This window comes from Pseudophryne corroboree, chromosome 6 (genome assembly GCF_028390025.1).
Source record: "Pseudophryne corroboree isolate aPseCor3 chromosome 6, aPseCor3.hap2, whole genome shotgun sequence".
NCBI lineage: Eukaryota > Metazoa > Chordata > Amphibia > Anura > Myobatrachidae > Pseudophryne > Pseudophryne corroboree.
In genome coordinates, this window is record NC_086449.1 from 554,624,444 (window position 1) to 554,696,532 (window position 72,089).

General features: G+C 43.3%; 1 protein-coding gene across 1 annotated transcript; it reads right to left on the reverse strand.

The window, feature by feature from the left end:
- Nucleotides 1–29,754: 29,754 nt before the first annotated feature.
- Nucleotides 29,755–35,532, reverse strand: AVPR1A (arginine vasopressin receptor 1A). The gene is made up of 2 exons (XM_063927732.1): nt 34,417–35,532; nt 29,755–33,559 (listed from the first exon to the last, which is right to left on the reverse strand). Exons 1-2 carry the CDS (start codon nt 35,360–35,362, stop codon nt 33,267–33,269), a joined length of 1,239 nt encoding a protein of 412 aa, XP_063783802.1. The 5' UTR covers nt 35,363–35,532; the 3' UTR covers nt 29,755–33,266.
- Between the last annotated feature and the right edge of the window lie 36,557 nt (nt 35,533–72,089).

Consider the following 72,089-nt stretch of genomic DNA (forward strand, 5'->3'; position numbering starts at 1 on the left):
TTACCATCAAATATTAAAGTATCCCCCAGATGTACTATATCTGAGCAGATATCTCCATGATCTGCCGCGGTCCCTACATTCTCTTCCGCAAATGCAGCCCCTATTGCAGTGGCTCTCAAACTTTTTTGAATCACGGTGCCCTAGAGTATCAGCATTTTTTTCATGGCACCCCTAGGCTAAAGTTTCTTATTGGGAAATAAAAGAAATAAATATTCAATTACGTAAATTGTCATACTTAGGTTGAATTATTTGGCGAGGGACAATATTAATTTCTGGTTGTTCACAAATTTTATGACTGGCAGCCACCAGCACTGGTTTTGTCTACTACATTGACTATAAATAATTTTAATTGGTTCTCTATCACCAACCCGTGGCACCCCTGCAAGTATCCCGAGGCACCTCAGGGTGCCACAGCACACAGTTTGAGAACCACTGCCTTATAGTTTTCTATGGGGCCTGCAGTGCTGCTGGATTGACAAGCTCCAGACTGCTGTGTACAGACAGGATAACGCATTGTGATCACATTACTTGTTGCTTTACCCCCTTGCTGCACCATTGGATGTCTCTGCAAGCTGAAGACACCAGGGAGGGATCCTTCAATTCCTTTTCCCGAAAAGGTGTGAAAGGTTGGTATCCGGACTATAGATCTACACCAAAAAGGTCTACAGTCAATAGGTCTACCACTAATGGTAGACATGCATTAGGTCGACATGTATTAGGTCAACAGGTTCAAATGGTCAACATACATATGGTAGACACAAGTTTTTTTCTCTTTTTTTTTAACTTTTTCATACTTTACCATCCCCATGGACTACGATTGGGAACAGAGTGCAGTACCTTGGCCGAAACTCGCGAGCCATGCGAGGGGATGATGTGCACTAATGGGGCTTGCTTGTGGCAGAAAAGTGACAAAACACCCCCCCCCAAAAAAAAAAATTGTGTCTACCTTTTTTTGTGTTGACGATTTCCATGTCGACCTTTTGACCCTGTTGACCATTCCTACTGTCTGACTATTCTATGTCAACCTTTTGACCCTGTCTACTTAATGCATGTCTACCATTAGTGGTAGACCTATTGGCTGTAGACCTTTTCAGTGTAGATCTAATAATCCACACCCAAACTGCTGTAGGCTGTCATCTGAAGATGTCATTAGTGGACAAAGACTTCCTCTTATTCTCTTTCCTCTGATGAAACGACCAGTGCCAAGGTCGAGAAACACATTAGGTGACGGCTACCAGAGTGACCCTTTGCTTCTGACTGTCTATTCATTAGTCTTTATTCATCTTAATGAAATTACACAGCCGCCAGTGAGACCCGCCGGAAACAACTAATGTGTGCACGATCCTAGCCTTCAAGGATTATCCAGCTGCACCATCTGGGAAGCACCCAGACAGTGCAGTACATGGCGGTTCGTGGAATTCAAGCGGCACAGTCTCACTGACACCTCGGCCATACAGCTACTGTCAGTAGCGGTTACACGTAAGATTGAAACTGCCCGTCTACACGTGGAATCCAAGCAGCTTGGCCTCACGGATATCCCAATCACACAGGTACTCCAACTAGCGGCTTTACGAGGACTGAAGCCGCCCGGTCCCACAGGATCCATCAGTTATACAGCTAAGGGCCGGCTATACCATATGACTGGTTACGGTGTGACACATGAATCCAGTTTCACGGTGGTCTTCAATATATCGACTGTACAGCCATTTAAGACGCTGGTAAAACACAGGTACCTCTACTAACAAACTTCACATATTTGGTTGACTCTAGGATAAACTACATATATAAAGCCAAGTGAGTCAACCCGAAAAGAATATAAGCATGCTGGCCAGCCATAAAAGTATTACATACTTACCAAATCCATCATAGAGACTATGAACTGAGTGTTACTATTCAATCGATACAGAGTTAATATATTCTGAACAGTTACAACTTTAAAATAGACTGCTACATTTCCTCAGTCCCAAACAGATTTTTTTTAGATATAAGGTTATTTACATGGACAATGTTAGATGGTTATTATTTTTAATTGAATATGCACTAATTAGTGACAGTAATATTTAATATATAAATGTGGTCACTCTGAGGTATTAATTTATTTTACATGCATATATTGAATTAATAAATCATACATATTTTTATTGATATATATATATACAACTGACCCTTCCTTCTGCACATTATTGGTATTTGTTTATTTTTTGTTATTGTATTCTAATTGAGGGGTTGGCAATTTCCCCTCCCCAATTTGTGCGGCATTAGGAATTTCCCCAAGGTTCAAGGATGCGGGCGCCCTTCATCCTTTTTTCTTGATTTATGTCACCTGCAGATGTAATTTGTGGCCGAGTACTGCAGCACAGCAGCCCCTATAGAGACCTACGGTGGTAGCGACTGCCTTCAGAAAAGGAAGGACTGCGGCAGATATCGAAGATTTTCTTGGGAGATATGCCACAAATATACTTTAATAAATAGGACCCCTTAATATGGGCAGGAGTGGCATGACCTTGTTGAAGAAAATCGATGACTAGTTTATCTATATGTGTATGCACTATGCAGGCAGGGTCGGGCTATCCCACAGGGGAACAGGGGAATCCCCCAGTTGGCCCCTCTGCTTGGCCTAATTCAGACCTGATCGCTGTGCTGCTAATTACACTGTCCTGCAATCAGATAGTCTCCGCCCAGGGAGAGTGAAAATTTGCCCCGTGTAAGTGTGCGATTGTATGTGTACACTGTGCAAAAATTTCCCTCGGTCAGCGGACAGCTGCAAAACCGTTCGCATCGCACTCACCGTCAAATGTTTTACTCATTCTGTGCAGTGTGTGCAGTCCGTGCATAGCTCAATACTTACTCCTCCAGTGCGATGCAAACAGGCTGATCAGGTCCAGAGCTGATGTCACACACCTACCCTGAAAACGCTTGGAAACGCCTGCGTTTTTCCTGACACTCCCAGTAAACGTGTTCTTTCAGCATAATCTGCCTTGTCATCTATATCCTGGTAGTCTTTACTTGTATCTATGTAGACTATAAGATGATCAATTCAAGAATATATTGCTTTTGAATGTTTTGTCACTATTATGTATTAAATAATACGGGATTGGGCCTCTGTAGGGGCCAGGAATGAAAGGGAGCTCTAAGCACACCCTCAGCAATGCTGTCATTATGCCCCCAGATGTATAGTACAGCTGCCAGAGTAATGTAGACAGTGAGGGGGTGTCACTGCTCCTACATTTGTAGAAAGGTTGCACAGGGTAGCAAAAGTGCAGGGGTCTCTCCGCTCTGATATACAGTATGACCCAGCGTGTATGAGAGCTAAAAAAAAATCCATAATTATATAATTTTATTGTACTGATTATTGTAGATACTAATAAATCAAGGTTGCTTTTAATTTATTTTAAAGTAATTTTATGGGCTTGCTCTAAATAAATAATAGAAACACATTTTCAGGATGTATCTGTTGTTTTTCTAGTGTATCAATGTAACAATAAATCAACAAAAGATATCCCTGTTTTGTCTGAGAAACAAATATAACATATTTGTGGGTAGATAAGTAAATTAAAAAGTTATTTCTACTACATACACAATGGGAATTAGTGTAGTGACACACGAGCATCTCCAGTAATGAAGGGGTTAGAAACTCTTGCGGCAATCAGAGTAAACACCATCATACCCAGAATTTACATTTTAACAATCTCTTTCTGAGTAAATTAGAAAAGATGCTCCAGGTATCTCAGGCATTTGAAGTAATGATAATTTCCATAGTGTATATTTTAGTTAAATGAGTTATGCTACTAAACAGACTGTTGCTCAAGTGATTATGATGGGAAGAGTAGACAGAGATAAAAAATATGAATAATAATAACAAAAAGTCTTCATAGGACTCACGTCAGCAAAATAATGTATTCACTGGAAGTTTTCTGAATTACTTGGCAGTTTGGCCGGTCCTTTGTACTGTTGCAAGCCTTTGGAATTAATGTACTGAAGTATGTACAGTACATACAAATGCACAACTGGGAAATGATTAATTGGCACACACGTGCAATGATGTATTGTGGAAGAGATGGGTTTTCCTGACTTCTAACATTTAAATATGAGTATATTTCAAGCTACTGTAGCAACTTACAAACATAGAAATACATTCATAACAAAGAAATACAAACAAAGAAATACACTTATAACAAAGAAATACAAACATAGAAATACATTCATAACAAAGAAATACAAACAAAGAAATACACTTATAACAAAGAAATACAAACATAGAAATACACTCATAACAAAGAAATACAAACAAAGAAATACACTCATCTGTAGCTCCAATAAAGTGAAGCTTATCTAAACAATGATGCAGATGGGGCTCAAGGTCCCACAAGCTACAGTATATAGGGCCTAATTCAGCATGGATTGCAATTGCAAAGCTGCTCGGAGCAGCTTTGCAAATGTAATCCAGAGGAAAGCAGATCCATATTTGCGATCGCAGCGATGGGATCAAACATCGCAACCATCGGTCGCAATCAGAGGCGGATTGGGCATAGGGTTCACAGGGAAGATTCCCGGTGGGCCGACACACCCGTGGGGCCTGTTTTGTTTGAGGACATGTGGTCCTTTTTATAGACATAATGAATAAGATGCTAAATAATTTGCATATATGAAAATTACTTTGCTACTTAGCCTGTGATTGCAGATCATCTAGTGTATGCTCTGTCTGCCTGCTTGGCTGACATATAAGATTGAGTGAATAGTGATTTTGATACGGTTGGTGTAATAAGCAAGAAAATATATATTTCTAAAGAATGATATAGTTTCCTAAATTCTGAAGGTGTATCAAATAATGTGCTCATAATATTTTTTTTTTTTTTACTTCCACCTTGATGCTAGACATGCCCACTATCTGGAAAGTTTTGGGGGGAGGGTGCTGCTGCCATGGCCCATGGCTAGACCTTACACCTCTGGTGCTGCCTATGTGGGGCCACTAGTACAAATTTTTCCAGGGCCGCTTTTTGTTCCCAATCCGCCCCTGGTCGCAATGTTCATCTGCGACGGCAAGATGAGTAAGCTTACAGTTATAGGGTGGCTTGTGAGGCTAAGGAAACTGCGTCTCGTGATGCAGTCCTTGGCCTCGCCACTACTTCTGCCTGTCAATCAGCCAGAGGCATTTGCAATCTTGCGATGTGATCTCAGGACCCATTCTGCATATGTGCAGAACGGGTCCTGCACCTGCACAGTTTCCCCTATCCATCCTGAATACGCCCCATAGTCCCTATTCATCCTGCGCAAAACCATACCTTTTGTGGAGACTAAGGGGGACATTTACTAAGCAGTGATAAGAGCAGAGAAGTAAGCCAGTGGAGAAGTTGCCCATGACAACCAATCAGCACTGAAGTAACATCTATAATTTGCATACTGTAGAATTATACAGAGCTGCTGATTGGTTGATGGGGCCACTTCTCCACTGGCTCACTTCTCCGCTCTTATCACTGCTTAGTAAATGTCCCCTTAAATTACATATGGAAGGAACTCATTAGTTGTTGGGAAGTTATATTAATTTATATGTTTAGAAGACAATTTTTTTTTATCACAAATGAGAGTTATGGGAAACTAAATTCAGAATTGGATCAGAAGAGATAGATTAGGGCTAATACAGAGTAAGTAATGTGACTGATATGGCAACATGCCCTCGCCCCCTAAACTCGGTCTCAAATACCAATCTACCATCATTCCCACCATCCAACAGAACATCCAACATCTTTTTTTTTTTATGACAACATGGCAATAAACCCTAAACGTAAAGTTTGCTTCCAAGGTGTTATCTTTGCCGCAGAACCAGCCAATCTGTATCTAAATCATGTAACTTATCTATATATTTGTTAATACCCAGGCTCATTTTATTAATGTTTTTGCTTTCTTTTAAAAGACAAAACAAAAAACCTTCAGTACAGATGGCCTTTGTAAAGGTAATTCATTCCCAGGGCCACCCTGGTAGTAGGAGAGCATGGCCACGTGTTTGCCTCTGGCTCCCATGCGCATGTTGACTCCCCCAGACAGGCACTGCCCCCTCCTTGGCTCTCCTGCTTACCTACTGTCCTTGTTCCTGCTTTTCCAAATTTTCTTAGATGAGCAAAATTTCCCCCTACCCCAACCTGATCACACAGCTTATCTGCAAAATTGATTTGCAATAAATAGCAAAACAACTTCACTCTTTGCTATTTCCCATATAAATAGGCTTACTATACCATCCCTTTAAACCGGGACATTCATAGATTACACAGGTTCTGTGGCTGCTTAAAGCCAGGTGAAATGCATTCTTGAAGTCAGCCATCCAGCCAGCCACAGAACCTTTGCAATTTATTAGTGTCCTGGTTTAAAGGGATAGTATTGTAAGTCAAGTGCATCTGAGTTATAGAAGGGTGCAAAAATCAATCATTTAAAAGTAATGGCCATCATCCAATCTCCAGCACCTGAGGATTTGTAAACACTTCATCAGCATATGGCAAAAAAATATCAATGTTTAAAAGTGCAATATCAGGACTTGACAAGCTCCTCCCTGATCCACCAATACTCAATTTCCAAACCACGGAGCCTGAATCACCAAATCACATGCACAGTTTTCCTTATGACTATAATATAATGAAATCTGGTAAGACACTTTTAAAATATAATTGACTTGCATCAACAAGACAAAGCACTAACTATACTACTGTGACTAAAACTGGGGTTACACAACAATACCAAGTACTGGTATTGTTCAACTGGATGGTTATCTGCATCTGTGTCAGCATGGGGCAATAATACATTATGGAGCTTAATCAATACAAAGGCATCATATATAGAGTTGCACTATTTTGTCAGCAAGAACCTTGCTTCAACTGGTTTAGAAGCAGGGGTGTAGCTAGAGGAGCCCCATAGCAGATGTCCACAGGGATTTAGCATACAAATTGCTACAGCACTATGAAATAAAACCAAAGCAACACCTATGCACGATATATAGTACACTTTGTTTTTGTAAAAAAGCATTAGAAAAAATGTTCCTAAAAAAAAAATAAAATGTAAAAGACATTTGCGCCAGGAAATTATCCTATGGGGATGCTGTTATAATAGATTGGTTTAACATTGCTATTTGCCAAGTCTCTAGTACAAATAGAAATCAAAATGAAATATGACATTTTGGCAAAGAATCTTAGTTTAATCAGAATGTTTGTGAAGTCAGCTTTATTTCAATATCCACATATTTTGACCTTACTCTTGAGAGTTCCTTGAGATTTTACACATTTGTGCATTTCATTTACTGACATTACGAAATCACAGCATGTAAAGAATTCCATGATCTTCCAGTGACCGGATAAGACCTTGTACAATTTAAGCACAACCACATGTTGCTTACCTGCCATCCCAGGGAGATGGTGACACGCTTTTTATATTATCTATTCCTCAGTCACACTGTGTATTTACTCCATACATATTAAATTTCCATCCATTTTGTAGTCTTTGGCTGTATTTATTATTGAGAAAAAATAGTGTTTGTCTTTCTACCATGCCCTCTGACCCCAAACAGTAGTTGCAATGGCAATTTGACATGACTGCTACCGAAAATGTGTTGGCTGGTTTATGAAACAGGACAGAAGATACAGTAGCTTAAAAAAAATAAACCCTTCAACTAAAATTGTACTTGGGTTTCATTGCATTAGGCAGCTTTCAGAGGTCAACCAATGAAGTGCTAACATATAAAACAACTTTTGGAACAGTGTTTAAAAGAACTATATATAATACCTAGTGTTCAGTGATTATAAATAAAATCTATGTAAATGTATACATAGTAGAAAAAGCAAAAAAAGAAACCCCAGTATAAGGGGTAAGTGTTTTACAACCTCGGTCCTCAAGGCACAGTTAAGGTGTGTACACACGGTTAGATTTCTCCTTTCTATTTTGACTATATAGTCAAAATCGCAAGGAAAGTTAGTACAAATTGCAAAGTATTAGGCAGCTTGCGATCCCGATTCGATCCCGATGCGCACTCCCACGGGGTTAATATCGCAGGGCTAGATAGACTTTGCAGGTAAGTCGATCTTGACTATCTAGTGTACTATCCAGTACAAAGTATAGTCAAAATTTGCACTTACTCAAATTCGTACATAGACAAAATTGAAAGTACAGATAGTCAAAATCGGTGCTTCTGGGCTCTGGGGTAATTCAAGGGAAATTGTATAGTCAAAATCGGGCTAAGCAAGGATCTCACCGTGTGTACACACCTTAACAGTGCAGGCTTTAGTTATATCCATGCTTGAGCGCAGCTGGTTAAATCAAAATAACTGAGGTACTAATTAAGTCACCAGTGCTCAAGTATGGTTATCCTTAAAACTTGGACTGTTGGTGTGCTTTGAGGAGGACTGTGGTTGGGAACCCCTGTAATAGGTAGTTGGGATGAGAAATGTACTATATGCTTTGCAAACCATTTGTGATGTCCTAAGTTATAGACTTGTCATTAGATCAGTGAGTAAACTGAGTGCTTGAAACCACATGATGAACTTGCAGTCAATTGATCTTAGTTACTTTTCTGTTTTATCTTGCACTTTGCATTAATGCATAGGTCAGGCATTCCCAATCACGGTCCTCAATGCACACTAACAGTGCAGGTTTTAGTGATAGCCATGCTTGAGCACAGGTGACTTAATTAGTACTTCAGTTATTTTGATTTAACCATCTGTGCTGAAGCCTGAATATTACTAAAACCTGCACTGTTAGTGTGCCTTGAGGTCCGTTTTTAGGAATGCCTGGCATAAGTTCTCAACCTCAGACCTCAGGACCCCAAACAGTTTTCCTCACAGTAAGTGAAATAATTAGTTCCACCTGCAGATATTTAAAAATGTGTCAGTGAGTAATGAGTACACCTGTCACCTGCTGGGTGGTCTGGAAAATGTGAGCTGTTTGAGGTCCCGAGGAACGAGTTTGAGAAACACTGCATTGATACATGGATCATTATTCTGGAGTGTGTGCTGCTCCACACTGTTGCCTTTTGATGATGATAATTCCATGCGGACTTCACCTTAAATAGTGGTAGTTAGAGAATCATTAGCAAGTTCAACTGCTTAAGTTATTGATGTGCAGCAAAAGTGCAGCAACAATACCCCTCTTTAAAAAAACACTGAGGTCTCCTCTTATTAGCAAAAATTATAGCAGTTAGGGCAGTCCCATATCTTTCTACATGACATGGACCATACTGGGATGTTATTTGCTTAATACCCCTTTCAGACTGACAGAGCTGGGTCACACCCGGGAATGTGTTCGCGGATGCATCCCGGGACACAACCCGGGAATGTCCCCTTTCACACTGCACTTAGACCTGAGATCGAACCGAGACAACCCCGTTTACACTGATCCAGTGAAATCCCTGCAAATGCATATGTATGTCATTAGAAATGGACATTTTTCTGGCTCACATAGATGAGGTCACAATCGGCAAGCAAAGGCAGGGGTGGTTCCTGCTTTTTCAGAGTCTTCATTTTATTAACAACTTGCTGTTGTGTACAGATAATTCCTCTGGCTTCAAGCAGCTTTGCAATGTTTCTATAAATAATAGCATCCTTCACTGTGCCTGTTATCTGTCTCTTTATTTCCTCCTCCCCCCATATGCTGAGCAGCTCTCTGATCTCCTGATCAGTCCAGGTAGCCATATTGCCTGTCTCCTCTGCTTCCAGGATGCTTCCCTGGGCTCTGGATGATGACATCTTTTCTGAACCCAAGAAAGCTCCAATGAGAGGCCTTTTAACAGTCCCATGTACTGAATACCGGGTAGGGCCCATTCACACGACACTGCATCCCGGGACGATCCCGGATTCAACCCAGGTTGAGACCGGGAATGAAATGCCGGGACGTTTGACCCAGGATATTCTTTCAGTACCCTTTCATACTGAGCAAATTCCCGGGTTTATGCGCGTCCATGTGCAATAACCCGGGAAATATTTGTCAGTCTGAAAGGGGTATATACTAACACTGAGATGTTATTTCTTCATTAACAAACAACCACACTTTCTTGGAAACCCTTGCTTTCAGTATCATTTACAGTACCAAGTTATTTCCATTTTTTGTCTACTACTTGTTAAATGGGAATATTAGATGAATAGAAAAATAGAGAAGACTGCAGAAAGCATAAATCAGTAGCATTCAGTGACTGTTCCAGATGTGGGGGTGTGGTGCAGTCAACATGTTAATAGGGGAGTCACACAAAAGGCCCCCGAAACAGTGCCAAACATTGGCAGCTGGGACTCGCTGTCAGCATGAAGCCACCGGGAAGCAATAGACAGGACATCTGATCATCAGCCTGCTTCCAGGCTCATGTGTTATAGATAGTGCAAGCAAATAGTTAGCTAAACCAGAAATCAGGGCGGTATAAGTCCTGATTCAGTGGTGGACGCAGATGAATCTGTGACTTTATGCAAATGCTGCTACAAAGTCCTTCCCTGGTGTACATACACACATATCAATGTGCAAGGACTGAGACACCCACTGTCAGCATCTGTAGATGCTGTAATACAGCCTGGTGGGTCTTTAGATGCCACCATCCGTAGCACCATTGAAACTTGCACGATTCCAATGACACGTGCAGATTTTCTGTCTTTTGTTCTCCACTGTCAGCAATAGAGCGTCTGTGTATGCAAACACTTCATCGACATGACCACATCCACAGGTATATAAGACAGACCATCTCTGTATGTCTATTAAGCTACCCTTACCAGTGCTTGCCTGCAATGCCCAGCACAAGCCTAGGGAGGCAGTCTGATGGAGGAGGAGCGATGAAGAGTACAGAATATGCTGTAGAAGTCCTGAATGGGTGGCAGCCATGCAAAAGAGCTTAAAGGCCATTTCCTCCCAGGTGAAAAATGCAAGCCATCTTTTTTTTGTTTTGGGGGGTGGGGGTGGGGTGGCGGTGCCATAACTCCTAGTTTTTTTTTTAAGAGAGGGGGGGGGGGTGCCATAACTCCTAGTTACACGTCTGCATGATACATTTTCTAACTAAAAGAACTATTAGAAGTAACACAATACATTAACATCCTTCTGTATTTCATTCTTTAGCCTTGTAGTAATCTACATTGGAATTATTATGGCCACAGACATCACTAGAACTCAAATAAATTCAGTTTTTATTAATTTGTATAAAGTCAGACATTTTACTTTAAATATAGTTTTCCTTTAATAAATTATGTGCAAAGAATATGTACTAAACTTGACTAGCAATATCCGGTTCTAAATGGGATCAGGCCTACTTTCATGCTGACTCATTCAATAGAAGGAACACTGCCTTTGGTCACAGCATGAGTTCTATTTTAATCTTCACTAATTCAGAGGCATACATATTATCTTTAATCAAGTAGAATGTGTCCTAAGCCTTTACAAATAGCCTATAGAAGGTAATCCTCTCTGAGTTTTCACTGTAGAAAAAAACCTACTATTAAACATAATTGGATTGTTTTATATTTATCCTTCCACTTAAGGAATTATATTTTATAAAACAGCTTTTGCATGCATGGGAATTAAAACTTTTAAAATAACAACCCCCGTCCAAAATGCATTTCATTATTTGAAGTACTTGTAAGAAGACTATTAAACAATCAAAATAGAGGACTGTTGGGGTAATTCAGGCTGGATCGTAGCATCAAATTTGTTAGCAGGTGAGCAAAACCATGTGGGGGGGGGGGGGGGGGCAGATATAACATGTGCAGACAGAATAATGGTGTGTACACACGGTGAGATCCTTGCTATGCCCGATTTTCACTTTGGGATTTCCCCTAAACTCCCTGGAGCCCAGCACCACCGATTTTGACTAACTTTTCTTGAGATATGGACTATGGGGGTAATTCCAAGTTGATCGCAGCAGGAATTCTGTAAGCAATTGGGCAAAACCATGTGCACTGCAGGGGAGGCAGATATAACATGTGCAGAGAGAGTTAGATTTGGGTGTGGTGTGTTCAATCTGCAATCTAATTTGCAGTGTAAAAATAAAGCAGCCAGAATTTACCCTGCACAGAAACAAAATAACCCACCCAAATCTAAATCTCTCTGCAAATGTTATATCTGCCACACCTGCAGTGCACAGGGTTTTGCCCAACTGCTAACAAATTTGCTGCCACGGTCAGGTCTGAATTACCCCCTGTATTCTAATGCCCTTAGTATCTCTTGCAGTGGTTGTGCAATGTTTTACCATTTTGTGATTGGAGTAAATGGTTCAAAATTTCCTTATTCATATGGCAGAAATAATTAACTGCACCATTACATTTTCATTTGTTTTTATAGTGGACACTGGGAGTTATTCAGGTTTGTTAGCAAACCAAAAAAGCACACTAATGGGCAAATCATGTTGCACTGCTGGTGGGGCACATGTAACATGTGCAGAGAGATTTAGATTTGAGTGTGTTATATTGTTTCTGTGCATGGTAAATACTGGCTGGTTTATTTTTACACTGCGCAGTGGCAAACACAGGATTCCTAGAGGGGGGTTTCCAAATGCAGTACACAATCTCCCACTTTGCGGAACATTGGAGCAAGTGTGGGAGCCTAGCGAAGCAGTAGAAGAACCTAGTAACAACATTGGTCTTTTTATACACTGTATAGTGTATAGAAAACAGTATTAATATTTAACACTATAGGTGGTCTTTATTATAGGCTGTAGCAAACATTTAAATAATATAAATAAGTGGCTAGGAAAAGGTTAAACATACCATAATAATAAATACACAAACATAATAGAACCAGTACTGTACTTTCTTAGCACACATTCTCCCACCTCTTGGTAAGGCTCCTATCTCTTATTTCTGGTAGCTACTCTCTGGTCCAGTGCCTTGCTTGAAGACTCAAGCCCACACACACAGCAAAATTGGTAGAAGAAGCTGCTACCACTGAGCATGTGCAGCAGCTCTGCTCTGTCCCTTAAGCTGCATGATATGGTGGCAACTCTAGTAATCGTATTTAGTGATGTGCACCGGAAATTTTTCGGGTTTTGTGTTTTGGTTTTGGGTTCGGTTCCTAGGCCGGGTTTTGGATTCGGACGCGTTTTGGCAAAACTTCACCGAAAATTTTTTGTCGGATTCGGGTGTGTTTTGGATTCGGGTGTTTTTTTCAAAAAACCCTAAAAAACAGCTTAAATCATAGAATTTGGGGGTCATTTTGATCCCATAGTATTATTAACCTCAATAACCATAATTTCCACTCATTTTCAGTCTATTCTGAACACCTCACACCTCACAATATTATTTTTAGTCCTAAAATTTGCACCGAGGTCGCTGGATGGCTAAGCTAAGCGACACAAGTGGCCGACACAAACACCTGGCCCATCTAGGAGTGGCACTGCAGTGTCAGACAGGATGGTCCTTCAAAAAAATACTCCCCAAACAGCACATGATGCAAAGAAAAAAAGAGGCGCACCAAGGTCGCTGTGTGACTAAGCTAAGCGACACAAGTGGCCGACACAAACACCTGGCCCATCTAGGAGTGGCACTGCAGTGTCAGACAGGATGGCCCTTCAAAAAAATACTCCCCAAACAGCACATGATGCAAAGAAAAAATGAGGCGCAATGAGGTAGCTGTGTGACTAAGCTAAGCGACCCAAGTGGCCGACACAAACACCTGGCCCATCTAGGAGTGGCACTGCAGTGTCAGGCAGGATGGCCCTTCAAAAAAATTGTCCCCAAACAGCACATGATGCAAAGAAAAAAAGAGGCGCACCAAGGTGGCTGTGTGACTAAGCTAAGCGACACAAGTGGCCGACACAAACACCTGGCCCATCTAGGAGTGGCACTGCAGTGTCAGACAGGATGGCACTTCAAAAAAATACTCCCCAAACAGCACATGATGCAAAGAAAAAAAGAGGCGCAATGTGGTAGCTGTGTGACTAAGCTAAGCGACCCAAGTGGCCGACACAAACACCTGGCCCATCTAGGAGTGGCACTGCAGTGTCAGGCAGGATGGCCCTTCAAAAAAATTGTCCCCAAACAGCACATGATGCAAAGAAAAAAAGAGGCGCACCAAGGTCGCTGTGTGACTAAGCTAAGTGACACAAGTGGCCGACACAAACACCTGGCCCATCTAGGAGCGGCACTGCAGTGTCAGGCAGGATGGCCCTTCAAAAAAATTGTCCCCAAACAGCACATGATGCAAAGAAAAATGAAAGAAAAAAAGAGGTGCAAGACGGAATTGTCCTTAGGCCCTCCCACCCACCCTTATGTTGTATAAACAGGACATGCACACTTTAACGAACCCATCATTTCAGTGACAGGGTCTGCCACACGACTGTGACTGAAATGACTGGTTGGTTTGGGCCCCCACCAAAAAAGAAGCAATCAATCTCTCCTTGCACAAACTGGCTCTACAGAGGCAAGATGTCCACCTCAACATCATCCTCCGATTCCTCACCCCTTTCACTGTGTACATCCCCCTCCTCACAGATCATTAATACGTCCCCACTGGAATCCACCATCTCAGGTTCCCGTGTACTTTCTGGAGGCAATTGCTGCTGGTGAATGTCTCCACGGAGGAATTGATTATAATTAATTTTAATGAACATCATCTTCTCCACATTTTCTGGAAGTAACCTCGTACGCCGATTGCTGACAAGGTGAGCGGCTGCACTAAACACTTTCGGAGTACACACTGGAGGGAGGGCAACTTAGGTAGAATAAAGCCAGTTTCTGCAAGGGCCTCCAAATTGCCTCTTTTTCCTGCCAGTATACGTACGGACTGTCTGACGTGCCTACTTGGATGCGGTCACTCATATAATCCTCCACCATTCTTTCAATGGTGAGAGAATCATATGCAGTGACAGTAGACGACATGTCAGTAATCGTTGGCAGGTCCTTCAGTCCGGACCAGATGTCAGCGCTCGCTCCAGACTGCCCTGCATCACCGCCAGCGGGTGGGCTCAGAATTCTTAGCCTTTTCCTCGCACCCCCAGTTGCGGGAGAATGTGAAGGAGGAGATGGTGACGGATCACGTTCCGCTTGACTTGACAATTTTCTCACCAGCAGGTCTTTGAACCTCTGCAGACTTGTGTCTGCCGGAAAGAGAGATACAACGTAGGTTTTAAATCTAGGATCGAGCATGGTGGCCAAAATGTAGTGCTCTGATTTCAACAGATTGACCACCCATGTATCCTGGTTAAGCGAATTAAGGGCTCCATCCACAAGTCCCACATGCCTAGCGGAATCGCTCTGTTTTAGCTCCTCCTTCAATGTCTCCAGCTTCTTCTGCAAAAGCCTGATGAGGGGAATGACCTGACTCAGGCTGGCAGTGTCTGAACTGACTTCACGTGTGGCAAGTTCAAAGGGTTGCAGAACCTTGCACAACGTTGAAATCATTCTCCACTGCGCTTGAGTCAGGTGCATTCCACCTCCTTTGCCTATATCGTGGCCAGATGTATAGGCTTGAATGGCCTTTTGCTGCTACTCCATCCTCTGAAGCATATAGAGGGTTGAATTCCACCTCGTTACCACCTCTTGCTTCAGATGATGGCAGGGCAGGTTCATGAATGTTTGGTGGTGCTCCAGTCTTCTGTACGCGGTGCATGAATGCCGAAAGTGGCCCGCAATTCTTCGGGCCACCGACAGCATCTCTTGCACGCCCCTGTCGTTTTTTAAATAATTCTACACCACCAAATTCAAGGTATGTGCAAAACATGGGACGTGCTGGAATTTGCCCAGATGCAATGCACGCACAATATTGCTGGCGTTGTCCGATGTCACAAATCCCCAGGAGAGTCCAATTGGGGTAAGCCAATCTGCGATTATCTTCCTCAGTTGCCGTAAGAGGTTTTCAGCTGTGTGCCTATTCTGGAAAGCGGTGATACAAAGCGTAGCCTGCCTAGGGACGAGTTGGCGTTTGCGAGATGCTGCTACTGGTGCCGCCGCTGCTGTTCTTGCTGCGGGAGGCAATACATCTACCCAGTGGGCTGTCACAGTCATATAGTCCTGAGTCTGCCCTGCTCCACTTGTCCACATGTCCGTGGTTAAGTGGACATTGGGTACAACTGCATTTTTTAGGACACTGGTGAGTCTTTTTTTGAGGTCTGTGTACATTTTCGGTATCGCCTGCCTAGAGAAATGGAACCTAGATGGTATTTGGTACCGGGGACACAGTACCTCAATCAAGTCTATAGTTGGCTCTGAATTAACGATGGATACCGGAACCACGTTTCTCACCGCCCAGGCTGCCAAGGCCTTAGTTATCCACTTTGCAGCAGGATGACTGCTGTGATATTTCATCTTCCTCGCAAAGGACTGTTGGACAGTCAATTGCTTACTGGAAGTAGTACAAGTGGTCTTCCGACTTCCCCTCTGGGATGACGATCGACTCCCAGCAGCAACAACAGCAGCGCCAGCAGCAGTAGGCGTTACACTCAAGGATGCATCGGAGCAATCCCAGGCAGGAGAGGACTCGTCAGACTTGACAGTGACATGGCCTGCAGGACTATTGGCTTTCCTGGGTAAGGAGGAAATTGACACTGAGGGAGTTGGTGGTGTGGTTTGCAGGACCTTGGTTACAAGAGGAAGGGATTTAGTGGTCAGTGGACTGCTTCCGCTGTCACCCAAAGTTTTTGAACTTGTCACTGACTTATGATGAATGCGCTGCAGGTGACGTATAAGGGAGGATGTTCCGAGGTGGTTAACGTCCTTACCCCTACTTATTACAGCTTGACAAAGGCAACACACGGCTTGACACCTGTTGTCCGCATTTGTGTTGAAATAATTCCACACCGAAGAGCTGATTTTTTTTTGTATTTTGACCAGGCATGTCAATGGCCATATTCCTCCCATGAACAACAGGTGTCTCCCCGGGTGCCTGACTTAAACAAACCACCTCACCATCAGAATCCTCCTTGTCAATTTCCTCCCCAGCGCCAGCAACACCCATATCCTCATCCTGATGTACTTCAACACTGACATCTTCAATTTGACTATCAGGAACTGGACTGCGGGTGCTCCTTCCAGCACTTGCAGGGGGCATGCAAATGGTGGAAGGCGCAAGCTCTTCCCGTCCAGTGTTGGGAAGGTCAGGCATCGCAACTGACACAATTGGACTCTCCTTGGGGATTTGTGATTTCGAAGAACGCACAGTTCTTTGCTGTGCTTTTGCCAGCTTAAGTTATTTCTTTTTTCTAGCGAGAGGATGAGTGCTTCCATCCTCATTTGAAGCTGAACCACTAGCCATGAACATAGGCCAGGGCCTCAGCCGTTCCTTGCCACTCCGTGTCGTAAATGGCATATTGGCAAGTTTACGCTTCTCCTCAGACGCTTTTAATTTTGATTTTTGGGTCATTTTACTGAACTTTTGTGTTTTGGATTTTACATGCTCTCTACTTTGACATTGGGCATTGGCCTTGGCAGACGACGTTGATGGCATTTCATCGTCTCGGCCATGACTAGTGGCAGCAGCTTCAGCACGAGGTGGAAGTGGATCTTGATCTTTCCCTATTTTTTTAAACCTCCACATTTTTGTTCTCCATATTTTAATGTGTGGAATTATATGCCAGTATCAATAGCAATGGCCTACTACTATATATACTGCGCACAACTAAAATGCACCACAGGTATACAATGTAGATGGATAGTATACTTAATGGATGACGAGTGATGACACAGAGGTAGGTACAGCAGTGGCCTACCATACTGCTATATATAGTATACTGGTGGACACTGTCAGCAAACTGCTAAACTAGTCTAAAAAAATGCACCACAGGTATACAATGTAGATGGATAGTATACTTAATGGATGACGAGTGACGACACAGAGGTAGGTACAGCAGTGGCCTACCGTACTGCTATATATAGTATACTGGTGGACACTGTCAGCAAACTGCTAAACTAGTCTAAAAAAATGCACCACAGGTATACAATGTAGATGGATAGTATACTTAATGGATGACGAGTGACGACACAGAGGTAGGTATAGCAGTGGCCTACCGTACTGCTATATATAGTATACTGGTGGACACTGTCAGCAAACTGCTAAACTAGTCTAAAAAAAATGCACCACAGGTATACAATGTAGATGGATAGTATACTTAATGGATGACGAGTGACGACACAGAGGTAGGTACAGCAGTGGCCTACCGTACTGCTATATATAGTATACTGGTGGACACTGTCAGCAAACTGCTAAACTAGTCTAAAAAAATGCACCACAGGTATACAATGTAGATGGATAGTATACTTAATGGATGACGAGTGACGACACAGAGGTAGGTACAGCAGTGGCCTACCGTACTGCTATATATAGTATACTGGTGGACACTGTCAGCAAACTGCTAAACTAGTCTAAAAAAATGCACCACAGGTATACAATGTAGATGGATAGTATACTTAATGGATGACGAGTGATGACACAGAGGTAGGTACAGCAGTGGCCTACCGTACTGCCATATATAGTATACTGGTGGACACTGTCAGCAAACTGCTAAACTAGTCTAAAAAATTGCACCACAGGTATACAATGTAGATGGATAGTATACTTAATGGATGACGAGTGACGACACAGAGGTAGGTACAGCAGTGGCCTACCGTACTGCTATATATAGTATACTGGTGGACACTGTCAGCAAACTGCTAAACTAGTCTAAAAAAATGCACCACAGGTATACAATGTAGATGGATAGTATACTTAATGGATGACGAGTGACGACACAGAGGTAGGTACAGCAGTGACCTACCGTACTGCTATATATAGTATACTAGTGGACACTGTCAGCAAACTGCTAAACTAGTCTAAAATGCACCACAGGTGTACAATGTAGATGGATAGTATACTTAATGGATGACGAGTGACTACACAGAGGTAGGTACAGCAGTGCAGTCTGCACTGTACTACTCCTATATAATATTAATTATACTGGTGGTCCCCAGTCCCCACAATAAAGCAGCACACTGTGAGCACAGATATGGAGTGTTTTTCAGGCAGACAACGTATACTGGTGGTCACTGTCAGCAAAACTCTGCACTGTACTCCTGCTATAGCTGCTCCCCAGTCCCCACAATTAAGCTGTGTGAGCACTCAGCACAGATATATCATGCAGCACACTGAGCACAGATATGGTATGGAGCGTTTTTTTCAGGCAGAGAACGGATAAAAAAACTGGTGGTTACTTATCAGCAAAACTCTGCACTGTACTCCTAACAGCTGCTCCCCAATCCTCCCCACAATTAAGCAATAAAAAACAAACAAGAATCAACTGTCTTCTACAGAAAACGGAGAGGACGCCAGCCACGTCCTCTCCCTATCATCTCCAATGCACGAGTGAAAATGGCGGCGACGCGCGGCTGCTTATATAGAATCCGAATCTCGCGAGAATCCGACAGCGGGATGATGACGTTCGGGCGCGCTCGGGTTAACCGAGATATACGGGAGAATCCGAGAATGGCTCGGACCCGTATAAAAAGGGTAAAGTTCGGGGGGGTTCGCTCATCACTAATTTATATACCATTTCTATTGTTGTCATAATTTGAGCCACTTGCCCAGAGAGGGGGGTTTCCCGGCAACTGGAACCCCCCCCCCCCCCCCTGCGTTTGCCTATGCTGCTATTTAGATTTTAGTTTGAATACACCCCTACCAAATCAGTATCTCTCTGCACATGTTACATCTGCCCCACCTGCAGTGAAACATGGTTTTGTCCATTAGTGTGCTTTTTTGGTTTTCTAGCAAATCTGAATAAGACCCACTATTTCTGTTCTGATTCTGTACCTCAATGCAAAGCATTAAGAGCATATATGGATTTAAAGGATATGAAAAATTGTAATAATAGCAGAAAATGAGATCCCTGGTGACAACCAATTTAAATCCAACTGTTCCTTTGTTGCACCAGTGGTGGTGTATTACTGGGTTTATACACAGTGAAGGCTTTACTGTCTTTGGTATGTTCCTCTGCAAAGTATTCAGCAGTCAGGACTGCAGGCTGCATACAGTAAATATAGTAGAAATATAGAGTGCCATGATAAACACTTTATCTACAGTATGTTAACTGACTTTTAACAATGGATGTACAGATGTGGCTACATCGCAGGTGGGTGTGCCTGGGAGCCCGCCTCGCTGGACGCACTCAGTCGCAAATGAAGCCACGATTGTCGTGCCTCCATCTGTACCAGAAAGCAACTTTCGTGCTCTCATATGGAGCTACTTATATTATAACTTTGAGTTCTGCAAAAAAAAGTTAAAGATTATCTGACTAAAAACAGGTCCTATACTTGGGCATTTTAAGAGAAGAGGATTGCATTGACATATCCACCGAGTAGACTCTGGAACTGTATCTAAATCTACTGTGCATATCTCTAGAAAGCTGTCACTGGCACCATTTCCCCAGTGATTTCTGTAGTGTCATGGTATAGTGTACAGTAAGTCTAGTCAACAGGTGCAGGTTGAGCACTGTGGGCCCCACTTGACTCAGGGGCCCATATGCACAGTAAACCCTGCACACATTATAGATCAACCCCTGATCCTACTATCCACTATCTCACCTCTTTGTCTGTCTACTAATATCCAAATTTAGGGACAGATGCAATTTGATTCTGTGTTTACCATGCTGCTAAAGCTCTGGGTTTAATGCCAGGAGCTATTTAAATATTATTCCTTGTGCCGTTAACACATGGCTAACGTGTGTTAATCCATAGATTCCGAGTTAAGTGCCTGGAATCTATAGGATACCCCGCACATTAACCCCCTAGAGTAGGGGTGGGCAAAATACGGCCCGCGTGCCGGATGCGGCCCGCAAACCGATCCTGTCCGGCCCACTGCCTCCCAGTCCCACCAGCGAGCAAAGACAAGCGGCCCGAACGGCTGAGCTGCTTGTCATTGCTCTGAGCTGCAGTACCTCCAAGCTGCCGGCGGCGCCTCTCCCCTGCTGCTGCGTTGTAGCAGCCTCCTCCTCCTCCAGAATCCCCAGTGACAACGGCTGGGTTCAGCCGAAAAGGGGTGGAGCTATGTGCCGAGGAGGGGGCGGGGCAACACGGGACCTCAGGGGGCGGAGCTACACGGGACAAGAGCCAGACTTGTACAGAATAGATCCATCCTTCCTGCCACTGCCAGCCAGCCAGATCAGTAAAGTTAATGGGAAAAGTGAGTGAGAGAAAGAAAGGGGTGTGTGTGTGTGATAGTGTGCGTATATTTGTGTGTGCGGGCAGTGGCGTCAGTCTGTTTTTAGGTTTGGGGGAGAGATCTTTAGCTCTCGCTGTACCAACCCCTCCCGTGTTCTGTCACCATGTCACCCCCGTGTTCTGTCACGTATAACCCCCCCATGTTCTGTCACTGTCCCCCCCCCCTGTGTTTTGTCACCGTGTCACCCCCCCATGTTTTGTCACTGTCACCCCCCCGTGTTCTGTCACTGTGTCACACCCCCTGTGTTCTGTCACTGTGTCACACCCCCCGTGTTCTGTCACCGTGTCACCCCCACCGTGTTCTGTCACCGTGTTCTGTCACCCACCGTGTTCTGTCACTGTGTCACCCCCCCGTGTTCTGTCACCGTGTCACACCCCCGTGTTCTGCCACCGTGTCACACCCCCCGTGCTCTGTCACCGTGTCACCCCCCCGTGTTCTGTCACCGTGTAACCCCCACCGTGTTCTGTCACCGTGTCACACACCCCGTGTTCTGTCACCGTGTCACCCCCACCGTGTTTTGTCACCGTGTCACCCCCCATGTTCTGTCACTGTCACCCCCCCCGCGTTCTGTCACCGTGTCACCCCCACCGTGTTCTGTCACCATGTCACCCCCCCATGTTCTGTCACCCCCCGTGTTCTGTCACTGTGTCACCCCCCCGTGTTCTGTCACGTGTCACCCCCCCCCCGTGTTCTGTCACTGTGTCACACCCACCATGTTCTGTCACTGTGTCACACCCCCCGTGTTCTTGTTCTGTCACCGTGTCACACCCACCGTGTTCTGTCACTGTGTCACACACCCCGTGTTCTGTTACCGTGTCACACCCCCGTGTTCTGTCACCGTGTCACCCCCCCGTGTTCTGTCACGTGTCACCCCCCCGTGTTCTGTCACCGTGTCACCCCCACCGCGTTCTGTCACCGTGTCACACACCCCGTGTTCTGTCACCGTGTCACCCCCACCGTGTTCTGTCACTGTCACCCCCCCTCCCCGTGTTCTGTCACTGTGTCACACCTTTCCCCAGGGGCCATAAGACACTGGATAATTTGCTTGCTGCACAATAATTATCCTAAATAAAATGTTAATGTGTAAAAGGGGGCTCTACCTGCTGTAATGTGCAAAAGGGGCTCTACCTTCCATACTGTGTAAAAGGGGCTCTACCTGGTGTAATGTGTGTAAGTGGCGCTGTGTGGCGCAATTTGAATAATGGAGACTATTGTGCAGCCTAATATGAATCTGTATTATTTTTTGCCCACACCCCTTCCACATGAAGCACATCCCTATATTTTTGGCAAGTGGGGGGAGCTGCTATTTTGTATGTGGCCCTCGGATACTGACAGGAACTGTCAAGTGGCCCCTCAGCTGAAATAATTGCCCACCCCTGCCCTAGAGGGTTCATTTAATGTAGCTTTTCTTTGCAGAGGCTGTGTTAAGTGCACCCTCTGGGGCTTAACGCATATTCAAACATCCATATGGACAGGGAACTGTCCTATGTTATGTATGGCTATGGCCAATTAGTGGGATTATAGTGGGACAAATAAATCTATTCTCTACTTAAAAAGGCAGATTTTTATTTAAAAAAAACAAAACCAGTTATAGCATTTTCTAATAAGAAATCTACAAAATAATTTTGAGGATTGCCATAAATGCACCGGGATGTACTTATGTGATTGGCGGAGTCACAATACCTCCCCCAACATCCCGCCCCCTCACAATCCCGACAGTCGGCATGCCGACCAACAGGGACTATTCCCACTCATGGGTGTCCATGACACCCATAGAGTGGGAATAGCACCCGTGGCGACCGCAGGGGCTTGTTGCGCTCGCCCCCCCACCGGAATTCCACTGCCGGGATACCAGCATCGGTATGCCGCCAGTCATGCCTACTACACCCAACAAACTTTATGTGCAGTCTACCAATTATGTTATAGGGGCCCTTTTAGCAACCAATATTTGTGGCTATTTCCAGTTTTTGTTTAGCTGCAAATATTAAGTCTCACCAGACTATATAAAGGCGGGACCTCAGCAGATATCACCAATACCTGCTGCAAACCCTCCATTCCCGCCAACAGCTGCATCCCCATAGGTTTCTATGGGGGCTGCAATGCTGACAGATTTACCAATATCCAAAATGTGAAACATTCTTAATATTGGCCCCAACAGCTACTGCCATCTTCAGGGAATGTAGTTCCGGCAGGGTTCCCTAGGAACCATCCACCAGAAGTTACCCCTGTGCATGGCGGTCAGCAGCCCTGAACCATTCTCGACACATTACATGGACTGGCTTCTTTCAGAGCCCCTGTCCCTGCCTGTGCTGGGTGATACATTCACCCAATGTGATCGCATTCTGCTATGCAATCTTGGGCACTAATACCATGCCCAGATCGCATTGCAAATGCGATCAATGATAAATTGGCCCATCAGGGTCTTGGGAAAATTCCAGGTTTGCACAATAAGTCATCATGTGTTATATCATATGAGAACAGTACAGTTAACAAACAGGCATAACCTTTAAAGTTCCTTCAAAAGCGTACTGTATGTCCCATCACTGTACCTAATGCAGAGTAATAATTTGCAATATGCGTATACCATATCTAGAAGTCTGTCACTCATTTTCATAAAATGTGCAAAAAAATCCCCCCGTTTATTATTACAGACAATTTTGCTCCCTAGATATAATAGATTAGGAAATTTTTTTTTAATGGGTTTTGGAAAGGAGTGACTTCTGATTGGTAGATACAGTATACTCACACCACAAATGATTACTCTGCATAAGGTACAATGGGCCTAATTCATACCTGATCGTAGCAGCAAATTTGTTATCAGATGGTCAAAACCATGTGCACTGCACAGTGGGGAGAGGGTGGGGAGGGGGGGGGGGGGGGGGGGGTGACGGATATAACGTGCAGGGAGAGTTAGATATGGGTGGGTTAGTTTGTTTCTGTGCAGGGTAAATACTGGCTGCTTTATTTTTACATTGCAATTTAGATTTCAGTTTGAACACACCCCACCCAAATCTAACTCTCTCTGCACATGTTATATCTGCCACACCTGCAGTGCACATGGGCCCTCATTCCGAGTTGATCGGTCGCAAGGCGATTTTAGCAGAGTTGCTCACGCTAAGCCTACGCCTACTGGGAGTGTATCTTAGCTTCTTAAAATTGCGACCGATGTATTCGCAATATTGCGATTACAAACTACTTAGCAGTTTCAGAGTAGCTTCAGACTTACTCGGCATCTGCGATCAGTTCAGTGCTTGTCGTTCCTGTTTTGACGTCACAAACACACCCAGCGTTCGCCCAGACACTCCCCCGTTTCCCCGGCCACTCCTGCGTTTTTTCCGGAAACGGTAGCGTTTTTTCCCGCACGCCCATAAAACGGCCTGTTTCCGCCCAGTAACACCCATTTCCTGTCAATCACATTACGTTCGCCGGAGCGATGAAAAAGCCGTGAGTAAAAATACTATCTCCATTGTAAAATTACTTGGCGCAGTCGCAGTGCGATTATTGCGCATGCGTACTAAGCGGAATTTCACTGCGATGCGATGAAAAATACCGAGCGAACAACTCGGAATGAGGGCCATGGTTTTACCCATCTGCTAACAAATTTTCTGTTATGATCAGGTCTGAATTAGGCCCAACGATGGGACATACTCCCATCGTTGTTGGAACTGTAAAGGTTATACAGGTTGAGTATCCCTTATCCAAAATTCAAAATCCCACATTTCTTGGTCCCATACTGAGATAATGACATATATATTATTTGTATATATAAATATATTATATAGATATATAATATAATATACATATATATGCGTCATTATCTCAGATGGGGGACATAAAATGTGTGATTTTGAATTTTGGATAAGGGATACTCAACCTGTACATGTTTGTAAACTATACTGTTCTTACATGATAGAACACATGGGGCAGGATGCAGCAAGCATTGTATTTTGCATGCTATGCATACTGCCACTCATCGCAAGCATATTGCCATTTTGTAACACTGTATGCTTTCAAAAAAATTGCAAAGGACAGCTGTCTTTTGCGAAAAAAAAGTCCATAGGTTTGTATTAGGCAATGCCATCTACAGACTGAGTTGGTCCAAGTTCAGGTATGTATCACTTTCCGGAGCTTGGTGCTTACAAGAAATGTAGCCAAACCTCCAAAAACGATCATTTCAGAGGTTTAACCAAATTTTTAGATTGGCTACATTACGCCGATGATGACCTACTAAGTGAATCTACTGAGGAGGTCTCCTGAGACTCTAAAACATAACTGGTACATTACACATAAGGTGCGTTTATAGCAATCCACAAAATTCTTTGGCAGATTTCTTATTAGAGATTGCTATAACTTGTTTTTAAAATATTCTGCCTCCTGAAATAGAGAATGATGGACTAATAAAACTAAGTATTTTCTTCTGTTCCAACTATTAAATAGATTTATTTGTCCCACTATAATACCACTAATTGGCAATAACCATATATAATATAGACAGTTCTTTGTCCATATAGATGTTTAGTTACTGAGTCAAATAAATGGGATATATTTGTGTTTGACTTTTCTATGGCACACTGGTAACTATACGTTTTAATTCCACTAAAACAGTAAAAGTTATTTTTTAAAAAGCTATTTAGAAAAAATGATTGCCCCACTAATAGAAATTAATTAGGTGCTTGTAAATTCATGGAGGTTTGCTAGTAGTTACAGTTATACAATGTTATAATGTGCTAGTAACAAACATTTACACTATCATCCATTTGGTAAGATTCCGAATCAGATAGCACATATATGGTTTATTCAGAGACTTAAAATTGCATACAAGGATCTGCAACAAATTTACAAAACTGATTGCTTAGCATATATTAATTAGCAGGTATCCGGCACACATCAAGTGTGATTCAAAAGCTTCTAAACAGTATGTATCACTAATACAACAATCTATAATTATATACCAGTAGTGACAGCACATTTAATTACAAAATAGTCTGTTTAACGGAATAAGCAGATATCCAGGCACACACCAAATGTGTATACCATATGTACTGCTGACACAGCAATTTATTGTTAAATACCAATGGCGACAGCACATTTAATTGTAAAACAAAATGCTTACACACATAATGATATAACTCTGAACGGCTGGTATGTCATAGATACAGTGAAGTTATAGAGCAGTGGGTATATATGTACAGAGCCGGACCTAACCACTTTAGTGCCCCAGGCAAGATTTTGGCTGATGCTCTCTAGCAGATAATCCCAACACCAACCATAGCGCTTATATGCGGCCTTGTGGGGACATGGTGATATACACACAGGGGCCTGGGAGGGGGGGTGGGGTGGAGATATACACTCTGGGGCCTGTGGGGATAAGGTGAAATACACCCTCGGGTCATGGGGAGTCATGGTAACACATACTGGGGCTGAGGGATGGATAATGCGACACACATACTGAAGCCTGTGTGGGGGGTGCATCATGGTGACATATGCACTGCGGCCTGGAGGGGGCGTGATGACACACATACTGGGAAGTGGTTGCATGGTGACACACTGGAGCTGGGGGTGGGTGGGGGGGAAGGGGCTACACACTGTTGCTTTGGGGAGGGGGAGGGGGATGTCATGGTTACATACACACTTTGGCCTGGGACAGTACAAGATCACACACACATGCACACAATGTAGCTTGAGGGAGAGTGGGGACACGGTTACATACACACTAGGGTATTATAGGGTGCAAAGTGACTCACACACCGTAGCTTGAGGAGGGCTTGACATGGTGAAATTGTCATGAGTGGTGGAGTATCTCAGAACAGGTGTTACAGTTGTTGGTCCTTACCGGTGCTTCCATTGGCTTCCTTCATCATTTTTCCATTTGACAGCAGCAGGGACAGGCAGCAGTGACTCCATGACTGCTGGAGCCTGCCCTCACTCCCCATTGGCTCCCGCTCTGCCCACACCAAACCCCCCACATCCATGCGCTGATCACTAAGGTGATCAAATCATACTGTATTTGAATGTAGCTCATCAGGTGAGATCGGCTGCGCTGCACTGTCCCAAACTCCCTCCTCACTCTCCCACACTAGCCGAACACTATAAGTGTTTGTTAAAAAATAAACACTTACTGTATATGGTAATATATTTTGCTGCCAGAGAGGTGGGCTGGCCTTAGACTTCAAAAATTCCTAGGCATTCCAGATGCCCTAGGCATTTGCCTATGTCTAGAGCCAACTCTGTATATGTATCTCATGTAGTGAACATAAAGGAAGCAGCTGCACACTTAAAATAAATACACAGATTTTTTCAAATTTGATAGTCGAGATTTTTGCATTCCAGCAGGGGTGTGTGTGTTAGGTTTAGGCTACGGGGCAAGGATAAGGGTTAGGCTGCAGGGAGGGGGGCTTAAAGTTAGGCACCCCCAGGGAAGGTTAGCGTTAGGCTGCTGAGGTGTGTGTGTGTGTGGGGGGGGGAGGGGGAAAGATTAGGTTTCGGTTGAAGGAGGGGGATAAGGTCAGGGTTGGACTGCTGCTCATGCGTGGGGGGAGGGGGGTATGAGGGTTAGGTTTAGCTGCAAACAAGAATGGTTTGGAGGTCCATTGGTTGAAGGTACTGTATGTATACTTACCTTCCCCTGTTGGGATTTTGATCATCGGGATGCCGCGGTTGGACAGTATTTAGAAATAAGGTCTACTACATTTAAAGGAGTAGTGTTACTGCGAACTCTGTAGTTGAAGAAAACATTTCATTATAATTAGATTCTGGAGGATTTGGGAAGCCAGTGAAAGGATATGCAGAATGGTGCGTAGATGTGGATGAATAACAGAGAAAGACCAGTTTTGCTGTGAAAGCTTTGGGGCATTAAAGCATGGAAATATGGGTGAAGGGAATGCCAGATAGGAGGAGGGAGCAGTGGCTGAGAAAGGAGATACTAGAGAGTATATGAGTTTCTGAGGCACCTTGGGTAAGAAAAAGGGTATATACCAATAATATTTCTGAGAGAGAATGGATGAGAGGAATACACAAGAGGAGAGTGTGGCAATTACACCAAGGCAGCAGATTTGGGAGACTGGTGTTAATAGCGAAGGAGATTTAAAAGACAGGTGTTGACTCATATAGGAGAGAAGATGTTATTCACTATTTTTGGTATGTTTAACTTTATTTAGCTTTGGACCATCCATGTGTGAAAGTTAGGTAGATTATATCAGGTAGTAGAAGACGGGAGAAGGTTAGGCCAGGAAAAGTAGATTTAGATGTTTCTCTTTGAGGTGGCACTGGAAGCTGAATGAGTAAATTAGTTCACCAAAAACCTTGTGAAAGTGAGGATGATGAGAGTGGAAATGATGGTGAGAGTGGAGATAGTGAGAGTGGGGATTGTAAGAGTGGGGATAGTGAGAGTGAGGATAGTAAGAGTGGCGATGGTGAGAGTGGCGATGATGGAGAGAGTGGCCATGACAATGAGAGTGGCAATGATGGTGAGATTGAAGATGGTGAAAGTGAAGGGGAGATTTTGGCAGAAGTAAAGGCGCTGATGGATGTATTGGAAATGTAGAAAGCAGTTCCGTTACTAGGGGTGCATGACTTGTGCGGCAGAGTGCAGGGCTCTGTGGACGGCACGTTGCTGCCCCATGGTCCTTACTTCTGGCTACCAGGATGCTTGGAACGGCAACCTCAGTCTGTGCAGCCACACAGGGCATCCTCAAGACACCCTGTGCACTTACTGGAGCTGCCGCCCCACTCCCAGTGTGCAACATCATGAGATCACAGACATGACATCATGATGTCACATGCTGAGTGAGCGAAAATGACCAGGGAGCAGTTGAGCCTTGTTACGGTTCTGTTAGGAAGTGTACCACTAAAACAACTGTGGGGTCTATTCATGGAGCAGTGAAAAGCCCTGTTTTGCTGAATTAATTCTATTAATATAGCGGGTTACCGTTGAGAAGTTCATTACTTCTCCGGCGGTGCCCCTTCTCCCGGTCTGCATTGCATCACCATACTTTTCCTATTCCGCTGCTCTGTACAGATTCGCCATCTCAGGATGGAGTAATCTGTACTTCAAAGCGAAAAGAGCAGAGAAAAGGAATATGTCCCTGCTTTCTGCCCTTCATCAAGCTTCACCACCTTTATAGACCTTTATAGATCAGCAGCAATTGTAGCTGCTTTCTTGTGCCCTGCCAGTCTTTGTATGCACATAGGACGCCAGCACATGTGCAGAAAGAAACTACTATGAGAACCTCTTTTCTGAAATCACAGGAAATGAAAAGACAGAAGTAGAAGACTGGATCCCCAGCGCCCTCATTTTCAGATTACATTGCAGGAAAGGTAAGTATTCATATATTGCTACCTAATAAAGCTGTACAGTATATTACATCAAACAGAACCACAGAACTACATGAATAGACCCCTGTGTCATGAAAGCCAATGAAGTGAATGGGTGTAGTATGGAAGGTCGACCACACTTAGGTCGACAGTGTCTAGGTCAACCAGTATTGGTCAACAGTAACTAGGTCAACAGGGATTGTAGGTGGACAGGGTTTCTAGGTCAACATGTTCTAGGTCAATGATGGCTAACCTTGAAACTCCAGCTGTTGTTGAACTACACATCCCAGCATGCCCTGCTACAGTTTTGCTATTTGGCCATGCTAAAACTGATGCAGGGCATGCTGGGATGTGTAGTTCAACAACAGCTTGAGTGTCAAGGTTAGCCATCACTGTTCTAGGTCGACAGGTCAATAGGGCGACTTGAGTTTTTTAAATCATTTTTTGCGTCATTCTCTCCGTACAGTGACCGGGAACCCCAATTAGTGCAACGTGTCCCCTCGCATTCGGGAAAGGTGCCTCACTGCTCTCGGCACAGGTTACTATTCCCACTCATAATCCACGTGGATCATGAAGCGTGAAAAAGTTCAAAAAAAGAAAAAATTGTGAAAAACTCATGTCGACCTTTTGACCTTTTCGACCTAGAACATGTCGCCCTAGAAACTCTGTCGACATAGAAACCCTGCTGACCTAGTTACTGTCAACCAATAGTGGTTGACCTAGACATTGTCAACCTAAGTATGGTCGACCTAGAGACCGGATACCGAAGTGAAAGATGCGCAGAAGGAGAGCAAACATTGGATTCTGGTACTTTTATTATAAATGTAGATGATTATACTCCATATTTTCATTGTATTATAAAATACTTACAGAATATAAATTTAAAACTAATATCTGGATAGCCAGACATGACCGTAAATGTTCACTTCGCCAGGAAATACAGTAGCCCAGTACTTTTTTGGTGCACCGGTGATGACCTCTTTCCCTTCCCTATCTAAGTCCTTTCCGTCTTTTTCTTGTTGTTCTCCTTTCTTGTTCTCCTTCTCTTCTCTCCATACAATATTTTATAACATGTTTTCCTTTTTTAAGAGAAACTTTCATTGTTCTTTTGAACCTGTTTATATACCATGGTCATTCATATGATGTATATTGTACTCTTTTCTGTATTTTGATATTTATCATAGCATACATGTGTATTAGTATTTAATTGTTACTCTACTTGCTTGCCATGGGGCATACCACAGTTGTTTTCTCTTGTTCAAATATATATATTAAAAAAAATCCAATGAATATTTCTTACACAAAAAATAAATAAATATTCACATCATTAATAAATTGTGTTAGATAATGCAAACAAATCTTGTAATGGGCGTTACATGCACACAAGTAACCTAACTGTAATGTTTAGAAAACCTGTAGCTTAAAGCAGTGTTTGGACAAATCTTGTGAAAATATACAAATATTTTGTATTCAATGATAATATATTACCATATAACTTAAAATGTACTTATAGGCATAGATACATATATGTGATTGAATATCTTTACATTTAGTTGTTACAGGAAAGAATGACACTAGCGTAAACTGCACGTCTTTTTGCAATTAAAAATTCAGCACTTGTGGGGTAAATGTACTAAAGCTTCTAAAATATGAAAAGGGAGTGATGTTACCCATAGCAACCAATCAGGTTCTGTCTATGCATTTCCTGGGATGCAATAGAGAAATGATAGAATCAGATTGGTTGCTATGGGCAACATCACTACTTCTAATTTTTAGAAGCTTGTGTAAATTCACCCCTGTGTATCTGTCAGTGGAAAACTGAGGTTACTGGAAACTACAGTATTTACTTACCACTCTCTTAAATATCCTTTAAGGATAAATAAAAAAAAAAAAAAAATATATATATATATATATATATATGTATATATAAAAACAAATGTTTAATTTATGATAACCTGTGTAGTTAGTTGTGTATTTGGTTTCAGGCTACTGATTTCTAATGCTTTTATACATAAAATACAGATGTTTAAGATTCAAGAAAGGATATTCTCTAAAAATACCAGATTATTTTAAGAGAAGCAATGTGATGAAAGCAGTAGAGAACAACATGATAACTTAGAGGGATCTCACTTACTCCCAGGATAAAAACTTCTTCACATTATGAGACCAGAACAGAAACCTACATTTTTAACACAGCAGAAGCAGTTTGGTATATACAGTAGATGGTGAGGAGACATAACTGTCCAAAGATTAGGTTAACATGCAGTGGTGGCTCCAGATTTGGGTCTATAAGCCCCCCTCCTCACTACCATGGTTTGTACATGTGAAGGTCAATGACATGCATGTAGGACTCATGGGTCATAAACCCAGTAGTCCTCACAATGCAAAGGACAGAGCTTTGCAGAGATGGGACAGCGCAGTCCAAAATTCAAATAGGGGAGCCAGACCAACTGCCCTCCCAACACGCTGTTAAAGATCACTGGTCAGGATTCACTGGCAGTTGGTGTGGATCCCCTATTTGAATTTTGAACTGCGCTTGTCCGTCTCTGGAGCCACCACTGATGGCATGTATCATACAATGCATATTGCATGCGATGCATCTCACTACTTACCACATGCATAGTGACGTTCAATAATGCCATGTGCAGGAACAAATGCCAAGTTCTGTCCTTTGCGTTGTGAGGACTAGTGGGGAGGGGGGTTCAGAGTGGTAAGTTTAGCTTTCCAGAACTTGATACATATAGGTAATGCGGCAAATCTCCAAAAATGGCAGTATTCTGAGTTTAATCAGCATTTTACTCATAGTACATCCCACCCAGTGACGTGCACTGAGGTGAGGTGGAGCCTTTCCTGTTATACTCCAGTATACTCCAGAGTTTTGACTATAAAAATGATATGAAAAATACAAAGACTATATTATAAATATCTTCTTTGTATTTTTCTAATAATTTTTATAGTCAAAACTCTGGAGTCAAGGTCTAGGGTAGGTGAGATGCCTGTCTTTTCCAATCTTTTCCATACATCTGTGATCAAAACTCCTCAAATTTCCAGCAGTATATACTGCTGCACGTTTGTATAATGTCCACATGTACACTTTGGCTTATATATTGTGTGTAAATCTGGCTCTGGTACTAGCCAGTGCCTCCTCGGCCATTTACCTCATTGCACGTCACTTCCCATCCTTAGCTGCTAAATAAAATTTGTAACTGAGATGTGGCAGGAGAACCACTAGAAAAAAGACCAATGAAAAGACATTAGCAAGTTCAGTAAAGCAGAATATGATCGACACACATGGATAGGGATTAATGCTAATACAGTGTATACAAGCACCACAGGATATGTGTGACAAACCTCAACACAGTGAAATATAGTAACAGTACTGTGTTACTGTTACAGCAATAAATGTGTTCACTATATTACTTTCGTATGGACATACTGTATTTTAATTGTGTTCATACAAAGTTGTTATATATAAACACATAGAAATGTCTTTTATGAAGTGTGTATTTAGTAAAAATATATTTACACCACAGCACTGCCAGTAACACTGTGCTAATAATATTCTGCATCACTGTGTACTTTGTGTTACAATTAACGTTCATTAGTAGCTGAAAATCTCTACTACATAGATACAAATGTTTATACAAGCTGTGAACACATTAACTTAGTTACAGTGTAATAATACCTTATATGTTAAATTATTAACATTTCTTTTTGTCCCTTTTCATCATGTGGTTATCAACGTACTCCAATATTTAGTTTTCATTTTTTCCAAGTGCCCAAGTGCATGGAGCAGAGCCACATTATAATGGCACCCTTCAATGTTTCTGATTTCAGGTTTGTATTGGCAGGAATTTGATGGAGTTTGTAGATCTTGGGGACTCCTTCCAGTTGTCGATGCTGTTGGATGGACTTTTTGTCTGGATCCTGGTGAATGAGGTTTGTCTCCTGGAGCTGCTATCAGAATCTTCTTTGTTTGATGTTCGCTTGAATTTACTGCAGCACAGAAAACTGTAGATGAAATCTTGCAGTAGGTGTCCACTGAAAAACATGTATATCCAAGGGTTGCAGCAACTGTTCAGGCTCCCTAACAGGGCAGTCACGGTAATCACAGTGTCTTCATTGTCTAGAGAAGAGTAAGCAGATTGCACTGTAAACATGTTTCCTCAAGGTTAATTAACATAGACCTAACAGTATTTGCCTTAGCTGAATTAAAAGGATCCTTATTATGAATGAGGTGAGTAGAAGGATACTAGCGTTCGAGTTAGAACTACATTTTATTGAAGTTTGTCCATTTAAAGAAATGTAAACCACTGGTTGCTTCACAGAAGGATTTGGCTGAAGGAATCAACATGGGATCATAGGGGGTCACCTACCTGGCTCACATTCTTGCATGGAATGCTCTCTTCCTCCAGGTATACCATGCACCCAGGGTTTCACTCCCATTGTATCAACCAAGATTTCCTACTTATGCTATTTAATATTAGCGTCTTATGGTCTTTATTAGCTGATAATAACTCTATACCTAATATACAGAATTGTTTTATATTTTTTTTGTGAATGGCTTAGAAAACATTTACACATGGTGAGTTCTTCCAGCTAGTTAAGACGTACATTGGCTGAACTATGTGCTGGCTAACAACAATGCACTGTATTGTCTGGATTGTCCAAATGAGATGTTACTGCGTGTGGACATTACAGTCACAAGTATCATTACATTTAGGTAAAATAAACTGCCAAGAAAGCTTAAGTACTGTAGATTACTGCCACAGGATTTATTTTTGTGACTTAAGTCGGCAACCTGTAAGTCTCCAGCTGTTGTGGAACTACAAGAGTCAGCATGCACGGACAGGGGCTATATACTGTAGTTCAACAAGTCAGTAAGTCATAGGTCCTTGATCATAATTAAGTAAATATTTTGTAAACATATGCAACATACATTTAGTTGACTGGCAGCAAGAGTATCCAGGGAATGCAACTTACCAATCCAGTTGACGTCTTTTGCATAGACCGACCACATCTGGATGGTGAAGAATGGCGTCCAGCAGATGATGTAGGCTGACACGATCACGAAAGTCATTTTCACTGTCCTGACCTTAGCCCTGGAGATGGTCCTCACGCTGCTCACAGAGGTGGAGAGCAGCCCGTAGGTCTTCTTGCTGTCCGCCTCCTCATTCTTGGTCTTGCACTTTATGTTTCTCCAGATATTGTAGCAGATGAATCCATAGCAGGTCAGCAGGATGACCACGGGCACCACGAAGATGCTGACAGTGATCCATGTTACATAGGCTTTTAGCGCCACCGGTGAGATGAAGTCGCCCCAGCAGTCGTAGACCCCGTGCCCCAGCTCTCGCAGCGAGAAGATGCCATACTGGGGGGTGCTGAGCAGCAGGCTAAGGGTCCAGGCGCCGCCGATCATCAGGTAGGACCTCTTCGTGGGCTGCTGGAGTGTCTTCAGCGGATGGCAAATAGCGATGTAACGGTCGGCGGTCATCACCACCAGCATGTAGGACGAAGCGAACATGCCGAACACCTGCAGGTGCTTCACAATGCGGCACAGTGAGTCCGGCCCATAGAAACGGTAAGTGACCTTCCAGCACAGCTGGGGCAGCACCTGGAAGAATGCCACCACCAGGTCCGCCAGGCTCAGGTGCTTTATGAATAGGTGCATCCGAGACATCTTCTTCTTGGACTTGTAGAGCCCCAGCAGGACGCTGCAGTTCCCCAACACCGCGGCCACTAATATGACGGCTAGCACGGCCACCTCCACCTTAGCCAGCTCCTCGTCCCGGTACAGCAGCTCCGAGGCGTTGGCAGAGGGCAGGCTGGTATTAGGCTGGATGGAGGGGAACTGGGAGGGGGCTGTCCTGTAGCTCTCATTCCCCAAACTCATTTCTTTCCCGGAGTCTCCGTCCCCGTAGAGGCGCATGGTACTGCTGCTGAGTGGGGATGCCACCTGCGATGGTAGTGCGGCTGTATATGCGGCTGTGTTTATGCGCTACAGATCGCGGTTCCGCGCTTCCCTTCCTTCCCTCTGTGCAGCGAGCCCGGAGCGTGTCCTGCAGCCAGGAGGATGACTGACACTACTTATACAGCCCTCCTCTCCCTCTCCCTTATATAGGGTCTCAGATCTCCTCCTGTGTGACAGCGTCATGGCATTCGTGCTCAGGACTACAGCTGCATGCAAGCAGGTTGTATCTTCATTTATGCATTTTATGCAAACTGTTTCTGAGAATGAGAGAAATAGAAATATATTATGGGAATTCTGTAATTTCCACTTCTTGGATAATTGTGTATACAGATGTTCTACTACTGTATAAATAGCCACACTCCCATTGCTGTATTAACCAACATTCATGTAACGTTCAGATTCTCTAGGTATTTGTTACTTATGATGAGTGTTTTCTCTATCTGCTGGGTGATATTTGTTACTGATCTGTCTGTAAATTATTGTTGAAGCTGATTCCCCTGTCTTCTGTTTATTCCATTCATAAAAACGCTTGGAAAATGAAATAAATAAATATATATATCTGTCATGTATAGGTGCGCACTCACCATCTACAGACGCTCCTTTGAGAAACTATTAGCCATATCTCAAGCAGTATAAGATGCCGTGATTAATATATACGTTTGTTTGGAAATGAAATTGCCTTGTCGGTGTATGTCAGGCTAGGGCAGGGCTCCTGGAGGTGGGAAACTATACGTTGCTTTGTCAGTACATCAGGTATAGTTTATTGTCAGTGTAATACTGTACATCTGTGTAATAAGACGAAACGAATAACTTCCCATCTTTCTACTGACTGTATTGCACAACACATCTCCCTACTGCCCCACCAATCGTCTGGTTTTTATTTTTTACACTGATTGTTTACGAATGTTTTAATTCAAGACAGGAATTTTTACTTATTAAAGAGACAGGACCCATTAACCAGATGCGTTCCCAGCACTACAGTAGCTCCAGTAAATGTTTACATGTACTGTATATATTTGTAAATACAGTATGTCAGTGCACTCTGTTTTCATTAATGGAATGGGTGGTAGTGGAGGGGGGGGTGCATGAGAGAGAGAGAGAGAGAGAGAGAGAGAGAGAGATATTTGTACACTCGCTGACATATTAGATCTGAAACCTGACACCAGCAGCTGTCTTCTCAGAATTCTAACATCATGGTGTTAATCCAATTAGGTGCACACTGGGACCTGTGCACAATTCTCAGGCCGAACTCGCAAAGCGGATTACATTTGCAATTCAATTCCAAACTCACTTTGATTTTCCAGATGAATTTTTATGTGAGGACCACTCTGAGTAGGTGAAAAGGTAGGTAAATTCTTTATTTTAAGGTAAAAATGTCAGTACACAGTGCAGAACCTCTGGTACATCAGCCTAATGAATAACCATGTCTTGAAAGGGTTTAAATAGCATAATTTAGCCAATACAGACTTGTGTATTATTATTATTATTATTATTATTATTATTATTATCATCCTGTGTCTTGTAAAGCTCTTATTATACAAAGCTGAACACGGAAGAGCCTATTTATCAAACATTATTTGCTGCTATGTCACAGAAAACACACATTTTCTGGGGCTAGCAGCAAATATTATGCATCCCTGCAATGTGAGACGGAGGGATGGGAGCAGGTATCTCCAATACCTGCTGCGATCCCTTAATTGCCACCTGTAGCCACATTGTCCAAAGGTTTCTATGGGGGAGATGCAATACTGCCAGATGTATCAATATTGGGAATATTCCCAATATTGGCCTGCACTGCTACCATAATCTTCAGATAGAGGTAGCCCTTTGTAGTCTATGGTCTACACTTCGTGGGATGTAGTTCTGGCATGGTTCCCCAGGAACCCTCCACTGTAAATGGCCCCTGTGCATGGCAGTCGCAGGGATGGGCTGGTGCCCCTGTCTCTACCTGTGTCAGGTGATAAATGCACCCGATGTGATCACATTATGCAATGCATGCTGGGTATGATATTAGCGCCTCATTACAGAAACACATGACATACAATGGGTCTAAATAAAAAATGGGAGCAGAGCAAAAAAAAAAGCTAAAAATAAAATGAGTTACTGTACTTTGGGGCTGATTCAGGTTGGATCGCAATAAGCGATCCAACAGCAAGAATTACAAAAAGGATGAGCATGTGCTCACATCTGGAGATAGAGCATTGGGGGTAGGGGTGAAACTGGGGCAGCGTTATTAAAATGGGAGGTGTGGTACGGGCGTGGTCAGGCAGCACATGCATCAGGCAGCACATGCGTATGTGCTGCCTGATGACGGGGAGTAAAGGACCCCAAAATGTTGCATAACAAGGATGTTGTTGTGATGTCTTATCTATAAGTCCACTGAGTGCCGTCTGCTCGTTCTTGTATGCTGTATATCCTCTGGCACCCTGACATCAGTTATGTTTTGAATGGGAGTGCCTGTCTTTTCGGTGACTATATATAAATATATATATGTGTATATATACATATATATATATATATACATATATGTATATATATGCGTGTGTGTATATATATGTGTGTGTGAATACATATATATATATATATATATATATATATATATAAAAAAAAAATAAAAAAAAAAAATATATATATATATATAGCCAAATCACAGAACAAAGTCCCGGGAAGCCGCACTGACACTCTCCATTGATAAAAAGCAGGTGTCCGGTTGAATAATGAATAATAGAGTCACATGCCAAACACTCGGGATGAGGTTTAAGACAGAACCAGCACTCTGCGTAGTTTTCAAGACAAGTTTTACTCCAAACTGTACTTCAATCATTGAATAGTCACATTGACATCAGCATAAAACGACAAAGGCATATACTCATCGTATCAAGGTGGTATTACAACACTGGAAAACTCCCAAACAGCCGTTTTCGGTAAGTAACCTTCCTCAGGGGAATAACCAGGCAAAGTGTCTAGCTGCCATGTCAAAAAGTGCTTGTATGCCGTGCAACCTTTGCAACAGTTGTGTGCAGGGGTGTATCTACCTATTGGCCAGGATGGCACTCGCCAGGGGCGCCAGGCAAGGAGGGGGCGCCGCCTGGCTGTGCCACCCGCGGCCAAAGGATAGAAAAGCAGTACTGTCAGACTGTACCTGGTGAGACTCTGTTACTGCTGGAGCAGCGCTGGTGTCCGGCAGCACCGCACTTGTAATCAGACTCAAAATAAACTACAGCTCCCAGCAGCCCTTGTTGCTGGGAGCTCCTGGCAGCAAGGGGTGCTTGGAACTGTAGTTTATTGTGAGTCTGATTACAAATGCGGTGCTGCCGAACACTAGTCTGATCACTAGTGCAGTGCGGTGCTGACGGACACCGACGCCGCACCGGCAGTAACAAACTCTCACCAGATACACAGCAATTGTTATATAGCACAGTGCTATAGATCTGTTTGTTGTTGAAGATAATAAAAAAAGTGGCAGTGTTTGGGAGAAGGGACTGTAGAATCTGGAAATCTACATGATTTTCATGTATGTTAGATGTAAGTAAGTAGTAAGTGAAAACTTTAACTTGTTGAGTGTAATAAAGAAAATATATATCTTACCTATTTCAAGGCCATGTTCAAGGAAACGTATATCAGTTAATTGTATAATTGATCATTTTATCTTGGAAGTGATGGCACCCTGATGTTTTTTCTAACAGGAAGCACTTCTACCATCCAACTAATGGTGTTTGGTTAATGGCTGGGTCCATTTGAGGCTCATCTCACTGCAGCTCATTAGCATTTCATTCAGGATGCAGTCAAGATGCCGGCGTTTGGCATCCCGGCAATCGGAAAGCTGACGCCAGCATCCCGAAACTGCTCAGAATGCTGATGCTGGCATCCCAACATAGATAGAGATGCAGAATGGCAAAATCCGGATTGAGTTGGTGCCAAAGTCTGTACTGGCAAGCCACGTCGGAGGGTTAGGGTTAGGCTGCGAGGGCGGGAGGGCTAGGGTTAGGCTGCAGGGAGGGAGATTAGGAAGGGTGGGTTAGGGCTAGGCACCACTGAAGAAGCTTTTGGGGGAGGGGGGCAGGTTAAGGTCAGGCTGTGGGAAATGTGGGTTAGGGGGGGAGGGATGGTGTAACGTGAATACGAGACACTACTGTGCGGTGTAATGTGAATGAGGGACACTACTGTGTGGCATAATTTGAATTGGAAGTACTATTGTGTCCACGCCCTTCCCCCACAAGACCATGCCCCATTTCCAATACTCACACCTTATTCCAAATGTGTGTGTGGGGGGGGGCGCCAGCCCCTTACTTTGCCAGGGGCGCTCGGACCCCTAGATACACCCCTGGTTGTGTGCACATTATATGTGCTCACAATGCTATAATTACCACCAACACCTGGAGTCCAGTGCCGCCCAGAGTGACCAGTCCCGCCGCTGCATGTGCACCCGGAAGCACGCGCCGTGGAACGCACGCCGCTCCCCGCGTGTCCGGAAGTTCCGGCACGTGGAACACAGGCCGCGAATCACACGGCGGAAGTCCTCCCATCGGTGCAGTGCAAGCTGACAAGGCGTCCCTGGGCAACAGAAATATGTCCCCCACAGTCCAGGTGGCAATGTCAGCAACAATACAGTAACTATATCCAGATTAATTCACCATAAGATAAAGTGCTGGCAGCAGGATTTACAAGAACAAAAATAGTAATCATAACAAAGGTCATAATTTCACAGATAAGGCATCTATAAGCCATCAGTAGTAAGTAATGTTCTCATATGATCACACGATCAGGAAAATCCTGTGTAAATGTTCACATGGGAACATCAAAAGAAACCAACACAAAAATGGGAAAAAAATAATATAAAAAACATGAAAAATGATAAGCAAGAGTTACAGACATGTGCATATAGAGTCTAGAAATGCAGTAAAGTACCACCATACTATTGTTAAAGTGGACACATTACACATAGTGTCCACAAGCAAATCACGGGATCCATCAAATCACTATACCCTAAAGAAAGGGTACAAAGGAAAATTCTTCATTGAGCCCATGGGGCGTCATCGAGTCCATCTGGTATATCCATCGGCATTCTTGCTGAAGTAGCAGTCTGTGCCTATCACCTCCCCTCCTCAGGGGGGGCACATGATCAATCGGCATGTAGGTAAATTCGCTCAATTTGTGTCCAGCAGAGACAAAATGTTTGGCAACAGGAGGAGTACTGCCATCAACCTTCTGGTATGCTTTTTTAATCGAGGATCTATGCATGGCAATCCTTTCTTTAAGCATCCGTATCGTTTTACCTATGTAAATCTTCTTACATGGGCAGACAATCATGTAGGTCACAAATTTAGTTTCGCAGGTCATCCTGTGTCTTAAGATGTATTTGGTTCCTTTAGACGGATGATAGCAGAACTTGCCAGTTAGCATAAAGCTGCAGTTAACACATCCATGGCATCTGAAAGCACCAGATTGAAGCTGCAGCCACTGTGTTCCCCTGCCCACTCGTGGGCTAATATCTGAGAAGGTTACTCTCTCTTTCATATTACGACTGCGTCGGTAGCAAAACAGTGGCAACTGTTCACAACATTGTCTCATCACAGGATCCGTTTGCAAGATATGCCAGTGTCTGCGGATGGATTGTCGGGCATTACTAGAAGAAATCGAATACGTACTGGCAAAAACCAATCGGTCTGACTCTGATTTGGCCCGAGGTTTCAATAGATCTTCTCGTGAGAGCTGCATGCACTTATCGATGGCTTGACGTACTTCAGTGTTATGGTAACCCCTATTAATAAAGTTATCACCCATCCTGGTAAGTGCCTCATATAGTGTTTTGCGATCAGAGGTGATTCTGGCAACACGAACCAGCTGGGAATAGGGTAAACCCCTTTTCAATGCCACGGGGTGAAAACTTGATGCAAGAAGGAGAGAATTTTTGTCAGTGGGCTTCCTGTAGATCCCTGTGGTTATTGAGCCATCCTGTACTCGTACGGACACATCGAGAAAATTAATCTCGAAAGCATTGTGGGTACATGTGAATCTGATGGATCCCGGAATGCTGTTAAGTTTAGCAACAAAATCAATCAAGCGCCGCTCACCCCCAGTCTTAAAGATGCTTAAAGAAAGGATTGCCATGCATAGATCCTCGATTAAAAAAGCATACCAGAAGGTTGATGGCAGTACTCCTCCTGTTGCCAAACATTTTGTCTCTGCTGGACACAAATTGAGCGAATTTACCTACATGCCGATTGATCATGTGCCCCCCCTGAGGAGGGGAGGTGATAGGCACAGACTGCTACTTCAGCAAGAATGCCGATGGATATACCAGATGGACTCGATGACGCCCCATGGGCTCAATGAAGAATTTTCCTTTGTACCCTTTCTTTAGGGTATAGTGATTTGATGGATCCCGTGATTTGCTTGTGGACACTATGTGTAATGTGTCCACTTTAACAATAGTATGGTGGTACTTTACTGCATTTCTAGACTCTATATGCACATGTCTGTAACTCTTGCTTATCATTTTTCATGTTTTTTATATTATTTTTTTCCCATTTTTGTGTTGGTTTCTTTTGATGTTCCCATGTGAACATTTACACAGGATTTTCCTGATCGTGTGATCATATGAGAACATTACTTACTACTGACGGCTTATAGATGCCTTATCTGTGAAATTATGACCTTTGTTATGATTACTATTTTTGTTCTTGTAAATCCTGCTGCCAGCACTTTATCTTATGGTGAATTAATCTGGATATAGTTACTGTATTGTTGCTGACATTGCCACCTGGACCGTGGGGGACATATTTCTGTTGCCCAGGGACGCCTTGTCAGCTTGCACTGCACCGATGGGAGGACTTCCGCCGTGTGATAAGTGGCCTGCGTTCCACGTGCCGGAACTTCCGGACACGCGGGGAGCGGCGTGCGTTCCACGGCGCGTGCTTCCGGGTGCACATGCAGCGGCGGGACTGGTCACTCAGGGCGGCACTGCACTCCAGGTGTTGGTGGTAATTACAGCATTGTGAGCACATATAATGTGCACACAACTGTTGCAAAGGTTGCACGGCACGCAAGCACTTTTTGACATGGCAGCTAGACACTTTGCCTGGTTATTCCCCTGAGGAAGGTTACTTACCGAAAACGGCTGTTTGGGAGTTTTCCAGTGTTGTAATACCACCTTGATATGATGAGTATATGCCTTTGTCCTTTTATGCTGATGTCAATGTGACTATTCAATGATCGAAGTACAGTTTGGAGTAAAACTTGTCTTGAAAACTACGCAGAGTGCTGGTTCTGTCTTAAACCTCATCCCGAGTGTTTGGCATGTGACTCTCTCTCTCTCTCTCTCTCTCTCTCTATATATATATATATATATATATAAAAACAAATCTAGAAAACCACAGCACTCGCGACCCCAGAAGCGGGGTGCAATGTCTGCACTCACCACTCATAGGGTGGGGTGCATGCAGCCCATGGCCACCAACCCAAATATATACAAACAGAAAGTTCAGCACTCACCATAGCAAGTTCACTTATCCTCACAACATCAATAAATAAATGATGGGGGTTTAGTTAGTGAATTGGCCAATGCACGGAAGCCTGCAAACCGGTCGCCAAGGTACCCCACCTTCTTGCAGGTCCTACACTATCACAAAGTCTCAAAAATTAAAACCTGGCAACTGTATCACACATAATATAACTGCACACATGCCAACTAGGTTTAATGTGTATCTGCCATGCATCTTATGGCTTTTAAAGGTACACTAGTCACCAGTTATATTATGTGTGATACAGTTGCCAGGTTTTCATTTTTGAGATAGTGATAGTTTGTGATAGTGTAGGACCTGCAAGAAGGTGGGGTACCTTGGCGAGCGGTTTGCAGGCTTCCGTGCATTGGCCAATTCACTAACTAAACCCCCATCATTTATTTATTGATGTTGTGAGGATAAGTGAGCTTGCTATGGTGAGTGCTGAACTTTCTGTGTATATATATATATATATATATATATATATATATATGTATATATATATACAGGTTGAGTATAACTTATCCAAAATGCTTGGGACCAGAGGTATTTTGGATATGTGATTTTTCCGTATTTTGGAATAATTGCATACCATAATGAGATATCATGGTGATGGGACCCAAGTCTAAGCACAGAATGTATTTATGTTTCATATACACCTTATACACACAGCCTGAAGGTAATTTTAGCCAATATTTTTTTAGAACTTTGTGCATTAAACAAAGTGTGTGTACATTCACACAATTCATTTATGTTTCTTATACACCTTATACACACAGCCTGAAGGTCATTTAATACAATATTTTTAATAACTTTGTGTATTAAACAAGGTTTGTGTACATTGAGCCATCAAAAAACAAAAAGTTTCACTATCTCACTCTCACTCAAAAAAGTCCGTATTTCGGAATATTCCGTATTTCGGATATTTGGATATGGGATACTCAACCTGTATATATATATATATATATATATATATATATATCACCATATATTGCCGGCACTCCACTATAAAGACAGCTTGCTCCGGTGCCACATCAGTAATAATGCAAATTCCAAAAAAGAAGGCACTCTGGAGACATCAATTGTAGCAAAAGTAACGAAAGTGTATTCAGGTCGGGTCGAGTACTTTCGGGGTCAACACCCCGTCCTCAGGACCACACCACAACAGTACAATCAAAGAACATAAGTGAACACTTACCCCCTTATACCCCACAGCCTGCAGTGATCTCCACCCCGCGTCGCCATTCCGCTCTCCCGGGCCGCCGGCCAGAGGCGCATCAGCTGACGCATTTCCGGAAGTCGCTCTGCCGTTACCATAGGAACGTCCTATTTGCGTTCCAATAAGCCGGACACGATGCGTTCCACAAACGGTCCTTCAATGCACTCACATGCAGGCGCCCTATGGACACAACGGAGGACACAGGTTATAAAGAACACAACAGAAGTACATACCAAAACATTACAAATTATACTAAATACCTAAACAAAGAAACATATACATATACACAAAAAATGTAAAACCATATACAGTATGAGAATCATCCTGTCATAGTACATCATAGTAACTCATATAGGAAATACATAGCTAGAAACTCAATCAGAAATCAAGGGAACAACTTCACCCATACGGACTAGAGATATTATACAAAGGAGTTCCAATTAATTTTGTCATTCAGACCACCAGGTTTTGTAGTTCCCAACCTCAGAATCCAACGTGATTCTTTAATTAACAGTGTCTTAGCTCTGTTACCACCTCTTAGGGACTCAGGAACATGGTCGATAATAAAGTATCGTATAGATTCCAGCGGATGATTATACTCCTTAAAATGTCTAGGGACAGGTTGATCAATATCTTTACCACTGAGGGAGAGTCTGATGGCTGACCTATGAGCGTTCATTCTTTCCTTGAATTTACGTGTGGTCTGCCCGACGTAGAATAAGCCACACGGGCAGACAACCACGTAAACAACATGACTGGTGTTACAAGTAAGCACGTATCTAATATCATACACCTTAGCTGTATGAGGATGTTTGAATTGTTTACATTGGATGATGAATTTACATGTAGTGCAATCACTACATGAATAACAACCAGCTGGTTTGGTGTATGTGTTCGGTGCTTTAGGGATATTCAATCCTGAAATATCTGTACGTACAAGGCGGTCTCTTAAATTACTACCACGCCGAAAAGCGGCAATTGGTCTCTTGTTATTAAAGATGGGGAGATCTTTATCTGAGCGTACTATTGGCCAGAGAGCTTTACTGGCTCTCTTAACAATGGGGCTAGCTACCGTAAAATCACTACTCCATGGTAATAGGTTGTCCTGATTGCGAATCTTAGGTTCTAACAACTCAGTTCTAGACATATTCAGGACCTTAGTCTTTTGTACATCTAGCAGGTTGCGATCATACCCCCTGCATACAAATTTGGATATTACCTTATCAACTTCACCAGGTACTTTATCTATATTACTGGAGATGCGAGCAACACGCATCATTTGGGACAATGGTAATCCCTGTTTCAGGGCAACTGGGTGATGACTGGTTGCTACCAGCAATGTATTTCTGTCAGTAGGTTTATTATAGACTTCTGTTTCAAATTTATGATCTACAATACTGACATGAACGTCTAGGAAGTTGATATCAGAGTGACTATAGGTATATGTAAACTTGATCGGAGTCTGCATGTTATTAATCTCACCCATCATCTCAAGGAACGTTTCTATCCCCCCAGTCCAGAGTAAAAAGACATCATCGATGTACCTTTTAAACAAACCAATGTGTCTACTACGTACAGGGTCAGAGAAAAAAATCCTGGTTTCAAAGTCGAACATGTATATATTAGCATAAGAGGGGGCGACGGAAGAACCCATCGCACACCCTCTTAATTGTAAATAATACCTACTGTCAAACAGAAAATAATTACGACACAAAGTAAGTTCAAGTAGGTGCAAAAACAGCTCATGATCAATCAACTCTGTGGGTACATTAGCCTCAATAAAGTATTTCATCGCCCTCATACCCCCATCATGGGGAATGCTAGTATATAGGCTGCTGATATCCAAGCAGCACATTAACGTCCCTGGAGGGAGTTCTGGATAATCTTTCAGAATGTTTAAAAAGGAAGTAGTGTCCTTTAAGAAGGAATTCTGATTCAATAAACAGGGTTGCAAAATGCAGTCCAGAAACTGCGACACTGGGGAATATAATGAGTCTCTGGCCGAGATTATTGGCCGTCCTGGAGGTTTTTCACAATTTTTGTGTAATTTTGGAATCGTGTACAGTACTGGGATTTTGGGGTACTGTACACATAATGCCTCATGAATTTTCTTTGAAATCTTGTGCTCTGCATACGCCTTTGTAAGGATATGAAAAAGTTCCTTCTGGTAGGTGCTAGTAGGATCACAGGGCAACATCTTATACACCTCTTTATCGGATAGCTGGGATTGAATCTCACAACGGTAATCACTAATGTTTTGGATAACTATGGCCCCGCCTTTATCAGCGGGCCTGATGGTAATATCCTCATAGGATTGCAGGGACTTCAAAGCCAAATGTTCGACTTTAGACAGATTTAGGCGAGGTTTCGCAGGTGCATTAGCAAATTTGGTGACTGCTTCATCCATCAATCTACAGAATGTTTTGATTGATGGATTGTGGGAAATTGGGTCATAATTAGATCGAGATCTTTTCTGTAAAAAAGATTTAAAAGCAGAATCCTCACTGGAGGGCGTCCTACTAGCAAAGAATTCTTTTAGTCTCAATTTTCGGGCAAACCTATGAAGGTCACATTTCCAATTGAACTCATTATGGAAGTTAGTCGGTACAAAACTCAAACCACGGTTAAGCACCTGCAGTTCCTCTTGAGTGAGGATCCGATCAGAGAGATTGAATATTAAGTTGTCTTCTTCTTCTCCTGCACTTTTCTGACCCCTCTGGTTCTGCCTGCCCCGGCGGGTGGGAGTTCGTCTAACACCCGCATGGGCTTTTTCTTTCCAGGATCTAAAGGGACAGATGCGGTCTTGCTTCCATCATCTGATTCAGATACCGCAAAGTCACTATCCGTGCTAGATCTGCCCGCCCCTGTCTGAGGGGGTTGTTGTTTCCTTCTTTGCCATGGTCGCCGTCTATTAGCACCCATCGGTCTCTCCTGTCCACCTGTAAGCCATTTATATACTCGATTTTCATCGTAGTCGGAGTCCACAGCAAACCTCTTACTCCTTTTGAACTTAAGCAGTTCTCTACGATATTGATCACATTGTGTCTGCAAACGTTCCAGCCATTTTCCGTCACCATCATCTTCTAAGGTTTTAAGATGATCTTTCTCATAGATAACAATTTTTTGACGGGTTATATGTAGTTCCCTGTTCGCCTCCTCCACCACCAGGATCATTAAATCAAAGGCGCACTTATTTAATATGGCCACCCACTTGCGTACAAATTCGGGATTATTTCGGCCAATGGTCGGCACATTTCTCACTCTAAATCCACGTGGGATTTTATGATCCCTATAATAATCTGACAAAGAAATGCTATGTAATAAAAAGTCAATCTCACGTCTCTTCATCCTGAGCAGTTGATGATAGACATCCTCAGGATTATGTACAATATCCAACACAGGTACAGCTTCTTTAGACAAGATGCGGTTGATTTCATCAGTACTGTAACTGAAAGTCTCCCCCAACGGTGTCACCAATACACCATGTCCCACACTCTGTTCCACAGGCTGCGAGCACGGTATACTTGACTCCATGGGGATGCAATTCCGTCAGTAATGTTCAGTAACTGAAGTAGAGGGTAACCAATCACAGTTCAATTAGAAGAAAAAAGGCAAAATGGATGCAGGTGCCTTGCAACTTATGCTGAAAACAGCACCACAATACATCACCATATATTGCCGGCACTCCACTATAAAGACAGCTTGCTCCGGTGCCACATCAGTAATAATGCAAATTCCAAAAAAGAAGGCACTCTGGAGACATCAATTGTAGCAAAAGTAACGAAAGTGTATTCAGGTCGGGTCGAGTACTTTCGGGGTCAACACCCCGTCCTCAGGACCACACCACAACAGTACAATCAAAGAACATAAGTGAACACTTACCCCCTTATACCCCACAGCCTGCAGTGATCTCCACCCCGCGTCGCCATTCCGCTCTCCCGGGCCGCCGGCCAGAGGCGCATCAGCTGACGCATTTCCGGAAGTCGCTCTGCCGTTACCATAGGAACGTCCTATTTGCGTTCCAATAAGCCGGACACGATGCGTTCCACAAACGGTCCTTCAATGCACTCACATGCAGGCGCCCTATGGACACAACGGAGGACACAGGTTATAAAGAACACAACAGAAGTACATACCAAAACATTACAAATTATACTAAATACCTAAACAAAGAAACATATACATATACACAAAAAATGTAAAACCATATACAGCATGAGAATCATCCTGTCATAGTACATCATAGTAACTCATATAGGAAATACATAGCTAGAAACTCAATCAGAAATCAAGGGAACAACTTCACCCATACGGACTAGAGATATTATACAAAGGAGTTCCAATTAATTTTGTCATTCAGACCACCAGGTTTTGTAGTTCCCAACCTCAGAATCCAACGTGATTCTTTAATTAACAGTGTCTTAGCTCTGTTACCACCTCTTAGGGACTCAGGAACATGGTCGATAATAAAGTATCGTATAGATTCCAGCGGATGATTATACTCCTTAAAATGTCTAGGGACAGGTTGATCAATATCTTTACCACTGAGGGAGAGTCTGATGGCTGACCTATGAGCGTTCATTCTTTCCTTGAATTTACGTGTGGTCTGCCCGACGTAGAATAAGCCACACGGGCAGACAACCACGTAAACAACATGACTGGTGTTACAAGTAAGCACGTATCTAATATCATACACCTTAGCTGTATGAGGATGTTTGAATTGTTTACATTGGATGATGAATTTACATGTAGTGCAATCACTACATGAATAACAACCAGCTGGTTTGGTGTATGTGTTCGGTGCTTTAGGGATATTCAATCCTGAAATATCTGTACGTACAAGGCGGTCTCTTAAATTACTACCACGCCGAAAAGCGGCAATTGGTCTCTTGTTATTAAAGATGGGGAGATCTTTATCTGAGCCTACTATTGGCCAGAGAGCTTTACTGGCTCTCTTAACAATGGGGCTAGCTACCGTAAAATCACTACTCCATGGTAATAGGTTGTCCTGATTGCGAATCTTAGGTTCTAACAACTCAGTTCTAGACATATTCAGGACCTTAGTCTTTTGTACATCTAGCAGGTTGCGATCATACCCCCTGCATGATGGGGGTATGAGGGCGATGAAATACTTTATTGAGGCTAATGTACCCACAGAGTTGATTGATCATGAGCTGTTTTTGCACCTACTTGAACTTACTTTGTGTCGTAATTATTTTCTGTTTGACAGTAGGTATTATTTACAATTAAGAGGGTGTGCGATGGGTTCTTCCGTCGCCCCCTCTTATGCTAATATATACATGTTCGACTTTGAAACCAGGATTTTTTTCTCTGACCCTGTACGTAGTAGACACATTGGTTTGTTTAAAAGGTACATCGATGATGTCTTTTTACTCTGGACTGGGGGGATAGAAACGTTCCTTGAGATGATGGGTGAGATTAATAACATGCAGACTCCGATCAAGTTTACATATACCTATAGTCACTCTGATATCAACTTCCTAGACGTTCATGTCAGTATTGTAGATCATAAATTTGAAACAGAAGTCTATAATAAACCTACTGACAGAAATACATTGCTGGTAGCAACCAGTCATCACCCAGTTGCCCTGAAACAGGGATTACCATTGTCCCAAATGATGCGTGTTGCTCGCATCTCCAGTAATATAGATAAAGTACCTGGTGAAGTTGATAAGGTAATATCCAAATTTGTATGCAGGGGGTATGATCGCAACCTGCTAGATGTACAAAAGACTAAGGTCCTGAATATGTCTAGAACTGAGTTGTTAGAACCTAAGATTCGCAATCAGGACAACCTATTACCATGGAGTAGTGATTTTACGGTAGCTAGCCCCATTGTTAAGAGAGCCAGTAAAGCTCTCTGGCCAATAGTACGCTCAGATAAAGATCTCCCCATCTTTAATAACAAGAGACCAATTGCCGCTTTTCGGCGTGGTAGTAATTTAAGAGACCGCCTTGTACGTACAGATATTTCAGGATTGAATATCCCTAAAGCACCGAACACATACACCAAACCAGCTGGTTGTTATTCATGTAGTGATTGCACTACATGTAAATTCATCATCCAATGTAAACAATTCAAACATCCTCATACAGCTAAGGTGTATGATATTAGATACGTGCTTACTTGTAACACCAGTCATGTTGTTTACGTGGTTGTCTGCCCGTGTGGCTTATTCTACGTCGGGCAGACCACACGTAAATTCAAGGAAAGAATGAACGCTCATAGGTCAGCCATCAGACTCTCCCTCAGTGGTAAAGATATTGATCAACCTGTCCCTAGACATTTTAAGGAGTATAATCATCCGCTGGAATCTATACGATACTTTATTATCGACCATGTTCCTGAGTCCCTAAGAGGTGGTAACAGAGCTAAGACACTGTTAATTAAAGAATCACGTTGGATTCTGAGGTTGGGAACTACAAAACCTGGTGGTCTGAATGACAAAATTAATTGGAACTCCTTTGTATAATATCTCTAGTCCGTATGGGTGAAGTTGTTCCCTTGATTTCTGATTGAGTTTCTAGCTATGTATTTCCTATATGAGTTACTATGATGTACTATGACAGGATGATTCTCATACTGTATATGGTTTTACATTTTTTGTGTATATGTATATGTTTCTTTGTTTAGGTATTTAGTATAATTTGTAATGTTTTGGTATGTACTTCTGTTGTGTTCTTTATAACCTGTGTCCTCCGTTGTGTCCATAGGGCGCCTGCATGTGAGTGCATTGAAGGACCGTTTGTGGAACGCATCGTGTCTGGCTTATTGGAACGCAAATAGGACGTTCCTATGGTAACGGCAGAGCGACTTCCGGAAATGCGTCAGCTGATGCGCCTCTGGCCGGCGGCCCGGGAGAGCGGAATGGCGACGCGGGGTGGAGATCACTGCAGGCTGTGGGGTATAAGGGGGTAAGTGTTCACTTATGTTCTTTGATTGTACTGTTGTGGTGTGGTCCTGAGGACGGGGTGTTGACCCCGAAAGTACTCGACCCGACCTGAATACACTTTCGTTACTTTTGCTACAATTGATGTCTCCAGAGTGCCTTCTTTTTTGGAATTTGCATTATTACTGATGTGGCACCGGAGCAAGCTGTCTTTATAGTGGAGTGCCGGCAATATATGGTGATGTATTGTGGTGCTGTTTTCAGCATAAGTTGCAAGGCACCTGCATCCATTTTGCCTTTTTTCTTCTAATTGAACTGTGATTGGTTACCCTCTACTTCAGTTACTGAACATTACTGACGGAATTGCATCCCCATGGAGTCAAGTATACCGTGCTCGCAGCCTGTGGAACAGAGTGTGGGACATGGTGTATTGGTGACACCGTTGGGGGAGACTTTCAGTTACAGTACTGATGAAATCAACCGCATCTTGTCTAAAGAAGCTGTACCTGTGTTGGATATTGTACATAATCCTGAGGATGTCTATCATCAACTGCTCAGGATGAAGAGACGTGAGATTGACTTTTTATTACATAGCATTTCTTTGTCAGATTATTATAGGGATCATAAAATCCCACGTGGATTTAGAGTGAGAAATGTGCCGACCATTGGCCGAAATAATCCCGAATTTGTACGCAAGTGGGTGGCCATATTAAATAAGTGCGCCTTTGATTTAATGATCCTGGTGGTGGAGGAGGCGAACAGGGAACTACATATAACCCGTCAAAAAATTGTTATCTATGAGAAAGATCATCTTAAAACCTTAGAAGATGATGGTGACGGAAAATGGCTGGAACGTTTGCAGACACAATGTGATCAATATCGTAGAGAACTGCTTAAGTTCAAAAGGAGTAAGAGGTTTGCTGTGGACTCCGACTACGATGAAAATCGAGTATATAAATGGCTTACAGGTGGACAGGAGAGACCGATGGGTGCTAATAGACGGCGACCATGGCAAAGAAGGAAACAACAACCCCCTCAGACAGGGGCGGGCAGATCTAGCACGGATAGTGACTTTGCGGTATCTGAATCAGATGATGGAAGCAAGACCGCATCTGTCCCTTTAGATCCTGGAAAGAAAAAGCCCATGCGGGTGTTAGACGAACTCCCACCCGCCGGGGCAGGCAGAACCAGAGGGGTCAGAAAAGTGCAGGAGAAGAAGAAGACAACTTAATATTCAATCTCTCTGATCGGATCCTCACTCAAGAGGAACTGCAGGTGCTTAACCGTGGTTTGAGTTTTGTACCGACTAACTTCCATAATGAGTTCAATTGGAAATGTGACCTTCATAGGTTTGCCCGAAAATTGAGACTAAAAGAATTCTTTGCTAGTAGGACGCCCTCCAGTGAGGATTCTGCTTTTAAATCTTTTTTACAGAAAAGATCTCGATCTAATTATGACCCAATTTCCCACAATCCATCAATCAAAACATTCTGTAGATTGATGGATGAAGCAGTCACCAAATTTGCTAATGCACCTGCGAAACCTCGCCTAAATCTGTCTAAAGTCGAACATTTGGCTTTGAAGTCCCTGCAATCCTATGAGGATATTACCATCAGGCCCGCTGATAAAGGCGGGGCCATAGTTATCCAAAACATTAGTGATTACCGTTGTGAGATTCAATCCCAGCTATCCGATAAAGAGGTGTATAAGATGTTGCCCTGTGATCCTACTAGTACCTACCAGAAGGAACTTTTTCATATCCTTACAAAGGCGTATGCAGAGCACAAGATTTCAAAGAAAATTCAAGAGGCATTATGTGTACAGTACCCCAAAATCCCAGTACTGTACACGATTCCAAAATTACACAAAAATTGTGAAAAACCTCCAGGACGGCCAATAATCTCGGCCAGAGACTCATTATATTCCCCAGTGTCGCAGTTTCTGGACTGCATTTTGCAACCCTGTTTATTGAATCAGAATTCCTTCTTAAAGGACACTACTTCCTTTTTAAACATTCTGAAAGATTATCCAGAACTCCCTCCAGGGACGTTAATGTGCTGCTTGGATATCAGCAGCCTATATACTAGCATTCCCCATGATGGGGGTATGAGGGCGATGAAATACTTTATTGAGGCTAATGTACCCACAGAGTTGATTGATCATGAGCTGTTTTTGCACCTACTTGAACTTACTTTGTGTCGTAATTATTTTCTGTTTGACAGTAGGTATTATTTACAATTAAGAGGGTGTGCGATGGGTTCTTCCGTCGCCCCCTCTTATGCTAATATATACATGTTCGACTTTGAAACCAGGATTTTTTTCTCTGACCCTGTACGTAGTAGACACATTGGTTTGTTTAAAAGGTACATCGATGATGTCTTTTTACTCTGGACTGGGGGGATAGAAACGTTCCTTGAGATGATGGGTGAGATTAATAACATGCAGACTCCGATCAAGTTTACATATACCTATAGTCACTCTGATATCAACTTCCTAGACGTTCATGTCAGTATTGTAGATCATAAATTTGAAACAGAAGTCTATAATAAACCTACTGACAGAAATACATTGCTGGTAGCAACCAGTCATCACCCAGTTGCCCTGAAACAGGGATTACCATTGTCCCAAATGATGCGTGTTGCTCGCATCTCCAGTAATATAGATAAAGTACCTGGTGAAGTTGATAAGGTAATATCCAAATTTGTATGCAGGGGGTATGATCGCAACCTGCTAGATGTACAAAAGACTAAGGTCCTGAATATGTCTAGAACTGAGTTGTTAGAACCTAAGATTCGCAATCAGGACAACCTATTACCATGGAGTAGTGATTTTACGGTAGCTAGCCCCATTGTTAAGAGAGCCAGTAAAGCTCTCTGGCCAATAGTACGCTCAGATAAAGATCTCCCCATCTTTAATAACAAGAGACCAATTGCCGCTTTTCGGCGTGGTAGTAATTTAAGAGACCGCCTTGTACGTACAGATATTTCAGGATTGAATATCCCTAAAGCACCGAACACATACACCAAACCAGCTGGTTGTTATTCATGTAGTGATTGCACTACATGTAAATTCATCATCCAATGTAAACAATTCAAACATCCTCATACAGCTAAGGTGTATGATATTAGATACGTGCTTACTTGTAACACCAGTCATGTTGTTTACGTGGTTGTCTGCCCGTGTGGCTTATTCTACGTCGGGCAGACCACACGTAAATTCAAGGAAAGAATGAACGCTCATAGGTCAGCCATCAGACTCTCCCTCAGTGGTAAAGATATTGATCAACCTGTCCCTAGACATTTTAAGGAGTATAATCATCCGCAGGAATCTATACGATACTTTATTATCGACCATGTTCCTGAGTCCCTAAGAGGTGGTAACAGAGCTAAGACACTGTTAATTAAAGAATCACGTTGGATTCTGAGGTTGGGAACTACAAAACCTGGTGGTCTGAATGACAAAATTAATTGGAACTCCTTTGTATAATATCTCTAGTCCGTATGGGTGAAGTTGTTCCCTTGATTTCTGATTGAGTTTCTAGCTATGTATTTCCTATATGAGTTACTATGATGTACTATGACAGGATGATTCTCATACTGTATATGGTTTTACATTTTTTGTGTATATGTATATGTTTCTTTGTTTAGGTATTTAGTATAATTTGTAATGTTTTGGTATGTACTTCTGTTGTGTTCTTTATAACCTGTGTCCTCCGTTGTGTCCATAGGGCGCCTGCATGTGAGTGCATTGAAGGACCGTTTGTGGAACGCATCGTGTCCGGCTTATTGGAACGCAAATAGGACGTTCCTATGGTAACGGCAGAGCGACTTCCGGAAATGCGTCAGCTGATGCGCCTCTGGCCGGCGGCCCGGGAGAGCGGAATGGCGACGCGGGGTGGAGATCACTGCAGGCTGTGGGGTATAAGGGGGTAAGCGTTCACTTATGTTCTTTGATTGTACTGTTGTGGTGTGGTCCTGAGGACGGGGTGTTGACCCCGAAAGTACTCGACCCGACCTGAATACACTTTCGTTACTTTTGCTACAATTGATGTCTCCAGAGTGCCTTCTTTTTTGGAATTTATATATATATATATATATATATATATATATATACACTGCTCAAAAAAATAAAGGGAACACTTAAACAACACATCCTAGATCTGAATGAATGAAATATTCTTATTAAATACTTTGTTCTTTACATAGTTGAATGTGCTGACAACAAAATCACACATAAATGATCAATGTAAATCAAATTTATTAACCCATGGAGGTCTGGATTTGGAGTCACACTCAAAATTAAAGTGGAAAAACACACTACAGGCTGATCCAACTTTGAAGTAATGTCCTTAAAACAAGTAAAAATGAGGCTCAGTAGTGTGTGTGGCCTCCACGTGCCTGTATGACCTCCCTACAACGTCTGGGCATGCTACTGATGAGGTGGCGGATGGTCTCCTGAGGGATCTCCTCCCAGACCTGGACTAAAGCATCCGTCAACTCCTGGACAGTGCAATGTGGTGTTGGTGGATGGAGCGAGACATGATGTCCCAGATGTGCTCAATTGGATTTAGGTCTGGGGAACGGGCGGGCCAGTCCATAGCATCAGTGCCTTCGTCTTGTAGGAACTGCTGACACATTCCAGCCACATGAGGTCTAGCATTGTCTTGCATTAGGAGGAACCCAGGGCCAACCGCACCAGTATATGGTCTCACAAGGGGTCTGAGGATCTCATCTCGGTACCTAATGGCAGTCAGGCTACCGCTGACGAGCACATGGAGGGTTGTGCGGCCCCCCAAAGAAATGCCACCCCACACCATTACTGACCCACTGCCAAACCGGTCATGCTGGAGGATGTTGCAGGCAGCAGAACGTTCTCCTTAGCGTCTCCAGACTCTGTCACGTCTGTCACATGTGCTCAGTGAGAACCTGCTTTCATCTGTGAAGAGCACAGGGCGCCAGTGGTGAATTTGCCAATTTTGGTGTTCTCTGGCAAATGCCAAACGTCCTGTACGGTGTTGGGCTGTAAGCACAACCCCCACCTGTGGATGTCGGGCCCTCATACCACCCTCATGGAGTCTGTTTCTGATCGTTTGAGTAGACACATGCACATTTGTGGCTTGCTGGAGGTCATTTTGCAGGGCTCTGGCAGTGCTCCTCCTGTTCCTCCTTGCACAAAGGCGGAGGTAGCGGTCCTGCTACTGGGTTGTTGCCCTCCTACAGCCTCCTCCATGTCTCCTGATGTACTGGCCTGTCTCCTGGTAGCGCCTCCATGCTCTGGACACTACGCTGACAGACACAGTAAACCTTCTTGCCAGAGCTCGCATTGATGTCCATCCTGTATGAGCTGCACTACCTGAGCCACTTTTGTGGGTTGTAGACTCCGTCTCATGCTACCACTAGAGTGAAAGCACCGCCAGCTTTCAAAAGTGACCAAAACATCAGCCAGAAAGCATAGGAGCTGAGAAGTGGTCTGTGGTCTGGTCAGGTGGTGACCTGCAGAGCAACTCCTTTATTGGGGGTGTCTTGCTAATTGCCTATAATTTCCACCTGTTGTCTATTCCATTTGCACAACAGCATGTGAAATTGATTGTCAATCAGTGTTGCTTTCTAAGTGGGCAGTTTGATTTCACAGAAGTGTGATTGACTTGGAGTTACATTGTGTTGTTTAAGTGTTCCCTTTATTTTTTTGAGCAGTGTATATATATATATATATATATATATATATATATATATATATAAAATGATCCACAGTGTTTGGCACTCCTGTAACCAAAGAAAACAGCCGGCTCCGATGCCTGGCCTGGAAATCCTATGCAAAACAGTGTCAGATGGGCGGCACTCCTGGAGACTTACAACAATAAAAAAGTCACAGCACAATGGCTAATTTGTTGCCAACGTTTCAGAGATGGCTCTTTGTTATCAAGACATTGGGGATGATTCTGACCTGATTGCTAGCAGGCTACTTTTAGCATTACTGTGATCAGGTAGTCACCGCCTACAAGGGAGGGGGGTTTCGCTGTTCAGGGCTGCAAAACAAAACAAAACAACACAAAACAAAAGTTTGTACAGTTTCTGCACAGCTCAGGACGCACCCGCTGTGATGATCTTGTCCGGAGTTGACGTTAGGATCTCTCCCTGGAGATGGCTGGACACGCCTGCGTTCGCCCAGACACACCTTCAAAACGGTGAGTAGACACCCCCAGCCAGCCTCTTCCTGTCAATCTTCTAGTGTTCGCACCTGCAAACTCTTTTTTCATTTATTTCGTCGCTGAACGGCGACGGGCAGCGACACACCTGATCATTGCTGCCCCTGCGAGCATGTGTATTTCTGACCCGTTCGCATGGCTGTGAAAAATTGCAGCATGTCAACGGGTCGGAATGACCCCCATTGTTACAAATACAAAACACAACCATAAATACCTTAAGTGCACCTCCTGCTGACCGCATGTAGCCGCTCCCGCTGGTGATCCGGTGATGTCACTGGCCCCCGCCGGCACCCACGGATCGGCATCACCTTTGGGGTGGGCCCGTCAGGTTAGATTAACCCATCACCATAGTGATAAATGCTACAAACAAAAATAAAGATCAAAAGCCAGCTATACAATTTCATCACTTCATAAGCAACTACTATACAACAGTAACAACTTTATTGACTGATAATATGTAACCATAGTGGTGTATAATGTATCAATGCTCAGACTATAATCATGTTAATACAAACTTATACACATTTCAAATATATAAACTATGGTAACCCAATTTAAGCAAAATATGTAAACCACTATCCGATATTACTCAGACTGACTAAAGGCATATAAATGTAAAATAACACGAGTGACCAATATCTAGACATAGAATGCAGCTACTCGTTTTAGGCAAAATGTACATTATAAATGAAAGCCTTACTATATAGAACTAAATCATTCAAGAAATCTTGTAAAAGACTGGATTTCGTTCAACCCGAATGGTTGAACCGTCTGCAGACAATGGATCCACCCAGTCTCTTGTTATAAAAGCAATCTTCTTCGGTTGCCACCTCTTAAATTGGGAGGAATCCAATCGATCATCTTGTATTTAATAGTAGAAAGTCCGTGCTGGCACTCCCTAAAGTGCCTGGCAACGGGTTGTTCGGATCCTCTACCTTCTAATGCTGCACGTATGGCACAGCGGTGTAAAGCAATTCTCTCTTTAAATTGTCTTGTAGTTTTGCCTACATAAAACATGCCACATGGGCATCGAATGTAGTACACGACATACCGGCTGGTACAAGTAAGGGGAAACTTAATATTGAATCTTTTTCCAGAACGCTGATGACTAATGGTGTCGCCTGTCTCAAGACAACTGCAGGTGGTACACCTGGTACACCTGAAGGTGCCCGGTTTGTGCGTAAGAAAGTGTACTGGTCTATTGGGGGCAAAGTTAGTAACGTCATTATGTACAACAATAGGGGTCATTTCAACCTGATCGCACACTAGCTTTTTTCGCTGCGCTGTGATCAGGTCCGTTCTGCGTATGCGTATGCACCGCAATGTGCAGGCGCGTCATATGGGGCAAAGCGGATCTTTGCTGAGCAATGGATTTAATGAAGAATCCATTCGCACAGCCGATCGCAAGGAGATTGACAGGAAGAAGGCGTTTGTGGCTGTCAACTGACCGTTTTCTGGGAGTGGTTGGAAAAACACAGGCGTGTCCAAGCGTTTACAGGGCGGGTGTCTGACGTCAGTTCCGGACAAGAACAGGCTGAAGTGATCGCAGCGGCTGAGTAAGTTCTGAGCTACTCAGAAACGGCACAAAACTTTTTCGTACCACTCGGCTGCACAAGCGTTCGCACACTTGCAAAGCAAAAATACACTCCCCTATAGGCGGCGACTATCTGATCGCAGCACCGCAAAAAATAGCTAGCGAGCGATCAACTCGGAATGTCCCCCAATGTCCTTTAAATTTCTCCCTTTTCTGTATGATGGCAATATAGTGTGATGCTTCAAAATGGATAAAGATTTGTCATCAGAGACAATCGGCCACACATTTTTGGCTTTCTTGATGAGTTCAGAGCAGTCGGTAGAATATTCCTGGGTCCCGATTACTCAATTTTTATTGTTTTTTTGTTAAATTTTAGCAATGTTTGTTGTCTGTCCAGTGCCAGAACTTTATTCCTAGCTTGCTGTAATAGCTCAAATTGATATCCTCGTTTAAGAAACTTGATAAGCATCTGGTCAATCTGAATGATGACATCAGCCAAATTACTGCAGATCCGGAATATTCTCAGAGATTGTGAATATGGTAAACTCCGTTTCATGGATGGGGGGTGGGGGGTTGGGTAGGTGTGACTTTCCACATTTTAAGAAGTGTTGCGGTCAGTGTCTTTAAAATAAATAGAAGTATGCAATTGATGACTATATATATATGTCGGCCCGATACATACTTGCGCTACACCTCTGTGAAACGCGAAATGGAAAATGTGATCTTGCAGGCTAGCTGATGCAGCCTGAGAGAGGCTGGACTAGGTGTGACGGTACTGTGACAGCCGGTGCTAAAGAAAGCCAGGCACCCCCCAAGCAGGCAGCCGCACACAGGATACACGGGAGACAGTGAAGATGTTGCCCATAGCAACCAATCAGATTCTAGCTATTCTAGAAGCAGCTAGAAAAATGTTAAGTGGAAAAAACTCACACCTTAGTAAATATACCCCGTGCTGTCTGTCTGTTTTTTTCCTGTGGGGGCCAAAGTATTTTTTTTGTGCAGTGTCTTCTCATGCATCCCAAAAGTGTTTGTACAGAGTTGCAGTACAGATCCAGACGCACACACCAAGAAGTGTATTAGAATTGTGTTAAGCGTTCCTAGGTGGTTACAGAGGGTTGACAAATCAGACGCATATGTAACACATGGGCACGTTACTGAAAGTGGTTGCATATAGGAAAGCTGAATTGCTCACATTCAAGGTCATAAACAGATGATGTGCACCTAGCATAGATTGTAAGATTGCGAGCATGGCCTTCCTACCTCTATGACTGTCTACTAGTACCAAGTTTTGTTTTATCGTTGTTTCCAATTGTAAAGCGCAACAGAATATGCTGCGATATATAATAAACTGTTAATAATTATAGCATAGGACTGGTGAACGTTTCAGTTGTGTGACTGATGGGTATCTCAGTCCTTGCAATTTTGGACACACAGATGTGCACCAGGGAGGTGCACTGAAGCAGCAATACCATAAAGTTCCAAAAACAACTGTAGCAAAAGTCGCAAGGAAGCTGCAAGTTTGTCCAACTCAGAATCAGGCTCTATGAGGAGGAAATGCCCTCCCCTTGACAGACTCCATCCCCTCAACAGACCCTGCCCCCATTAGGGCTGCTTCTGGAAATTTCTCAGGCTGGTTTTCCATCCCAATCCGCCCTGGCAGCATTTGTTGGCTACATTCAATACCAGTTAGTATTTACCTTGCACGCAATAAACTAAATGTATTTGCACCCCTTACATTGCAACATGGTTTGTGCAGGTACAAAGCTGGTTATTTTTATTTCTTTGCTCCAAACTCAAAAAACGGCCTTATGACATAAAATAGATCATTATATTTATTAACATTTACTTGTATATTCCCAGCATATTCTGTTGCATTTTACAATTGATAAAGATAATTTTGCTCAAATGAGCTTATAATGTTTAAGCACTTGACACACAATGTAGTGGTATAGCAATTAGAGTTGTTAGTGGGGAACATTTGTGCCAGAATCATAAGGCAGTAACATTATAAACCTGCAATAAAAAAGCAGTCATTGCCAAATGATATTAATAGGCAACCACCAATTCTGTTCGATGGTTGGAATGAGGAGAGACAGTGCAAGGTCAAGACATTGGCCGTCAGCTAGTCCTTGTATCTAAAAACAGTCAACTATTCTATTTTAAATAAACCCCTTTCCCCTCCTAGCTGTTAAGCAGGCTGCCACTTGTGCTGCACATGCTCTCTTGTGGTTATCTGCCAGCTTAGTGTCTTTTTTAGCACATGGAGACAGTAATAGGACACTCATAACACATTCACACACAAATAGATAAAAACTAAAGCGAAAAGGCAATGACCACTAAATTTTAAATGGACAAAATTGCACTAGACAAAACATTGGCTCATAGCAAATCCTAGTAAACAATAAATAAGTTACAACACTACTGAACGGTCTTCTCCTCTCCTGACTCTCTCTGACAACATTGTTTATGGAAACTAATATAGTAGAAGGCAGAAAGCAATCCCTATATAAGGTGGGTGAGAGAACCTCTGTGCATATTTTGAGTGGTTTGAAATGGGTGTGGCATAGAAGATCTGCACTGTCTAGATAGACAGTCAATAGGTCGACGCCATAAGGTCACATGCATTAGGTTGGCAGGTACTTAAAGGTGGAAAGGTACAAAATGTCAACAGGGTCGAAAGGTCAGCAGTGTTTAAGGTGAACAGGTACAAATGGTTGACAGGGTTGAAAGGTCAACATGACAATGGTTGACACAAAAATGGTCAACACATGCTTTTTCTGGTTTCTTGGGCTACATCTTGTATATTTCATGTTCTGTGACCACCATCAATAGAAATGTAGACCCTTGCACACTCGCTTTGCTTGCCATGCTTCAGGCAAGGTGGCACTCTATAGGTTACTGTTCCTAATTGAAGTCCATGTGGATAGTAGGTCAAGCAAAAGTTGGAAAAACATGTGACAAACACCAAATAAATCATTGACCATTAGTGTGTCGGCCATCGTCATGTTGACCTTTTGAACCTGTCAACCTTTTGTACCTGCCGACCTTAAGCACTGTCGACTGTTCATCTGTCTATCTTTGGTAACTATTGACCTTTTGTACCTGTCAACCTAATGCATGTCGAACATATGGTGTCATCCTACTGACTGTCTAACTAGATAATGTAGAATAGATCTATCATCCGGATACTGTTTGAAATCAGCCAGTCACAAAAGAGCATTTTTTGAAAATCAGCTTTTACTTGAACATGAGGTTTGAAGGTTTTTTGCAGGTTTGAAGTTGTCTGGATAATAAATCGAGTGGTTAAGAGGTCAACATCCAGAGGCGTAACTGTGGGAGACAACAGAGTTGGTTGCCACCGGGCTCCTTCTCTGTAAGGGGGCACTTCTCTCCCGTTCCATGGCTGCCACTATCGCTTCCTCCCTACACCTTACAAGTCACACCCTCTTTACTATAAATACACATTTAACAAGTATATCACCCAAGGATAAGAACCCACACCTCATTACACTGGAAGCAGACACTTTATTAATGAAGCTATTTGCTCCTGTATAGGAAGCATGAGAATTCTAACTATATGAAGTTATTTCTCTGACAATTACACGTAACTTCATATAATTAGAATTCTCACACTTCCTATAAATGAGCAAATAGTTCTACCAGTAAGGTGCCTGTTTCCAGTGTAATAGGTCGTGGGTTCTAATCCTGTGTATGACACTTGATAATTGTTAGAGAAATAATCAGCATTGTGAGTGACTGAGCAGATCTGCCTAGTTGCAATGGTTTTGAATTGACAATTCTAGCTTCATATAGTTAGAATCTGCAGGCTTGCCAAGCAGGATAAAATAGCTCTATCAGTAAGGTGTCTGCCTTCAGTGTAACAGGTCATGGGCTCTAGTCCTAAATATGACTGATAAGAAAGGTGTGATGTAAGATAAGTGACAATGAAATATATATATACCCATTTTTTTTTATTCAGAACATCCCACACACACACACACACACACACACACACACACACACACACACACACACACACACACACACACAATTAGATTTTATCTATACATAGATAGATATATTTATTTATATATAGCGAGGGGGGCACCAATATTTATTTTGCCTCCGGCATCTGGGACAAACTTATGCCACTGTCAACATTGCTGCACTGTGCACTGGTATCACACCCACCAAAAATATCACTGCTTAATAAATTTACCCCACAGTCTCAAATGTGACTTAAATCCCTGTGACCTCCTCTTTTATCTTTGATGCTTGTTTTTGAAGTTGGCGTCTACAACTGAAGTGGGTAGAAAAATAATAATACTAATAATAATATAATATTATGTCTCTGCGGTAGTAATTATGGATGTTAACAGTTGGCTGTGATAAATGGTGCATGGCATAATAGACACTTATCAATCTTCTTATTGATAGCAGAGTAACTATTGCTATTACGTTAGTATGCATTTTCCGATAAATCCAAGTTTCATTTTGAAATACCCAATTCACCTAAATCCTAGGAACTAAAATAGCTTCTTATTTTGGCACTCTTACATTGTATCTATCCTCATCTTGCAGTGAACAAATGATTGTCATCCAAGTATCTGCTATTGACCTCCAGAGAGAGCAAACAGCAGGTCATAGAAGCAAGGGTGATCTTTAGAAAGGCTTTTTTTTATTGTGTCATAGAATTTATTGTTACAACAAAAAACACATGAGGAGACATTGTTGCTACAGAGAAACATCATATATTCAGAGATACAAAAAAATTACTTACGCAGAAAATCCCACATAGGGGTATATTCAATTGCTGTCGGGTCCTTTCCGACGGAACCCCTTCTGACCTATTCCAGTCGGAAACTGACGTCTTTTCGATAAGACAGCAGTTTCTGACTAATTTAATTTACCCCAGCGTCTGTAATGCTTTACTGCTGTAACTCAGTGTTAGGAAGTAGTTTTAGGGTCGATTCAGTTAACTCACCCCCCCCCCCCCCCCAACCCATCCCACGATTGTAAGATTATTTTACATTGCAATTTAGATTTGAGCTAGGACATGCCTCTCCCAAATCTAAATCAGAACGGTTTTACCAAGGTGTAAAGTTATTCCCTTTTTTTTTGCTTTACTCTGAATCAGCCTATGTATCTTCAGGATGAAAGCGATCTAGGTGTCACTATGTTAGGTGACTTAAATGCAGGAAAGTAATGTAACAAAACAATGAGGAAGGTACAGTAAGTCAGATGCTTGGTTGTATAGGGAGAGGAATCAGTACCAGAAAGAATAATGCCACTGTATAGGTCATTGGTACGGCCACATCAATAATACTGTGCTCAGTTCTGGTGGACATAGCTACAGAAGGATAGTAATACATTAGAGACTGTACAAAGAAGGGCAACTAAAATGGTGCATGGCCTACACCACAAAACTTACCAGGAAAGATTAAAGGATCTATTGTATGTAAAGTTTGTAGCAGAGAAGAAAAAGGGGGGACATGACAAAAACGTATAAATATATCAAGGGTTCTAACCAGGTACAGGAGGGAAACATCCTGCAAAGGAAGAGAAGTATTAGAACACAATGACATGCATTTAAACTGGAGGGAGGTAGGTTAATGGGAAAAATGACTTCACAGAAAGGGTAGTGGATAAGTGGAATAGCCTCCCAGCAGATGTGGTAGAGGATAAGGCATTAGAGCAATTTAAACATGCTTGGGATAGATATAAGGATATCCTTAAAAAAAACTAAGGGTCTAACAGGGTATGAGGTAACAATACATTTAAGTAAGAGGCAGACTAAATAAATGGTCCAAGTTGTCAAATTCTATGTTTCTGTGTTATGCTTTTGTATGTAGCGTATCAACACTGCACTTTGGCCTCTCTCTAGTTCAAGCACCTGCTTTCTCCATGTCCTGTACACTACTTGCTGGGCACCCTGCTTGCACATTGCAAAGAGATAACGTATTTTCGCTATGGCTCCTGTACTCCATCCTGGACACTCTCCCCAGCTGGACCTCTGTGAACTGGTCCTTAGTATCTGTTTACATACACTAACTCTCACCCTAATGACCTAACCCTTACCCTTAATCCTAACACTAATACCCTTATTCTCACCCTAATGACCTAACCCTTACCCTTAATCCTAACACTAATACCCTTATTCTCACCCTAATGACCTAACCCTTACCCTTAATCCTAACACTAATACCCTTATTCTCACCCTAATGACCTTACCCTTAATCCTAACACTAATACCCTTATTCTCACCCTAATGACCTAACCCTTACCCTTAATCCTAACACTAATACCCTTATTCTCACCCTAATGACCTAACCTTTACCCTTAATCCTAACACTAATACCCTTATTCTCACTCTAATGACCTAATCCTTACCCTTAATCCTAACACTAATACCCTTATTCTCACCCTAATGACCTAACCCTTACCCTAAATCCTAACACTAATACCCTTATTCTCACCCTAATGACCTAACCCTTACCCTTAATCCTAACACTAATACCCTTATTCTCACCTTAATGACCTAATCCTTACCCTTAATCCTAACACTAATACCCTTATTCTCACTCTAATGATTTAACCCTTACCCTTAATCCTAACACTAACGCCCTAACCCTCACCCATAATTCTAATACCCTAACATTAATACCTTAAAGGCGTCGTCTTCTTCTTCTAATAGTAATAATAATAATAATAATAATAATAATAATAATAATTATTATTATTATTCCTTACCTTAAACAGTAATAACCTTTAATCTTAAACCCTAACACTAATACCCAAAAGGCTCGCAATTAAGCCTACTAAATTCAACCCTTACCCTCAATCTGAACCCTGACCCTAATACTCTAGCACCAGTACATTGACCAAACCCCTAACCCAAACCCCTAATTTAATCCTTAACCCTAATAACCACACCCTAAAAAAACAGACTAGATGGGCCAAACAGTTCTTATCTGCCATCAAATTCTCTGTTTCTATGTTTCTATGTAACACTGGGCAGCTACATTTTAACACTGTGATTAAGAATTAAATTAGATGACCATTCCTCCACATCTGTCTGCATGAATTGGTCCTGCCACCCGCATCACTATATGGATTTACAATGTGCAAAATTACACGTTCTAGCTATATTTTCTTCTAATTCTAATTGATGCCTTTAACATGTAAGAACATCATTTTAATTAGTATGTCTTTATGTTAAAAAACATTTCTGAATGCAGTATTTGACATCACTGTCACAAAGGTTGGAATACCATTTTTTTTTAAACACAAAAACATAATTTTCTTTAATAATTGAAACATTTTAATTATCACTTTAAGGAGTTGAAATCTGGAGAGATTTCTGAGTATCACATACGTTCTTGGAACAATGGGTCTAAATCAGATGTGGTTGGAGTTGCTATAGCTGCTGGTTCCTAGGACACTTTATCAGATCACTCACACATCATTGGTTGGCTTGCGGCACCCATGGGGACGTGCAAGCCGCCCATCACAGAGGCCAGGAAATCTCAGTGCATCCATGGAGATCGATGGCCTCTTCCCTCCACCTAAATGGCAGTGACATGCCTCATAATGGAGGCCATTTCCAATCCCTCCCTGCCCCCAAATGCTTCCAACGTCGCAGGATCCATTCCTGATAATCAGTACTTTGCACATCCCCACGCAGATCCTTCGGGATCTGAATAAACCCCAATGGCCTGATTCAGCTGTTTTGGAGTTGTTACTCTCCATTGGGCGGCACCCATGGTAATAAACAAGTCGTAGGTCGCAGAGGCCAGGAAATGTCTGTGCAGCCACAGAGATCTCTGGCCTCTTTCCTCCCCCTAAATGAAGGTGACACGCCTCTGATTGGAGAAATGGGCCTTTGCCACCCTCTCCCAATCCCTAAATGCATCAGACTGTCAATAACTGATGGTCTGATGCCAGACTGTGTGCTACGTCACAGGACCCGTTCGCACACATGCAGAATGGATCCTGCGCATGCACAAAAGGTATGTGGTTAGCATACTGATCATTGGGATCCCAGCAGTCACAATACAGATGCTGGTATCCCGATGGGGGCACCATAGCGCCGCTGGTATACCGGTGAGGTAGCTGATTCCCCCTCTATGAGTGTCCATGACACCCATAGAGGGAGAATAGAACCTGTGGCTTTGTTGCGCTCGCCCCCTGTTGGCATTCCACCAGTCGGGATGCCGATGTCGGTATACTGAAATTCGGCATCCCGTGCAGCGGTAAATCATACCAAATCCGCACAAAGTACTAATAATCGTCACTTTGCGCATCCCGTTGCAGATCCTTTGGGATCTGAATAACACCCAATGTAGGCATAAAATAAAGAAAACACCATATCCTAATATTGAAAATACATTTTGGGGTATATTCAATTGAAGTCGGATCCATTCTTATATGCATTGGTTGGAATGGATCCAACAAGGGCTATTCAATGGCCATCTCAATCTGACTTTAAACAAAGTTGAATTGAGATGAGGGCGCTGAGGCGAGGGAGAGCCGCGGGGAGACAGGGGAGAGCAGCGCTACAGCAGCGGCTACAGCAGCGGCTACAGCAGCATAGCAGGAGGATGTGTCACAGCCGCCGCTCACAGCAGCATCCACCCGGCTCCAGCAAGCGAGGTCTTGCTTGCTGGAGCTGGGTGGACGCTGCTGGAGCCGGGTGGTCACTGCTGTGAGCGGCGGCTGTGACACATCCTCCTGCTATGCTGCTGTAGCCGCTGCTGTAGCGCTGCTCTCCCCCATCTCCCCGCGGCTCTCCCTCGCCTCAGCGCCCTCATCTTAATTCAACTTTTTCTAAAGTTGGATTGAGATGATCGGAAACGGGGCCAAAACCTGTCAGATTTGCCCCTGTTTCCGACAGAAGCACGCGGATCGGCTGCTATTCCGTCGATCCAGATGCTTTCCGACAAGTCAAATTCACTGACTTGTCGGATAAAAAAAGCCGGGGACTAAATAGGTCGGAACCCCTTCCGACCTGAAAAAGTTGAAAACTGCCATCTTTCCAACAAGACGGCAGTTTTGACTTCAATTGAATATACCTCTTTCTCTGACGTCCTAGTGGATGCTGGGACTCCGTAAGGACCATGGGGAATAGCGGCTCCGCAGGAGACAGGGCACAAAATAAAAGCTTAAGGATCAGGTGGTGTGCACTGGCTCCTCCCCCTATGACCCTCCTCCAAGCCTCAGTTAGATTTTTGTGCCCGGCCGAGAAGGGTGCAATCTAGGTGGCTCTCCTGAGCTGCTTAGAATAAAAGTTTAGTTTAGGATTTTTTATTTTCAGTGAGTCCTGCTGGCAACAGGCTCACTGCATCGTTGGACTAAGGGGAGAAGAAACGGACTCACCTGAGTGCAGAGTGGATCGGGTTTCTTAGGCTACTGGACATTAGCTCCAGAGGGACGATCACAGGTTCAGCCTGGATGGGTCACCGGAGCCGCGCCGCCGTCCCCCTTACAGAGCCAGAAGAGACGAAGAGGTCCGGTGAAATCGGCGGCAGAAGACGATCCTGTCTTCAGACTAAGGTAGCGCACAGCACCGCAGCTGTGCGCCATACCTCTCAGCACACTTCACACTCCGGTCACTGAGGGTGCAGGGCGCTGTGGGGGGAGCGCCCTGAGACGCAATATTACAGTATATACCTTAGGTGGCTAAAAAGAATACATCACATATAGCTCCTGGGCTATATGGATGTATTTTACCCCTGCCATTTTACACAGAGAAAGCGGGAGATAAGGACGTCGTGAAGGGGCGGAGCCTATCTCCTCAGCACACAAGCGCCATTTTCCCTCACAGCTCCGCTGGAAGGATGGCTCCCTGACTCTCCCCTGCAGTCCTGCTTCAGAATCAGGGTAAAAAAGAGAAGGGGGGGCACGTTTGGCAGCAAATAAATATATTAACAGCAGCTATAAGGGAGTAACACTTATATAAGGTTATCCCTGTATATATATATAGCGCTGGGTGTGTGCTGGCAGACTCTCCCTCTGTCTCTCCAAAGGGCTAAGTGGGGTCCTGTCCTCTATCAGAGCATTCCCGGTGTGTGTGCTGTGTGTCGGTACGCGTGTGTCGACATGTATGAGGAGGAAAATGAGGTGGAAGCGGAGCAGTTGCCTGTGTTAGTGATGTCACCCCCTAGGGAGTCGACACCTGACTGGATGATTGTATTTAAACAATTAAGTGATAATGTCAGCAATTTGCAAAAAACTGTTGACGACATGAGACAGCCGGCAAATCAATTAGTGCCTGTCCAGGCGTCTCAGACACCGTCAGGGGCGCTAAAACGCCCGTTACCTCAGTGGGTCGACACAGACCCAGACACAGATACTGAGTCTAGTGTCGACGGTGACGAGACAAACGTGATGTCCAGCAGGGCCACACGTTACATGATCACAGCAATGAAAGAGGCATTGAACCTTTCTGACACTACAAGTACCACAAAGAAGGGTATTATGTGGGGTGAGAAAAAACTACCAATAGTTTTTCCTGAGTCAGATGAAATAAATGAGGTGTGTGAAAAAGCGTGGGTTTTCCCCGATAAAAAACAGCTAATTTCTAAAAAATTATTAGCACTATATCCTTTCCCGCCAGAGGTTAGGACGCACTGGGAAACACCCCCTAGGGTAGATAAGGCGCTCACACGTTTATCTAAACAAGTAGCGTTACCGTCCCCTGATACGGCCACCCTCAAAGAACCGGCTGATAGAAGGCTGGAAAATATCCTAAAAAGTATATACACACATACTGGTGTTATACTGCGACCAGCAATCGCCTCAGCCTGGATGTGCAGTGCTGGAGTCGCATGGTCGGATTCCCTGACCGAGAATATTGATACCCTGGATAGGGACAATATTTTGTTAACTATAGAACATTTAAAGGATGCATTGCTATATATGCGTGATGCACAGAGGGATATTTGCACCCTGGCATCAAGAGTAAGTGCTATGTCCATCTCTGCCAGAAGAGCGTTATGGACGCGACAGTGGTCAGGGGATGCGGATTCCAAACGGCACATGGAAGTATTGCCGTATAAAGGGGAGGAGTTATTTGGGGCTGGTCTATCGGACCTGGTGGCCACGGCAACGGCTGGAAAATCCACCTTTTTACCCCAGGTCACTCCACATCAGCAGAAAAAGACACCGTCTTTTCAAACTCAGTCCTTTCGTTCCCATAAGTACAAGCGAGCAAAAGGCCACTCTTTTCTGCCCCGGGGCAGAGGAAGAGGGAAAAGACTGCACCATGCAGCCGCTTCACAGGAGCAGAAGCCCTCCCCTGCTTCTGCCAAGTCTTCAGCATGACGCTGGGGCTTTACAAGCAGACTCAGATATGGTGGGGGCCCGTCTCAAGAATTTCAACGCGCAGTGGGCTCACTCGCAAGTGGATCCCTGGATTCTACAGGTAGTATCGCAGGGGTACAAACTGGAATTCGAGGCGTTTCCCCCTTGTCGTTTCCTGAAGTCTGCTTTACCAAAGTCTCCCTCCGACAGGGAGGCAGTTTTGGAAGCCATTCACAAGCTGTATTCCCAGCAGGTGATAATCAAGGTACCCCTCCTGCAACAAGGAAAGGGGTATTATTCCACGCTGTTTGTGGTACCGAAGCCGGACGGCTCGGTGAGACCAATTTTAAATCTGAAATCTTTGAACACTTACATAAAAAGGTTCAAATTCAAGATGGAGTCACTCAGAGCAGTGATAGCGAACCTGGAAGAAGGGGACTATATGGTGTCTCTGGACATCAAAGATGCTTATCTCCACGTCCCAATATACCCTTCTCACCAAGGGTACCTCAGGTTTGTAGTACAAAACTGTCATTATCAGTTTCAGACGCTGCCGTTTGGATTGTCCACGGCACCTCGGGTCTTTACCAAGGTAATGGCCGAAATGATGATTCTTCTACGAAGAAAAGGCATTTTAATTATCCCTTACTTGGACGATCTCCTGATAAGGGCAAGATCCAGGGAACAGTTAGAAGTCGGAGTAGCACTATCTCAGGTAGTGTTACGTCAGCACGGGTGGATTCTAAATATTCCAAAATCGCAGCTGATTCCAACGACACGTCTACTGTTCCTAGGAATGATTCTGGACACAGTCCAGAAGAAGGTGTTTCTCCCGGAGGAGAAGGCCAGGGAGTTATCCGAGCTAGTCAGGAACCTCCTAAAACCAGGACAGGTATCAGTGCATCAGTGCACGAGGGTCCTGGGGAAAATGGTGGCTTCTTACGAAGCGATTCCATTCGGAAGATTCCATGCAAGAACATTTCAGTGGGATCTACTGGACAAATGGTCCGGATCGCATCTGCAGATGCATCAGCGGATAACCCTGTCGCCAAGGACAAGGGTGTCTCTCCTGTGGTGGCTGCAGAGTGCTCATCTACTAGAGGGCCGCAGATTTGGCATTCAGGATTGGATCCTGGTAACCACGGATGCCAGCCTGAGAGGCTGGGGAGCAGTCACACAGGGAAGGAATTTCCAGGGCCTGTGGTCAAGCTTGGAAACGTCTCTTCATATAAACATTCTGGAACTAAGGGCCATTTACAATGCCCTAAGTCAAGCAAAACCTCTGCTTCAGGGTCAGGCGGTGTTGATCCAATCGGACAACATCACGTCAGTCGCCCACGTAAACAGACAGGGCGGCACGAGAAGCAGGAGGGCAATGGCAGAAGCTGCAAGGATTCTTCGCTGGGCGGAAAATCATGTGATAGCACTGTCAGCAGTATTCTTTCCGGGAGTGGACAACTGGGAAGCAGACTTCCTCAGCAGACACGACCTTCACCCGGGAGAGTGGGGACTTCACCCAGAAGTCTTCTACCTGATTGTAAACCGTTGGGAAAAACCAAAGGTGGACATGATGGCGTCACGTCTAAACAAAAAACTGGACAGATATTGCACCAGGTCAAGGGACCCTCAGGCAATAGCAGTGGACGCTCTGGTAACGCCGTGGGTGTACCAGTCAGTGTATGTGTTCCCTCCTCTGCCTCTCATACCAAAAGTACTGAGAATCATAAGAAGGAGAGGAGTAAGAACTATACTCGTGGTTCCGGATTGGCCAAGAAGGACTTGGTACCCGGAACTTCAAAAGATGCTCACGGACGAACCGTGGCCTCTACCTCTAAGAAAGGACCTGCTACTGCAGGGGCCTTGTCTGTTCCAAGACTTACCGCGGCTGCGTTTGACGGCATGGCGGTTGAACGCCGGATCCTAAAGGAAAAGGGCATTCCAGAAGAAGTCATCCCTACTCTGGTCAAAGCCAGGAAGGAAGTAACCGCAAAACATTATCACCGCATTTGGCGT

Bases quoted from the DNA above. Each gene is read 5' to 3' on its own strand.
- AVPR1A (XM_063927732.1), bottom strand. From the start codon at position 35,362: ATGCGCCTCTACGGGGACGGAGACTCCGGGAAAGAAATGAGTTTGGGG. The intron at 33,560-34,416 runs GTAAGTTGCATT...ACTCTTCTCTAG, and splicing joins AAAAGACGTCAACTGGATTG to ACAATGAAGACACTGTGATT.